General features: G+C 42.4%; 1 pseudogene; it reads right to left on the reverse strand.

Moving 5' to 3' along the window:
- Positions 1-26360: 26360 nt before the first annotated feature.
- Positions 26361-26979, reverse strand: LOC120879248 (annotated as a pseudogene).
- Between the last annotated feature and the right edge of the window lie 45110 nt (positions 26980-72089).

Below are 72089 nucleotides of genomic sequence, written 5' to 3' on the forward strand. Positions count from 1 at the left end.
GTCTCTGCTTTTGAATATGTTATCTAGGTTGGTCATAACTTTTCTTCCAAGGAGTAAGCGTCTTTTAATTTCATGGCTGCAGTCACCATCTGCAGTGATTTTGGAGCTGCCCAAAATAAAGTCTGACACTGTTTCCACTGTTTCCCCATCTATTTCCCATGAAGTGATGGGACTGGATGCCATGATCTTCGTTTTCTGAATGTTGAGCTTTAAGCCAACTTTTTCACTCTCCTCTTTCACTTTCATCAAGAGGCTTTTTAGTTCCTCTTCACTTTCTGCCATAAGGGTGGTGTCATCTGCATATCTGAGGTTATTGATATTTCTCCCCGCAATCTTGATTCCAGCTTGTGCTTCATCCAGCCCAGCATTTCTCATGATGTACTCTGCATATAAGTTAAATAAGCAGGGTGACAATATGCAGCCTTGATGTACTCCTTTTCCTATTTGTAACCAGTCTGTTGTTCCATGTCCAGTTCTAACTGTTGCTTCCTGGCCTGCATACAGATTTCTCAAGAGGCAGATTCGGTGGTCTGGTATTCCCATCTCTTTCAGAATTTTCCACAGTTTTTTGTGATCCACACAGTCAAAAGCTTTGGCATAGTCAATAAAGCAGAAATAGATGTTTTTCTGGAACTCTCTTGCTTTTTCCATGATCCAGCGGATGTTGGCAATTTGATTTCTGATTCCTCTGCCTTTTCTAAAACCAGCTTGAACATCAGGAAGTTCATGGTTCATGTATTGCTGAAGCTTAGCTTGGAGAATTTTGAGCATTACTTTACTAGTGTGTGAGATGAGTGCAATTGTGCGGTAGTTTGAGCATTCTTTGGCATTGCCTTTCTTTGTGATTAGAATGAAAACTGACCTTTTCCAGTCCTGTGGCCACTGCTGAGGTTTCCAAATTTGCTGGCATATTGAGTGCAGCACTTTCACAGCATCATCTTTCAGGATTTGAAATAGCTCTACTGAAATTCTATCACCTCCACTAGCTTTGTTTATAGTGATGCTTTCTAAGGCCCATTTGACCTCACATTCCAAGATGTCTGGTTCTAGATGAGTGATCACACCACCGTGATTATCCGTGTCGTGAAGATCCTTTTTGTACAGTTCTTCTGTGTATTCTTGCCATCTCTTCTTAATATCTTCTGCTTCTGTTAGGTCCATACCATATCTGTCCTTTATCGAACCCATCTTTGCATGAAATATTCCCTTGATATCTCTAATTTTCTTGAAGAGATCTCCAGTCTTTCCCATTCTGTTGTTTTCCTCTATTTCTTTGCATTGATTGCTGAAGAAGGCTTTCTTATCTCTTCTTGCTATTCTTTGGAACTCTGCATTCAGATGCTTATATCTTTCCTTTTCTCCTTGGCTTTTCTGGAGGGAGAATCACTGTGCACATTAACGGCCCTAAGAAATCCTGCAGTGAAAATGCTTTTCCACATTTGTATAAGCCCATGCTTGGTGGCTCTGACAGTAGAGAATCTGCCTGCAATGCAGGAGACTCAGGTTTGGCCCCTGGTTTGGAAAGATCCCCTGGAGAGGGAATGGCAACCCACTCCAGTATTCTTGCCTGGAGAATTCCATGGACAGGGCCTAATGGGCTATAGTCCATGGAGTCACAATCAGACATGACTGAGCAACAGACAGACACACACACACACACACACACAGACACACACATCTTTCTTAAACATATTTTCTAACAGGAAACTGTCCCTCTGTTTTTTCCCTTGAAAACTTATTGATCTCTTGCTGGATACCAATGTTCAGAGAAACACAGTCATGGAAAAAGGTAGTCTATGGAATGGTGCTGATTTAAGTAACTGGCTCATTTGGGGATTAAAATGATGATATCAACTTCATTAACTGAATCTAGAAACCCAAATGGATATTTATGCATTTGATTTGTTGGAAGCTTACTATTAACTCTGGTACCAATGGATGGAAAGTGAGATACAGAAATGGGGGTGGGAGTGTGTACTGTCAAGATCATGGACGAACATGGTAATGTCTAAGTAGTTTGGGGAGGAAGGCCCCATTGCTGGTTTTGCATTTCTTGATGAAAAGCCCAGTTGAAGCAAAGAACAATGGAAGAGAGGGCATGATGGCTGCCATTTACAAACTCTGTGTGTCGATTTGGTCCCCAGCATGGCTTTCTTGCTCCACACACAGCTGGCAAGACGTGAAACTTCAGGCACACTTATGATTATTGTCAGCACTAATAGTCTTCATCTGAGAAAGACACAAAAAGAAAGGGAATCGTAAGTAAAAGAAAACATAGCCATTGTTTGTTTTTTTTCCCCCCACTTGCATACTTAAAGGCTTATGATTTCTTTCTCAACTCAAGGAAAGAATGAACCATCTTAAATCTTATCATCCTGGAAAATCGATGAGTAAGTGTCTGAGGGCTAAAAGGCATGGAAATGTGATATTATTTGATAAAAATTTCCTGAAGTCTGCATTCAGGAATGTGACAGTCCCACATGGATCCCAGGCAGCTGTCATGCTGTATAACTTTATATAAAACCAAATATGAAGCTTGTCCAGCTAACTCATCAGTGATTATCATGTTGAGATAGTAATGTCTTCACCAAGGGTCCTATCTCCTTTGTCTATTGACCCAACCTCAGCCACCATTCTTGGTCCTCAATGGCAGAAGGAGACATCGAAGAGAGGCAGGTGGAGTGGAGGGGTGGGGAGTAGAAAATTGAGGTTTCAGAGAAAATGCTCTTGAAAAGGACAATCACTGAGAAGGTGACCTGTAGGCTAACTTATGGAGCATAGGTTTTACCCACCATGAAGATGTAGATAGGGCTTTCCAGGTGGGTCAGTGGTAAAGAATCTGCCCACCATGCAGGAGATGTGGGTTTGATCCCTGGGTGAGGAAGATGCCCTGGAGAAGGAAATGGCAACCCGCTCCAGGTATTCTTGCCTGGGAAATCCCATGGACAGAGGAGCCTAGCAGGGTACAGTCCATGGGGTTGCAAAGAGTCGGACACAACTTAACGACTAAACAGCAACAACAAGATGTGGATAAGTACTGAAGAATTTTATTCAGGGAGTGATGAATAGATACATGTTAAAATCACTCCAATATCCACTGAAGCACAGATTAGAGGGTGGGGGTGATGATGGGGGTTCTGGGGACAGTAGGTCTTGGTATGCTTTTCTATGTTTGAGTAAGAACATAACTTCTGGAGTGGGTCTTCCCTGGTGCCTCAGTGGTCAAAGAATCTGCCTGCAATGCATGAGCCATGGGTTCCACCCTTGCGTCGGAAAGATCCCGTGGGAGAGGGCATGACAACCCATTCCAGTATTTTTGCCTGGAGATTCGCCATGGACAGAGGAACCTGGTGGGCTACAGTCTATGGAGTTGCAAAGAATTAGACAGGACTGAAGTGACTTAGCACAGCTTCTGGAGAACGTGCAAGTCCTTGTTTAAAGTCCAGTCTGTTTTGCTCTAGTGTGGGCTTTTAGGACCTGAATGAACTCACAGGCAATTTGCTAATGAAAGAATAAAGTCAGTACTGAATCCAGTTTTCGCACCTTCCTGAATGGCTGACACCCCCGCACCCCCGCATTCCCCTCTACCCAACCAGCAAGGACTCTTGCTGGCTTGGGCTGCTACCTGGTTTCCAACTAGCTGTCTGTCTCCCCTGAATGTGAGGGGCAGGTTTGGGGGCAGCTGCCTGACCTGCCCAACAGGACCCCGCTGGTACCTGGGCTGGTGGGGAGGGGGGAGGTGTGACACACCCCAGAAAGCAGCAGAATTCATGCAGCTTGAAGTCAGCTTTACAGAAGAAGGAGACAGAGAGAAGCTGGCAGGGAAACTGCCTCCCATCCCCCACCCCACCATCTTTCCTGTGACACCATGGTTCCCGATGACCCAGAGTCAAAGTGACGCTGTGGCCGTCTTGGTAACAGCCTTCATTTGTCCCCTCCTTCCTTGATTCATTCTGCTTTTCCCTTCATTCACACAAGACTCCACAGGATAAGCTTTGCCTCAGGGCTCTGTTTTCCAGGGAAGTCAGCCAGAATAACAGCAGCAAACCGACCCGGATGTCATTTTGGTTCAGAGGTGGGTTTTCCTTCACAAGGGAAGCCAGCATAGATAAGGGAAGTGGAATTAGAGCCTCCAACAGGAGAGCATTTAGCGCAGTTGCTGCTCAAGCAGCAAGAGCCCTTTGAGTGCATTTTGAGAGAATTGAGATGAATAACCCAGTCTGGGGCTCCCTCCTTCAAGAGGTACTGACAAGCTGCCTGTGGCTCTGGGCTGGGTCAGGTTGCCACCTCCTGGGCTCAGGTGAGCCCTCCAGCTCAGCACTCCCTGCCCATCTGGATTGTATGCATCTCCAGCTCAGCTCTAATCAGCAACCTGCTAGCGTTTTCTCCATGTGGTTGTTGTTGCATCTTAAACAGGCTGAACTGCTTGGTCTGTTCCAGTTTTGTTGTTGTTTTTCAGTTGCTAAATCGTTTTCGATTCTTTGTGACCCCATGGATTGCAGCACGCCAGACTCCTCTGTCCTCCACTGTCTCCTGGCGCATTGGCTCAAATTCATGTCCATTCCGTTGGTGATGTTATCTATCTAATCATCTCATCCTCTGCTGCCCTCTTCTCCTTTTGCCCCCAATCTCATTGTTTTTTTTTTTGGTAAGGACTTAGGTTACAAAGTTGCATAGGTTTGGTGTGGTCTGCCCAACCCTATTTTTCTCATAAACTGTCAGTTTAGTGCCTGATTTTTGAGAAGGTGAGGGTGTGTTCAGGTATGCTTATGTTGCAATCCAGCAGAAATGTCCTTGTCTCTTTGCAAGTAAACAGGAAGCAAAGACTTGTTAAGTAAAATGCATTTAAAATATTTCTTGGGTTATGGAAAGTGACTTATTCAACTTTTTAAACCTTTCTGTTTATGTCAGGGAAGATTTAAAGCTCTCACCTTGTAGCTGACTAAAAAAAAAAATGGTTTGTCCACATTTGAGTTGGTTCTAATGAGGTGGATAAACCCAGAGCCTATTACACAGAGTGAAGTCAGAAAGCGAAAAAGAAATATCGTCTATTAACATGTATACATGGAATCTAGAAAGATGGTACTGATGAACCTGTTTGCAAGGTAGCAGTGGAGACGCAGACTTGAGAACAGACTTTTGGACACAGTGGGGGATGAAGGGATGATTTGAGAGTAGCAGAACCTGATACTTACCATATGTAAAGTAGATAGCCAGTGGGAATGGAGCAAACCAGTGCTCTGACTACCTAGAGGGGAGGGATCGGGTGGGTGGTAGGAGGGAGGTTCAAGAGGGAGGGGACATATGTATACTTGGGGCTGATTCATGTTGATATCAGTATGGCAGAAACCAACACAATATTGTAAAGCAATTATCCTCCAATTAAAAATACATAAAAAATTTAAAAATGCCCCCCAAAGTAGAATTTCCCCATGGCAACGGTGTATCTCTGGATAAGGAGGCTGAGTATCTTTGCCCCTCGCTGTGCCCTGGGATGCTGGACTCAGTGGGTTACATCAATTGTCACTTTCCTGCCATTTGGCTCCCTGTTGGGTCCAGCCAGTGGGACGCAAATGAAGGGAAAGGTAGGTGGGGGAAGGGTGAGGTGGGGCGCTGGCAGTTTTGTTAACGTTCTAGGTTTATGGGTGCCACCTAGTTCTTGCTGTGATCCTGACGGCTAGACAATTGTCTTTGAAGGTTTGTGTATTTGCCAACCTTCAGTAGGTGAATGAGTAAAGCAACTCATTAACTCTTTGCTATGTTCATCCTTGACTAATAAGAAATTCATAAGAAATAGGGGAGGGAGATATTTCACTATGTCTTTAAATAAGAGTGAAGAGCATCGCCTCTTTGGCAAATGAATATCTGGAAAAAAATGACACTAAAAAATACATTTGGAAAGTGTCATTTTGCCCATGATTCCATCTGTCTTTTGATGATTCAGAGGTATTTCAGTAGACAGCAGTGTCTCAAGAGCCAGAGTCACATAACAATTATAGTAGTACTAAAGATATATGGGAATTCTGGTTAATAGAAAACCAGAGAGTAGGGTCTTCTATACTTTGGGTAAAATAATCCTGTGTCTACTATAAAAATTCCCGTGAGCACTGCTAAGTTACAAATAAAATGGAGGTGCAGGAAAAGGACTCCACAATAGGTTTTCCTCTTTTTAAATAATATCAGAAATATTTGTTGATTCTCTCCCACTTTCCAGACGCCATTACGGTGTGTTTATCAAATTTCCTTTCATCTCCAGGGCGGCCCAACAAATTGGGTTCTATTATCTCTGTTTTATAGATGAGGAAACAGGCTCAGAAGAATTCAGTTACCAGTCCAAGATCACACACCTGGGAAGGGGCAAAACCTGAATTAGAAGCCAGGACTGTTTGATTCCAAAGTCCAAACTCTTGCACTAGACCAACTGTCATTTCAAGGAATGGGAATTTGAGAATTCACTTCTTGGCTTCTCTGAGCTTTCATGGAGGAGGACGTTCAACCCAGCTGGTGATGGCAGCCAGTGCCTTCCCTTCTTTGTTTTTTCCTCCTCAGCAGAATGGATTCTTATGATTCAGGCCTTGCGGTGTGTCATTACCCGCTGCAATACCATAATGCACCAACATTAGTCAGCAAGACAATCCTTCCTGGTAATAGCAGCACTCACTAGGCTGGGAGACCCTACAGTTGAACTTTTCACCCAAGGAAATGTTAGGAAGCCATTTTTTTATCAGGCAATCACTTACAATGCTGTGTATTAAATCATAGCATTTCAGAGCTGGAAGGGAATGCTTATAATGAAATCAATAATTTTTACTTACTCCTGAAAACCCATATGAAAATGTAGACTACACTTGGCAGGCAAGAAAAAAACAGCAATCTTTATTTTTCATGTCCCATAAACAAGGCAACAAACTGTGTGAGAAGGTTAAATAAAGACTTATTTTTCAATATTTCACATCCCTCAGACTTATATCTGAGTATGTGTTAGATTCTGAAGGGTGACTCAGACCTGCAAAGTTAATTTGGGCTCACTGAGTGGCCGTGGCAGGCCGTGGGGGTGAGCCTGGCAGGAGTTGTGTTGGCGGGCATCCATCCACACATCCCTTGCTTGGAGCCTGCTGTGGGTTGACCAGCCAGAGGCAGCAGAGGTTTTGCGAACAAGGGCACTGAAGAGAGACTGCCTGGGTTCCCATCCTGACTCTCTCGGTGCCTCAGTTTCTATTTTTGTCAATACAAGCACGTGCACCTGAGGGGCTGCTTTCCTCCTTGAGTCACATAGCTGAGGAACCCAGATCAGTCCTTTGCACTGGGTTAAACCATAGATGTGTTAGTGACCATGATTACAAGTCTCAGTTTTCAGAGGCTCAGAGAAGTGAATCAATTTGTCTAAGACCACACAGCTAGCAAAACTCCATGGACAGAAGAGCCTGGTGAGCTACAGTCTATGGAGGAGTTGCAAAGAACTGGACATGACTGAGCACACACATGTGCGCACACACACAGACAGACAGACAGACAGACAGACAGACAGACAGACAGACAGCTAGAAAGGGGATGAATTGGGACCAGACCCAGGTCTCCCGAAATCCAAAGCTCATCCCTCTGTCCTGGGCAGAGAAGAGTGACTGGGAAGAGCTGCTGTAAAAACTAAAGATGCTCAACTGACGTCCTTGGGCTGATGCTTTGTGTCTTAAGGAGGCGATACTCTCAAGAGGCAAACCCAGCGGCTGCCAGGACAGGTGGACGGTGTGGAGCCCCTTATCTTGGAATAGCCCAGTGCATCAGGGAATGAGTTTGTGGTGCCAAAGGCAAGAGTCAGCACTGAAATCCAGACCTATCTGAGATCTCACTCAAAAGAATTTGGCAGACACACAATTTGATGGTCAGTAGACAAACAGGTGGGTTCTGGCAATTTCCCTGGCAGAGGGCTATGAAGGATAAAAGACCTTCAGAATGTATTTGGTGTGCTATTTGCTCGGTGTTCTGTCTTCTAGTTCCTTGAACAGTGCCTGGAGCATTCTTGGTGCTCACTGAATGTTTATTAAACAAACGGATGAAGGGATGGAGGCAGGGAAGAAAGTGAAAGTGTCTGATGCTTTGTGACCCCATGGACTATAGCCCTCCAGGCTCCTCTGTCTGTGAAATTCTCCAGGCAAGAATACTGGAGTGGGAGTGGAGAGGAATACATTCTCTTCTTCAGGGGATCTTCCCGATCCAGGGGAGTTTCCTGCATTGCAGGCAGATTCTTTATCATCTGAGCCTCCAAGGAAGCCCCTGGGAAGAAAAGAGAGACAATTAGTGAATAACCATTTTGCCTGCTCAAGGAGGACAGAGCAGAGCTTTAAAGAACCTCACCTGGTATCTCCAGGCTGGGGCCAAATGTGAGTCCTGGGGCAGCTGGCGGCAAAGCTGGGTGTGTTAAAGGGCAGGCTCTCTCCATGCCTCTCACACTTCCCCTTTGCCTTCTCCCCCAGCATGGGTGGGAGTACTTAGATCCACCCACCAGGGACCGTGGGGGCTTTCAGGACACCCAAGGAGGGTGAACCCCTGTGTGTCCATTTTTCACTTCCTAGGTTCCAAAGATTCCTGGAGCCTTAATAAAAAGCACATTGTGCATCCAGCTGGCAATGGGGGTGGAGCAGCATTTGGGAGGCTGTTTCAGTAAGGCAGGTGAGAACCACCAGGGCTGGAATTCAAACACAGGTGGTGAGGATGGCCCGGAGGTTATGTGTTCTGGAAATATTTGAAGGGAGGATCGTCAGCACTTATTGGACTCATCACATCCTGCCCCGAGGCCTTAGATGTCCCCGAATAAAGTAAGTTTATAGTTTCCAGCTGAGAATGCTGGCGAGACACCAGCTATTGCTAGGAACTGGCTTTTTTAGAATGGCCACTATATTCGTTGACTTTGAATTTCTGGGTACCCATCTGTTTGGTTTTGCAGTGTGTTTCTTTCCATACTTTATAAAGACTTGTTGAAATGGCATTTAATTCAGAGCTTTTGCACCTACGAAGTCACTGTAGCTTTTTGCTACTACCCTAGAGTTGAAGCCCCTCTCCGTCTCTCTCTGTCTCTTCCCCTCCCTGTCCCTCTACCATCTTTCTGCTTTAGCCATAACTGGCTCCACATGTGAAAGGGTTAGTCACTCAGTCGTGTCTGACTCTTTGCGACCCCATGGACTGTAGCCCGCCAGGTTCCTCTGTCCCTGGAATTCTCCAGGAAAGAATATTGGAATGGGTGGCCATTCCCTTCTCCAGGGCTTCACATATTGCAAGACAGCCTGACCTGTGACTTTGATCCTAATCAAAGGGACAACTTGTGTAGCTCAGCGGTACCCTGAAAATGCTTTCATGGTTCCTTAGCCCCCATCCCTGGGGCGGCAGGAGATAGAGGCACCCGCATCTAAAGGTAAAGGGTAAAATTCATGGCTGGTGGCAGGGCCCCTGTCGTTCTAAAGGCAGGTTCTCACTCATTCCTGTGCTCCCATGAATTCTCCAGCTTTTTCCTCCACCTGGGAAGCCTCTTCAGAGTAGCGCTGCAATTGCTAACAGCTTCAGGGCCCGCCCTTACTCTGGGGAGTGACATCTGCTTGCCTGGAATTGTCTGCCCATTCCAGGACTGTCGCTCGGAACAAGGTGGAGGGCAGAACATACTCAGTCCACCTTGAGATCTGTTTTGTGTCATCTTCTACAGACCTGCCCCATTTCTCTTACCAGTTTTCTGTGGGAAAAAAAAAAAAAAAAGTGAAAATGTTAGTTGCTAAGTCGTGTCCAGCTCTTTGTGACCCCATGGACTGTAGCCTGCCAGGCTCCTCTGTCCACCAGATTTCCTGGGTAAGAATACTGGAGTGGGTAGCCATTCCCTCTCTAGGGTATCTTCCCAACCCAGGGATCGAACCTACGTCTCCTGCGTTGCAGGCTATTCTTTACCGTCTGGGCTACCAGTTTTCTGTGCTTGGTTCCAATCTTGAGGCTCTTCTGATCTGCACCTTCCTGCTCACCTGGACTCCTGGGTGCAGGCTTCCTGGACACGACTCTACCAAGTACCGACCTAGGCTCACTGCCCAGCGTGGACCTCTGTATGCCATGCCCCGACTTGGAACCTTCTCTGTGCCATCTGCTTTGATCTGGGGACCCCAGGGTTCGTCAAGCCATTGCCCTTTCCCTATTGGTCCTGTCGTGCAGTTCTTCATGTCCCCAGACAGCATGAAGCTGTTTGTCTGGCTGCCCCTACTTGAGTCAGTTTGGCTAAAAGGAGGTGTGCCCTACTTTCTGTATTGCTATATAGGACACTGCTTCTGGGCACCTTTCAGTCATTTCAGGATTTGGGCCTGAGATTTCTAAACTCTGCCTCTCCCATCACTCACCAAAACATGAAGCTCTAACTTACACAGAAAATTTCATTCAGTGAACTCAGCTTCATTGATTACACCTTAAGAGAGATTTAAGCTGTGCTCATTGGTCTGTGTATAAGGAGTGCATCCGCTTACTTGAGTACCTCCTGTTTCTCTCTTGGAGGGTGGGCATGCATGCTAAGTTGCCTCAGTCATGTCCAACTCTTTGTGACCCCCATGGACTGTAGTCCGCCAGGCTCCTCTGTCCATGGGCTTCTCCAGGCAAGAATCCTGGGGTGGGTTACCATGCCCTCCTCCAGGGGATCTTCCTGACCCAGGGATCGAACCCACGTCTCTTATGTCTCCTGCGTTGACAGGCGGGTTCTTTACCCCCAGCACCACCTGGGACAAGAGTTACTTCTCTGCTTCAATTACTTGGTAGTATCACCAAAGTCACCACTTACATTATAATGCAGCCAAGAACCAGCTTAGAGAGAATTAATGCTATTAGTGATTACTGAAAGATGAATCTTTTTGTGCAGTAGAAGTAATATTATGGAAAATATTCATGTGTTTCATCTTCTGTACTTTTGCATGTTGCTTTGTCCCTGATCACCCCAAGGATGGCACCTGTGTCATGGGCGTGCTGCTGGGGTGACTGATAGGGATTTGTTGACATTACAACAGAGATGTTAAGGGAAATTAAAAAGAATTCAAATGCATCCCGTGATTCTCTAAAGTTTTTCCTGCCAAACTGTAAGCTTGAGGATTTTGCTGCAAGAGGATTTCCAAGTTGACTTATCAGTTTCTGAAACCCAGCCCTTCTGTTTCTGAAGAAATAGACATGGAGTCTTTCCCCTATCCCCCACTTCAATGAGGAATAATTGACAATTAAAAATTACATGTATCTAAGGTAGAATTATATGTATTTAAGGTATACAATTGATGATTTGATATATGTATACATTGTGAAATGATCATCATAATCAAGGTAATTAACATATATATTACCTCATGCAATTACTTCTTTGTATGTGTGCTGAGAACATTTAAGATATACCCTTCTAAGCAAGTTTCAAGTTACAATTTTTCTATTTCTGAGCTTCCCTGGTGGCTCAGATGGTAAAGAATCTGCCTGGAATGCAGGAGACCTGGGGTTAATCCCTGGGTTGGAAAGATCCCCTGGAGAAGGGAATGACTGCCCACTCCAGTATTCTTGTCTGGAGAATTCCATGGACAGAGGAGTCCGGTGAGCTAAAGCTGAGAATATTTAAGATATACCCTCCTGGACATATGTATACCTATGGCTGACTTATATTAATGTTTGACAGAAACCTATAAATCTGTAAAGTAATTATCCTTCAACTAAAAAATAAATAAATTAAAAAAATAGTTATACCCTCCTAAGCAAGTTTAATATTGTTAACTATAGTCACCCCACTATACATTCGATCCCAGAACTTATTCATCTTGCATAATTAAAACTTCATATCCCTTGACCAGCATCTCCCTCTTTCTCCCCTCCCCCCCCAGCTCCTGTCAACTACCATTCTACTCTCCATTTTAGATTCCAAGCATAAATCCATTCATGCAGTATTTACCTTTCTGCTTCTAAACTTATTTCACTTAACATTATATTTTCCAGGTTTACTTATGGTCTCACAAATGGCAGGATTTCTCTTTCTTTCTTTTTGAAGGCTGAATAATATTCCACCATGCATACATGAGCTTCTCAGCTGGCTCAGCAGTAAAGAACCTGACTGCCACTGCAGATGTGGGTTCAATCCCTGGGTTGGGAAGATGCCTTGGAGGAGGAAAGGGCAACCTGCTCCAGTATTCTTGCCTGAAAAATCCCACAGACAGAGGAGCCTGGTGGGCTACAGTCCATGGGGTTGCAAAAGAGTCAATGACTGAGTGACTGAACACACACATAAAGCATGTTGCTTTAAAACTCATTTGTTTGTCGATGAACACTTGGGTTGTTTCTGGATTGTGTCTATATTGAACAATGCTGACAATGAATATGAGGGTGCCAATATTGCTTCAATATCTTGATTTCAATTGTTTTGAGTATGTGTCCAGAAGTGGGATTGCTGAATCGTATGATAATTCTATTTTTAATCTTTTGGGGAACCTCCGTGCTGTTTCCATAGTGGCTGCATTGATTTACATCACATTTACATTGCAGTATATTCCTACCAACATTGTGCAAGAATTCCCTTTTCTCTATATCATCTCCATCACCTCTTTCTGGGAGAGAAGCCAGAGAAAGGACGGGAGTTATATATTGACAAATTGAAGAGATGCTGAAAGTGTGGGCCTTTTACTCCAACTTTATCTTTGGAGCTGTGGGAGCAGACCGTCTTGTAGGCTGCTCCATCATGAGTGTGGGGACCTCCCCATCAAAGTAAACTAAGAAACACAGACTGGACTGGGATTTCATTAGCCTGAGTTTCTCTTGATTCTGGAGGAGCATGCATAGGGCTCAGAATTTCCTTCCGGCTCCTGCTGGTGGAAGCAGGATGGGAAACACAGAAGGGAGCTGAGTTTGGGGCCAACAGGTCAGTCCAGGTCTCCCTGTTGTAAGGGGGAAATGGTCCTTTAGCAGAGGCCGGGATGGCCCACTCAGGCTACAGACGAAAGGACGATTTGCTGACAACTCAATGCTCCACTGACTGAGGGACTGAGAGGCAGGTCAGCAAGAAGAGAACGCCTGACAGGTGTCATTAATGGTTCATTTGACCCGATGAAGGAAGCTGAGAGTATAGTACACACGATCACATCGTCCTTAATCAAGTAATCTAGAAAGTTGTGCTTCACGACTTGATGGTGGTCACATGGTTGTTAGAATTATCGTCTTGACTTTTTCTCTGCCACTTCTCTATTATTTTAAATGTATTTTGTTATGAGAAAGTTATTTTTATAAAAAGGAAAAAATAAAGCTATTTTAAAAAATAAATAACAGGGACTTCCCTGGTGGTCCCGTGGTTAAGACTTCACTTTCCAGTGCAGGGGGTATGGGTTCAGTCCCTGGGTGGGGAAGATCCCCGGGAGAAGGGCACAGCAACCCGCTCCAGTACTCTTGCCTGGAGAATCCCATGGACAGAGGAGCCTGGTGGGCTACAGTCCATGGGGTTGCAAAGAGTTGAACACGACTGAAGCAACTTAGCACACAAGCACACAGCTCTAGGGACTATTCCCACCCAGGGCTTGAAACCGTGTCTCAGGCGTGTCCTGCGTTAGCAGGTGGGTTCTTTACCACTAGTGCCGCCCAGAAGGCCTGCCATCATATACGTGCATATAAATATTTAAAGGCATACATATATAAATACATTTACAGGCATTTCATCTCTGCATTTTGTCTTTTGTACTCACTCCATCTCCTGGAAAGCCTTGTCTGTTGACTGACATAACTCCAATTCATTTTTTACGTGGCTCTATAATATTCTATGGGGTTGTCATATGATAATTTATTTATCCATCTGTGAGACTTCAGAACATTTCTTTTTGCTTGATTCTTGGACATGGTGGCTATTTGGCTACTGTCATTTGAAAGTTTATTATATGTTCTATATTTCAAGTAAGTTTATCAATTAAATTGTATTAATCTGATGATGTTAACCCACCTAGATTTTTATCCACTTACTTCTAATAACATTCAAATGTGTTACTGTTCTATTCTAGGGCTAAGAGAATGGTCCTTGATTAATGTGAGTGCTATGGAGTAAAATTATAAGACAATGAATAAATAGTTGAAAATATTATGTAAAACAAATTTCAGTTTCATTCATGGTTCCTGAAAAATTCTTTAATAAGATGTGTGTGAGGAATTTCCCTGGAGATATTAAATCTAGGCCACAATCAAGAAGGTGGGGACTTCAATTTGAATTTATCCATTTCAAAAAATGAGCTTGATCTTCAGAAGGCAATAAAGCTTTTACAGTCTAATTGGAACTTTCATTGCAGTCATTGCATATAGTATTTTGCATTCAGATGTAGGTCATATCTGATTTTTAGATATTAGTAAGGTACTTATATGCAGAGTACATCATGAGAAACGCTGGACTGGAAGAAACACAGGCTGGAATCAAGATTGCCGGGAGAAATATCAATAACCTCAGATATGCAGATGACACCACCCTTGTGGCAAAAAGTGAAGAGGAACTAAAAAGCCTCTTGATGAAAGTGAAAGAGGAGAGTGAAAAAGCTCAACATTCAGAAAACGAAGATCATGGCATCCAGTCCCATCACTTCATGGGAAATAGATGGGGAAACAGTGGAATCAGTGTCAGACTTTATTTTGGGGGGCTCCAAAATCACTGCAGATGGTGACTGCAGCCATGAAATTAAAAGACGCTTACTCCTTGGAAGAAAAGTTATGACCAACCTAGATAACATATTCAAAAGCAGAGACATTACTTTGCCGACTAAGGTCCATCTAGTCAAGGCTATGGTTTTTCCAGTAGTCATGTATGGATGTGAGAGTTGGACTGTGAAGAAGGCTGAGTGCTGAAGAATTGATGCTTTTGAACTGTGGTGTTGGAAAAGACTCTTAAGAGTCCCTTGGACTGCAAGGAAATCCAACCAGTCCATTCTGAAGGAGATCAGCCCTGGGATTTCTTTGGAAGCAATGATGCTAAAGCTGAAACTCCAGTACTTTGGCCACTTCATGCGAAGAGTTGACTCATTGGAAAAGACTCTGTTGCTGGGAGGGACTGGGGACAAGAGGAGAAGGGGACGACAGAGGATGAGATGGCTGGATAGCGTCACGGACTCGATGGACGTGAGTCTGAGTGAACTCCGGGAGTTGGTGATGGACAGGGAGGCCTGGCGTGCTGCGATTCATGGGGTCACAAAGAGTCGGACACGACTGAGCCACTGAACTGAACTGAATTGAAAGTACTATTAGCTTCTCATTGTCAAACTCTTGATGTTTCTAGCAATTAGCTTATGTTCAAAAGATTTGAGTTATATCACCAATACTCAAACAAGATAACTCTTCTCTATGTATCTAAATCCAATTTCAACTTTTGGACAGGTTCAGTTCTGTCGCTCAGTCGTGTCCGATTCTTTGCGACCCCGTGGACTGCAGCACACCAGGCTTCCCTGTCCATCACCAACTCCTGGAGTTTACACAAACTCATGTCCATCTAGTCGGTGATGCCATCCAACCATCTCATCCTCTGTTGTCCCCTCCTCCTCCTGCCTTCAGTCTTTCCCAGCATCAGGGTCTTTTCCAATGAGTCAGTTCTTTGCATCAGGTGGCCAAAGTATTGGAGATTCAACTTTAGCACCAGTCCTTCCAATGAATATTCAAGACTGATTTCCTTTAGGATTGACTGGTTTGATCTCCTTGCAGCCCAATGGACTCTCAAGAGTCTCCTCCAACACCACAGTTCAAAAGCATCAATTCTTCGGCACTCAGCAATCTCTATGGTACAACTCTCACATCCATACATGACTACTGGGAAAACCATAGCTTTGACTAAGGTTATATACATCTAAAAAATAAGACGTGAAAATGTTAGTTTGTGTCCAGCTCTTTGGGACCCAATGGGTTGTAGCCCATCAGGCTCCTCTGTCCATGGAATTCTCCAGGCAAGAATATTGGAGTGGGTTGCCATGCCCTCTTCCAGAGGAACTTTCTGACCCAGGGGTTGAAGCTGCATCTCTAAAGTCTCCTGCTTTGGCAGGCAAGCTCTTTACCACTGGCGCCACTTGGGAAGCCCACGGGAGTGGGTAGCCATTCCCTTCTCCACAGGATCTTCCCAAAGCAGAGATTGAACCTGGGTCTCCTGAACTGTAGGCAAATCTTTAAGATCTGAGGCGCCAGGGAAGCCCATATACATCTAAACTCTCTTTTATTTATTTATTTAGGCCTTTTTCGGGTTGTGAATCTCGTTGTTTGGTGGTGGATGAAGATGATCCTGTTTATTTAGTTTGATGAGAATTTTAAGTCGTGTCAACTAAACAAGATTAAAACCAATATTGCTTAGTTAACCCTCTGATGACAGTTTATGAATCATTTCTATTATTTTAGCTGCAGAAAAGTGAGGTTGTTAGCCTGTTATACTTGCTTTAAATGTGCAATTATGGCTTCTATTACAAACAGAAATTGTGAAACATACTCATCCACTGCCATAAACTTTTGAATATTAAAAACAAACACACAAGAAAACTTTTCACTCTGAAGCTTAAGTTTAAAACCAGGTGTTAGGGCAAAGAAGTTTGCTAATGCTGAACATGGGCTTTCAGTCACATGGAAAATTTGTAGTACATGACGGATAAAGTTTACTTTTAAAAAAATCAGTTTTTTTTTTTTTTTGTAGGAAATAGAACCAGAGTTATCTGAAAATCTGCCTCAGGTAACTGCAACAGTTATTTGACTAGACAGAAGCCAGAGCATCCTTAATACACAATCTAGAGACTTAAGTCAAAGGGAAATTGAAGGTTAGGTAAAGCTAATGGCCTGTAGAGAGTGGCAGGGTCCCCTTTGTAATAACAGTGCTTAATCACCACCTTTGCCTTCTGGATGTTTTTCTACCATTGTGTCTCATCTCCAAGGCAGGCCAGGGAAGGTGGGATGCAGGGGGCTGTGGTGAGAGATTTGATGTAAGAGAGCTCTCTCCACACCCACACATCCCTCCCCAGCGTGGGCTGAGTTCCGGCCAGCCAGCCTTTCCTGACCTCCAGGCTGACTCACCCAGTGCTGGTAACCTAGTCATATTCCCCGTCTCTGCATTCTGTCCCACAGGCTGGGCTGGTTCCCAGCTCACTAGCACTGGGCCAGTCACCACCATCCTCTCGGGGTCTTTAGGTGCTGCCCAGAAGTGACCTTGGTACCACGTCCTCATCTTCCTTGCTTTGCTGCTGATGGGACTGAGGTCCAAGGCAGCTGAGTATTTTGTGGTCAAATCCTAACTCAGTCCATGTCTCCCATCCTCCATAGCTGGGGGGCTCTCTCCACTACTCAGCTGCTGTTCTCCCTGCTGGAGCCCCACCTCTTTGGAATGACCGAAGTCCTCATCAAGCCAGTGACCCTCAAAAGAATTGCAATCTTGACCAAGCTGAGTGCAAAATTGTCAGACACCGGTCAGGCTTCCTGGGTGGTGCAGTGGTAAAGAATCTGCCTGCCAAGCTGGAGACAAGGGTTTGATCCCTGGGTTGGGAAGATACCCTAGAGAAGGAAATGGCGACCCACTCCAGTATCCTTGTCTGGAGAATTCCATGGACAGAGGCTACAGTCCATGAAGTCGCAAAGAGCTGGACATGACTGAATGACTAACACTTTGAACAAGGACATGAAATGATGCTTAGTAGCACTAATCATTGTGCTCAGTTGCTGTCTCGTCCGACTCTTTGTGACTCCATGGACTGTAGCCTGCCAGGCTCCTCTGTCCATGGGATTCTCCAGGCAAGAATACTGGAGTGGGGTGCCATTCCCTTCTCCAGGAGATCTTCTTGACCCAGGGATCAAACCCAGGTTTTCCACACTGCAGGAAGATTCTTTACCATCTGAGCCATCAGGGAAGTCAGTGTCCTTGTTGGCTATTTGGCTATCTTTGTATATAACTTGTTAGGCAAGATGGCTCTATGTCAGGGTACTGAGGGTGCCGGGCTGCTTTGAATGAGATGACAAGATGTCCTCTGGGGCATAAGGCGCTGATGCTCCTGAGAGGATGATGCTGAGAGCACGGGGGTGAGCCAAACCTCGTCCTTTTGCTTACATCACTGTTTCTTCTGTGGCATCCTGCCCTCTAAGTCTGTTCTAACATCACCAGCTTTCTCCACCAGCAATGCTAGTCTGTGCATCTCAAGAATATTTAGCAGGTGCTGCTGCCTCTGACTTCATTCAGCTTTGAGTTTCTTGACTGAGAGCTGTTCCATAGAGACAAAACATTATTATTGATACTTCTGGATCTTTAAGACTTCCAGCTGCATTAGCCTCTCTTTTCCTGCAATATTTTCATTACCCGAATAAAGGAAAGTGAAAGTGAACTCGCTCAGTTGTGTCCGACTCTTAGCGACCCCATGGACTGCAGCCTACCAGGCTCCTCAGTCCATGGGATTTTCCAGGCAAGAGTACTGGAGTGGGATGCCATTGCCTTCTCCAGAATAAAGGAAAACTGACTTCTAATTCTGGATAAGGACTTCCCCGGTGGCTCAGTCAGTAAAGCATCTGCCTGCCTGCGGAAGACCTGGGTTTGATCCCTGGGTTGGGAAGATCCCCTGGAGGAGGGCAAGGCAACCCATTCCAGTATTCTGGCCTGGATATTATCAAATTTTAACAACTCCAGCAGGATGTAGGTAGTTTTAAATTTCTTTATAGATAGCTTAAATTCTGATTGGATATAAATTAATTCTGAATGGTTATTCTTTAATTGAAAAAAAGAATCAGAGAGTGAGCTACATATTTACCTTCTTTTCCTGGAACTTCCCAAAGAAAATTAGAGGGGGAGCTTCCAGGTACCAGTAGTGAAGGAAATCAAAGCTCTTTTGGAAATACAGAGTTATTGTAAGAATTAATCACTATGTTTTAAATGAAAGATGTAAGCAAACCTTTGCTGGAGGCAGCATGTGAAGTCCTTTTTCATTAATGTTATTCACTGATGACTACTCATCAAAGAGAATCTTCATTCAAATTATTTTCAAAGTTTCCCTGTTGGATTCCATGAGATGCCACATTTTATTCTGTGAAAGGAAATATTAGCCATAGATTTTTTTTTTGCCCTCTAAATTGTATTTAAAAATTAGATGTGAGAAGACTGCTTAATGTGTCTGAGATTCCATCCATCACTGACAAGGAGACAACCTTTTATTGACTTACTGTCAAACTGACACGAGTGTGCTTTGAAGATCACTCGTTTGTGCTATGCATCCTGTCTCTCAATTTCAATATGTATTAGTCTTGTTATTCCATGCATTAAGGGTGCCAACCAATTTCATTACTCAAATTCACTTCCCAAGACCTACTACTGACGGAGACGTTTACACCAAAAAATGAGATATTGTGGTACTCAGACTGCTTCTCCTGTAAATGAACTGAAACTGTAAATGAACACTTTAAAGAAGACAGTATTAATCACAGTCTTTGGTTTCTATAAAAGATGCTGAAGATAAGCTACACATTTCAAAAAGCTTAATTCGTGATGACCTAAACATTACACCACATTTGATGTAATCGTATCTCCACCTTTGCTATGGTGTACCCATAATAAATAGAAATTTTCATATTACAAATGGCAATGAGAACAAAATGGGCATAGTTGCTGAGATCCTGGGATTTAGCATAACAACATGAGTTCAAATCCAGACTTCAGCTATTTACTCTTTCTTCAGGTATTATTTAATCTCACTAAACTTTTATTCTCTCATTTATAGACTGAAAAACTCAGTAGCAGATACATGAAAAAGTTGTTTTGAGGGCAACTGTAATGTGTTTCAGACAGAGTCTGGTATGTAATAATGGCCTGAGCAGGTAGGTTATTTTTATTAGTTATTCATATTGCTTCTTATATCAAGACTGGATATAGCAACATCATTTTTCCTTCTGCTACTGCTAAGTCACTTCAGTCGTGTTCAGCTCTGTGTGACCCCACAGACAGCAGCCCACCAGGCTCCCCTGTCCCTGGGATTCTCCAGGCAAGAACACTGGAGTGGGTTGCCATTTCCTTCTCCAATGCATGAAAGTTAAAAGTGAAAGTGAAGTCGCTCAGTCGAGTCTGACTCTTAGTGACCCCATGGACTGCAGCCCACCAGGCTCCTTCACCCATGGGATTTTCCAGGCAAGAGTGCTGGAGTGGGGTGCCACTGCCTTCTCCATTCTTCCTTCTAGCAGCATATTAAAAATTTTATTTTCCAATTTATTTTTTTGGTCTATTACAAAATTTACAAACCTCAGATAAATTTGGGGTCATTTTTGTAGCAACTCAAGTTAGTATTTTATCCTAACTCCTGTTAGGATTTGAGAGTGTTTCTTGGTCAAATGATTGTGGGAAGGTGTGGGTGACGTCAGCTATCATTTTTTTTATGTTAAGATTAAAAAAATTGCTAAATGCAGTAAGAAGATTGAAAGATGACTTTGCTTACTCATTATATATCATTTTTGATTTAAGGAGTCTCATAGAGTGGTACATTTAAGTTGTTGTTTCTCACATTTTACTATAGTAGTGAAGAACATGAATAATTTGTAGAAAACAAAATTAAAAAAAATCAAACAAAACTGAGAACCCTTTCTATATGGCTACAAAATAGACCCCCAGACTTGGAGATATAAAAAAGTGTGACTCATACGTGACTTGTGGGGATGTAAAATGGTTCAGCCACCATGGAAAGCAACGTGGCAGTTCCTCAAAAATTAAACATAGACTCAGCACATGACCCAGCAATTCCACTCCAAGCTCTATACGCCCCCAGACTGGAAACAGATGTTCAGACAGAAACTCGGACATGAATGTTCATGGGAGCTCTATTCACAATAGCCAAGTGGTGTGAACAACCCAAATATCCAGAAAGGGATCAGTGAATAAACGAATCGTGGTATATCCATGCAATGGAGTATTCCTTGAAAATATGATGCTATGTTGCAGAAGCCAGACACAAAACTCCACATATTATACGACTTCATTTATAGAAAGTATCCAAAATAGGTAAATCCACAGAGACAGAAAGCTGATTAGTGGTGTCTCAGGGTTGAGGGGAAACAGAAAGGCTGTGACTGCTCATGAGTGGGGTGTTTTCCTTTGAAGTGATGAAAACATTCAGGAACTTAATAGTGGTGATGATTGTACAACATTGTTACAGCCCTAAATGGCAATGAATTGTACACTTTAAAGTGGCTTAATTGATACTTTTTATGTTATGTGTTCAGTTCAGTTCAGTTCAGTGGCTCAGTCGGGTCTGATTCTTTGCGACCCCATGAACTGCAGCACGCCAGGCCTCCCTGTCCATCACCAACTCTGGGAGTTCACTCAGACTCACGTCCATTGAGTCCACGATGCCATCCAGCCATCTCATCCTCGGTCGTCCCCTTCTCCTCCTGCCCCAATCCCTCCCAGCATCAGGGTCCCTTCCAATGAGTCAACTCTTCGAATGAGGTGGCCAAAGTACTGGAGCTTCAGCTTTAGCATCATTTCTTCCAAAGAAATCCCAGGGTTGATCTCCTTCAGAATGGACTGGGTGGATCTCCTTGCAGTCCAAGGGACTCTCAAGAGTCTTCTCCAACACCACAGTTCAAAAGCATCAATTCTTCAGCGCTCAGCCTTCTTCACAGTCCAACTCTCACATCCATACATGACCACTGGAAAAACCATAGCCTTGACTAGATGGACCTTAGACGGCAAAGTAATGTCTCCGCTTTTGAATATACTATCTAGGTTGGTCATAATTTTCTTCCAAGGAGTAAGCGTCTTTTAATTTCATGGCTGCAATCACCATCTGCAGTGATTTTGGAGCCCCCAAAATAAAGTCTGACACTGTTTCCACTGTTTCCCCATCTATTTCCCATGAAGTGATGGGACCGGATGCCATGATCTTCATTTTCAGAATATTGAGCTTTAAGCCTACTTTTTCACTCTCCTCTTTCACTTTCATCAAGAGGCTTTTAAGTTCCTCTTCACTTTCTGCCATAAGGGTGGTGTCATCTGCATATCTGAGGTTATTGATATTTCTCCTGGCAATCTTGATTCCAGCTTGTGTTTCTTCCAGTCCAGCATTTCTCATGATGTACTCTGCATAGAAGTTAAATAAGCAGGGTGACAATATTCAGCCTTGACGTACTCCTTTTCCTATTTGGAACCAGTCTGTTGTTCCATGTCCAGTTCTAACTGTTGCTGCCTGACCTGCATACAGATTTCTCAAGAGGCAGGTTAGGTGGTCTGGTATTCCCATCTCTTTCAGAATTTTCCACAGTTTATTGTGATCCACACAGTATGTACTACAATTGAAAACAGAATTGCTCCATCAATTCAGTTCAGTTCAGTCGCTCAGTCGTGTCTGACTCTTTGTGACCCCATGAATCGCAGCATGCCAGGCCTCCCTGTCCATCACCAACTCCCGGAGTTCACTCAGACTCACATCCATCGAGTCCGTGATGCCATCCAGCCATCTCATCCTCGGTTGTCCCCTTCTCCTCCTGCCCCCAATCCCTCCCAGCATCAGAGTCTTTTCCAATGAGTCAACTCTTCACATGAGGTGGCCAAAGTACTGGAGTTTCAGCTTTAGCATCACTCCTTCCAAAGAAATCCCAGGGCTGATCTCCTTCAGAATGGACTGGTTGGATTTCCTTGCAGTCCAAGGGACTCTCAAGAGTCTTCTCCAACACCACAATTCAAACACATCAATTCTTCGGTGCCTCAGCCTTCTTCACAGTCCAACTCTCACATCCATACATGACTACTGGAAAAACCATAGCCTTGACTAGATGGACCTTGGTCGGCAAACTAGTGTGTCTGCTTTTGAATATGCTATCTAGGTTGGTCATAACTTTTCTTCCAGGGAGTAAGCATCTTTTAATTTCATGGCTGCAATCACCATCTGCAGTGATTTTGGAGCCCCAAAAAACAAAGTCTGACACTGATTCCACTGTTTCCCCATCTATTTCCCATGAAGTGATGGGACTGGATGCTATGATCTTCGTTTTCTGAATGTTGAGCTTTAAGCCAACTTTTTCACTTTCCTCTTTCACTTTCATCAAGAGGCTTTTTAGTTCCTCTTCACTTTTGCCATAAGGGTGGTGTCATCTGCATATCTGAGGTTATGGTGCCCCCCAAAATACCAATACATGAAGAACCTATAACTGGAGATACGCTTTGAAATAATTTGTCTGCTTGATCCTGGAGTCGTCTCACCCAAATTGCTTTTGGTCCAATGATTTCCTGCTGAACTCTGAGGAGTCCCTTTTCAGCAAATCGTGTTAGGTATTTTTGCCCCATCCTCCTGGACTAGATTTGATTGAAAAAGCATTTTGATGGAGATAAGAAATTTGTAGTTTAGCTGAGGGGTTATCAAGGAAATCCGTTTCCTAATAGTTATCTCTTATTTGTATTCTTCTTCTCAGTCCCTCTTTTACTTTTTACCATTCCTGTTTGCATCTTCCCTTTAACTGTTGCTTGTATTTCAGGCTTCCCAAGAATACAGAAGAACATTCTTTCGGTGATGCTCAGAGGTGGATGTAGGTGGTCTTGGTTTTTGTTAGATTGAGACAAGTCCTTAAAAACATTCACTAGAGATACTGGGCTCTGCCAAAGACTTTTTCACACTGGGATCATATCAGTGGGCTTCCCTGCTGGCTCAGCTGGTGAAGAATCTGCCTGCGGTGTGGGAGACCTGGGTTTGATCCCTGGGTTGGGAAGATCCCCTGGAGAAGGGAATGGCAGCCCACTCCAGCATTCTGGCCTGGAGAATTCCATGGGCTGTATAGTCCATGGGGTGGCAAAGAGCTGGACGTGACTGAGTGACTTTCACTTCACTTCATGTCAATATGTGTATTGTGAACATAACTATTCTGGAAACACAGCAGGGAATTTCTTCTATTTGTCATCTATTTTTGGTTAATTCTTTTAACATTGTGCTCAGGAGCTCAGTTGTGTCTAATTCTTTGCTACCTCGAGGACTATAGCCCGCCAGGCTCCTCTGTACTTGGGATTCTTCAGGCAAGAACACTGGAGCGGGATACTGTTTCCTCCTACAGAGGATCTTCCTGACCCAGAGATCCAACTGGCCTCTCTTACATCTCCTGAATTGGCAAGAGGATTCTTTAGCACTAGTGCACTTGGGAAGCTCATTCTTTTAACCATTTACTGTCAAAGAGCTTTAAGAGACACGATTGTCACTTTTAAAACTTTTTACTCCTAACAGTGATTTTTCTGAAAGCCAACATGATTGATATTTAATGTGAAAAAGTATGAGAACCAGGAACACTGGAGTGGAATTTAATAAATATACATTTATTTACCTGGCTTCCCAGGTGGCATTAGTGATAGAGAACCAGACTGCCAATGCAGGAGACGTGCAAGAGACTCAGGTTCGATCCCTGGGTCGGGAAGATCCCCTGGAGAAGGAAATGGCAACCCACCCCAGTAGTCTTGTGAGAATCTCATGGACAGAGGAGCCTGGCTGGCTACAGTCCATGGGGGTCGCAGAGAGTCAGACAAGCACGCACCAACAAAGTAATACTTTTTTCAATTGAACTGAAATCCTCAGACCATACATTAACCATTTTAAAGCACACAATGTAGTAGCATTCAGTACCTTCACAGTGTCATGCAATTACCACTTCTCTCGGGTTTCAAAACATTTTCATCACTCCAGAATAACAGCCTGTACATTAACTATTCACTCCCCATTCTACCCACCCAGCCAATCCCCTGGGAACCACTTATCTACTTTTATGGATTTTCCTTTTTTAGGTATTTCATATAAAAGAATCTTATAATATGTAACCTTCTGTGCATGACTTTTTTCACGGAGCATGCATCAGTGTTGTAGCAAAGGTACATTATTTTTTTTGTGAACCAGTGAAGTTGCTCAGTCGTGTCTGACTTTTTGGATCCCATGGAGTATAGCCTACTAGGCTCCCTCATCCATGGAATTTTCCAGGCAAGCGTACTGGAGTGGGTTGCCGTTTCCTTCTCCAGGGGATCTTCCTAACCCAGGGATTGAACTCAGGTCTCCTGCATTGCAGGCAGACACTTTATCATCTGAGCTACCAGGGAAGCGTGGCTCAGTAATATTTCATGATCCCCTGGAGGAGGGCATGGCAGTGCACTCCAGTATTCTTGCCTGGAGAGTCCCCATGGACAGAAGAGCCTGGTGAGTTGCAGTCTTTGAAGTTGCAAAGCGTTAGACATGACCTAGCGACTAAGCACATGTGGATGTACCACAATTTGTTTATCCATTGATCTCTTTATGGACATTTGGGTTTTTTCCTTTTTTTGACTATTGTGAATAGTGCTGCTATAAACATTGATGAACACATTTTCGTTTGAACACCTGTTTTTCAGTTCTTTTGGGTAAATACCTAGGAGAAGGATTTCTGGATCATATGGTAATTTTGTGTTTAACTTTTTGAGGCATCACCAAATTGTTTTTCACAGTGGCTGTACCCACTGCGATTTTAGATTTCCACAAAATGTATAAGTGTTCTTATTTCTCTATGTCCTTACCAACACTGATTTTGTTGTTGTTGTTGTTGTTGGTATAGTCATCATAATAGATGTCAAGAAGTAGCTCACTGTAGTTTAATTTTTATTTCCTTATTGACCAATGGGGTTTTCCAAGTGGCTCAGCAGTAAAGAATCAGCCTGCAGTGCAGGAGATGCAGGTTCAATTCCTGGGTCAGGAAGATCCCCTGGAGGAGGGCATGGCAACCCACTCCAGTATTCTTGCCTGGGAATCCCACGGACAGAGGAGGCTGGTGGGCTATGGTCCGTAGGGTCACACAAAGTCGGACAAGACTGAAGTGATTGAGCAGGCACCAAAGATGTTGAAAATCTTTTCATGTGCTTGTTGGCTATTTATATATCTTGTTTGGAGAAATGCTTATTCATACTCGTTGTCCAGGTTTTAATGGGGTTGTTTGTATTTTTGTTGTTCAGTTGTAATAGTTTTTTGTAATCTAGATGCTGTCTTTGCCAGATATACAATTTACATTTGTCTTATTTTTAGGTTGTCTTTTTTGCTCTCTTGATAACATTCTTTGATGCACAAAATATTTTAATGTTTATAAAATTCAATTTATCTAATTTTTTCTGTAGTTGCTCTTGCTTTTGGCCTCATATCTTAGGTCCTATCACCAAGGCCATAAAGATTTACTTCTGTGTTTTCTTCCAATAGCTTTTATTTTTAGACCTTATGTTTATTTAAGTCATTGATCAATTTTGAGTTAACTTTTTATTATAGAGCATTAAGGGTCTGACTTTATTCTTTTGCATGCATTTATATACTTTTCCCATAACCTTTTGTTGAGGAGACTACTCTTTCCCCATTTATATTTTACAATTTCACACTTTTATTTACTTTTCAGTAAGTTTAAATCCTCGAAGCTTACAGCATCACACTGATTCTGTGTCCAGTGGTCTTAACAGGAATGTTGCTTCAGAATTTGGCACAATCCATGCCGCTGTTGGCAGTGGCACCCCACTCCAGTACTCTTGCCTGGAGAATCCCACGGACGGAGGAGCCTGGTAGGCTGCAGTCCATGGGGTCGCTGAGAGTCGGACACGACTGAGCCGCTTCACTTTCACTTTTCACTTTCAGGCATTGGAGAAGGAAATGGCAACCCACTCCAGTGTTCTTGCCTTGAGAATCCCAGGAACGAGGGAACCTGGTGGGCTACTGTCTATGGGGTCCCACAGAGTCAGACATGACTGAAGCGACTTAGCAGCAGCAGCATGCCACTGTTGCCATGAACACGAGTTATCTTTCCTCAGATTATTCTGGTTTTGTTAAGTTTTCCACCAAGAGTTACTGTGTTGTTCTTTGCTTTGTGCACACAAGCACATCCCTTGCCTGGGTAGAATTCAGTTTCATCTTGAGCATATACACCTTTGATTTCCAGGAGAGCTATGTGCTCTCTCTAGTTCCATAGACCTCACTTATAGCCAGCAAAAATGGCCTTGGGTCACACTCTTCCAGACACATTTGTCATTTTAGAAGTCCTATTCTCAGCAGGCCTGCACAGGGTCCAAGGTGGCTAAAGAGCTCCCACTTATTGATCTTGCCACCCTTGTTGAAAGCACCTGAGTGGAGAGCTTTGGTTTCATTTCTGGGCTATCTTTCCCAGTCCATTGGTCTGTAAGTCTCTTGTTATGCTAGTACGACACTGTTTTGATGACTGCAGCTTTGAAGTCAGTTTTGAAATTGCAAAATGTGAATCTTACTATTCTTTCTTCCTTTTTTCAATATTGTTTGGGCTATTCAGAGCCACTAACAGTTCTATATAGATGTGAGAATAAAGTTTCCATTTCTTAAATAAAATGAAAATTTAATAAGCATTGTGTTTAATCAGGGCTTCCCTAATAGCTCAGTTGGTAAAGAATACACCTGCAATGCAGGAGACCCCAGTTCACTTCCTGGGTTGAGAAGATCTGCTGGAGAATGGACAGGCTACCCACTCCAGTATTCTTGGATTTCCCTGGTGGCTCAGCTGGTAAAGAACCTGCCCGCAATGTGGGAGGAGGCCTGGGTTTGATCCCTGGTTTGGGAAGATCCCTGGAGAAGGGAAAGGCTACCCACTTCTGTATTCTGGCCTGGAGAATTCAATGGACTGTAAAGTCCATGGGGTCACAAAGAGCTTAACCAGCAGAATGCTTTGGGTATACTGCCACTTTAGCAATATTAAGGCTTTCTATACATGAATGCTGAATGGCTTTTTAAAAAAATTTAGGTCTTCCTTAATTTCTTTCAATAATGTTTTATATAGTTTTCACATGTACATGTCTTTCAGCTATGTGGTTAACTTCATTGCTTGGTTTTCATTCTTCTGGATACTATTGTAAATAGAATTGTTTTCCTAATTTCCTCTTTGGATGGTTCACTGACGATGGATAGAGCCGCAGCTGATCCTGTGTGTTGGCTTTCTACCCTGAACTTTGCTGAGTTTGGTCATTAGCTCTTGCAGTTCTTTTTGTTGGATTCATTAGGATTTTCTGAATATGGAAACATGCCATCTGCAAATATAGTTTCAATTCTTACTTTCCAATTTGGATGTCTTTTGTTATTAATTTTTCCTGCCAAATTACTCCAACTAGAACTTCCAGTACAGTATTAAATGGGAAAAAGACCAAGTTGCCCATTTTCACCATTGCTATTCAACAGTCTACTGAGAGTAATGGATTTTGCAGAACATTTTTTGTTTATTCTAATTCACAAACTAAAGCCAGTGGTTTAATAAAGGCCCACTTTTTCTGAGGTTAGGTGTTTTGGCAAATTTGTTGTCTAGAACACATCTAATAAAAGAAATATTGGAAAAGTCCTCTTAGGAGGAAGAGAGGGACTATACAAAGCTATGTGTCTTACTTGACTAGATCTACTTTGTGATGAAAAACCATTGACTAAGGATCATTTCTAAAATGAGGGCTGTTGATCTAGTAAGGTTGGTGTTTTCGTTGCTACCTTGTGGTTCTTTCTAGTTTATAACACATCATTAATTAAAAGTGGTGGAGAGAGTAGGGAACTTCCAATAGCTGACGCTTGGAGAAATGACAATTGACAACAGGGAGAATGGAAGAAAAGCAGAGACAGAAAGAATTTAGTGAAAGGACAAGTTAAACTCTAACTACTTCAGCGACCATATCCCTGCACTAGGCAATCTGCAACTTATGACCTTGAGTTAACAGTGAGAGACCATATAACATACTCACTATGTTTAACAGTCTTATAAATGTGAAATTAAATTTTCTTTGGAAGGGAAAGGTTCAATTTTGTGTGATATTTCATCCCTTCTCAATATCAGGGAAATGTCATTATTAGAAATGATAAACAGTCTTACACATATTTTTAAAATGAAGTATAGTTGATTTATAGCTTCCTAGGTACATTCAGAAAACTAAGATCATGGCATCTGGTCCCATCACTTCATAGGAAATAGATGGGGAAACAGTGGAAACAGTGTCAGACTTCATTTTTTGGGGCTCCAAAATCACTGCAGATGGTGACTGCAGCCATGAAATTAAAAGACGCTTACTCCTTGGAAGGAAAGTTATGACCAACCTAGATAGCATATTCAAAAACAGAGACATTACTTTGCCAACAAAGGTCCGTCTAGTCAAGGCTATGGTTTTTCCTGTGGTCATGTATGGATGTGAGAGTTGGACTGTGAAGAAGGCTGAGCACTGAAGAATTGATGCTTTTGAAGTGTGGTGTTTTGAAGTGTGGGACTCTCAAAGTCCCTTGGACTGCAAGGAAATCCAACCAGTCCATTCTAAAGGAGATCAGTCCTGGGTGTTCATTGGAAGGACTGATGCTGAAGCTGAAACTCCAGTACTTTGGCCACCTCATGTGAAGAGTTGACTCATTGGAAAAGACCCTGATGCTGGGAGGGATTGGGGGCAGGAGGAGAAGGGGATGACAGAGGATGAGACGGCTGGATGGCATCACTGACTTGATAGACGTGAGTTTGAGTGAACTCTGGGAGTTGGTGATGGACAGGGAGGCCTGGCGTGCTGCAATTCATGGGGTTGCAAAGAGTCGGACACGACTGAGGGACTGAACTGAACTGAACTAAAGTGAGGTGATTCAGTGGTAAAGAATCTGCCTGCCAATGCAGGAGACACAGGTCTGATCCCTAGGTCAGGAAGATGCCCTGGAATAGAAAGTGGCAACCTACTCCAGGATTCTTGCCTGGGGAATTCCATGGACGGAGAAGACTGGTGGGCTCCAGTTCATGGGGTTGCAAAGTTGGACGCTGAGCATGCACACATGCATGCATAGTTGATTTAAAATGTATTAGTTGCCGGAATATAATGTAATGATTCAGTATATTTACAAATTATGCTCCTTTGAAAGTTATTTAAAAACATTTGCTGTATTCCTTGGCCAGTATAGTAATATCTTTGTAGCTTATTTATTATATATATAGTAGTATATAAAATTGGAGAAGGCAATGGCACCCCACTCCAGTATTCTTGCCTGGAGAATCCCAGAGACAGAGGAGCCTAGTGGGCTTCCGTGTATGGGGTCGCACAGAGTCGGACACGACTGAAGCGACTTAGCAGTAGCAGTAGCATTATATAAAATATACCTTTGTACCTCTTTGTACCTCTTAATCCTGTATCCCTATCTTACCCCTCTCACCTCCCCTCTCCCACTGGTAACTACTAGTTTGTTTTCAAATGTTTTATTTTTTAGATTCCACATATAAATGATATCATATAGTATTTTTTTTTCTCTGTCTGATTTATTTCACAAAGCAAGATATCCCTGAGGTCTATCCATGTTGCAAATGGAGAAATCCCATTCTTAAAGCAATCTTTTTAAACAGAGTTCTCAGACAGATTTCTGATGAAGTGGGTAGGGAAAAGCTGTGAAACATCGCAGTAACTCCTTCTTGCGAAAATAGAGTGACCATTAAGGACCTTCATGGAGGTATTTTGAGTATAGCTCCACAGTGAGTATTTAGACCAATGAACAGATGGTCCTAAGCAGCTAAATCTTTGGGGTCCACATAATTATTATTCAAACCAGGACCCTTTCGAGAAAAGGATACACTGTTAATTATACCAGGTTAAAAGGTATAAATCAGTAGTGTCTTGGGAAGGCTGAGATAGCTGGTCATTCTAATGAAAATGACTTTTTATTCTTGATGTTATTATTGATTTACTATGGGAAAAATTAGTAACGAAAAATTTTATTCTTCCAAGCTCTAAGCAGATTTTCCAAGGAGAGGAAAATGAGGTCAGAGTCTGTTGTTATGTGGTTGCCCTTTTGGCTTTCCTACATGCTTTTCTGGAGTGGTCTATCCTGGTGATGTGAACCGAGATGGAAGTCAGCCAGATCAGTTAGATACTGAGTGTGGCCAAGACGGAGCTGCCTGAGTTTGGTCCAGGCAAAGACCAGGGTGAAGGAGAGCTTGCTTCAGCCAAGATCTTTTGGGCCATTCTTATGCCCTTCTTAGACTTCATACCTAAAAAATGCAGCCTGGGACCACATTGGTCTCACCAGGGCTCATACAATGAGGAGAAGTCCTAAAATTTGGCTTAACTGCACTCGGTGATCCTGGAAAAGATTGAAGGCAGGAGGAGAAGGGGACGACAGAGGATGAAATGGTTGGATGGCATCACCGACTCAATGGACATGAGTTTGAGTAAACTCTGGAAGTTAGTGATGAACAGGGAGGCCTGGCGTGCTGCAGTCCATGGGGCCGCAAAGAGTTGGACACGATTGAGTGACTGAACTGAACTGCACTGGGTTCCAGGGATTAGCAGGAAACAAGCAAGAAAACTCCTCTCATTGGGAAAGTTTTATTCCCTGCCATTCCCTTGATAAGTAGATTTCACAGCAAAGCAATCACCATGTAATAAAAGCTATTAGATGAACATACTTAATCATGGGGATGTTATTTATGATTCCAAGGGGTAAAGGTAGAGATGGTTAAAAACCAGAAATGATTTTGTTTAGGTAAACACGGTGAAAATTACTTGCCTGACTTCAGCAAGACCTTACATTTAATTGTCACTCTCCATTATATGACTGTGAGTTTGTGTATCCCTCTGACGAAGACTCAGAGGAAAAGGCTGTTGAAACAATGACAAAAATAATGGGGACCATTCTCTGAGTATCTATTACGTACAAGGTACAAGTAGTTTGCCTAGAGAAACATGTATCGTTAGGCCTCCTCGTGGCTCTGTGGTAAAGAATCTGCCTGCCAAGCAGGAGATGTGGGTTGGATTCCTGGGTCGGGAAGATCCCCTGGAAAAGGGAATGGCTACTCACTCCAGTATTCTAACCTGGGAAATATCATGGACAGAGGATCTTGGTGGGCTACAGTCTATGGGGTCACAATGAATCAGACTTGATTTTGCGACTAAACAACAAATTTCAGGCAAACTCTTCAGAGTAGACTCTTTGAAGTGAAAGTGAAAGTCGCTCAGTCGTGTGTGACTATTTGCGACCCCATGGACTATTGGAATTCTCCAGGCCACAGTGCTGGAGTGTGTAGCCTTTCCCTTCTCCAGGGAATCTTCCCAACCCAGGGATTGAACTCAGGTCTCCTACATTGCAGGAAGATTCTTTACCAGCTGAGCCGCAAGGGAAGACCAAGAATACTGGAATAGGTAGCCTTTCCCTTCTTCAGGGGATCTTCCCAACCCAGGAATTGAACCTGACTTGCAGGCATTGCAATCTGCATTGCAGGCAGATTCTTTACCAACTGAGCTATCAGGGAAGCCCTGTAGACTCTTTATAAGCCTGCTTTGTTGATGGAGGTGGCAAAGCTTCTGCCTTTTGCACACAGTCATCCACACAAATCATGACCAGTGTGAAGAAACTGATAGTATCGTCCCTGTTCTGTTGTGACACTAATTGATTCTGAGATATCTATGTAGCTTTTCTGGGGAGGTATGTGCAAGATGGAGTGTACCTATCTTTTTTCCAATTGGAGTACCCACCCCAATGCAAATACTTTCATTACAACACTTTCACACATACATTTCAATGTAGGCCTTTTGAGAAATTATATCTTACCTTCCAGAACTGTATGTGAGATTGTAATATATTTCCAAATGTTTAGTATCAATAAGATTTTGTGAATGCTGGCATCCCAGAAACTCAAAGAACATTAATAATGACAAAGGAGGCCTCTGAAATGGCCTTTTGTAGGTTCTCTTTTCTCTTCATTTGTTCAAAACTATTAAAAGTGGGGTGCTCTGGAGTTAGTCTACTTGGATGCAAACTTGGTATTCCGTCACTTACCAGTTGTGTGACCTTGAGCAAATTAATTAGCTTCTCTATACCTCAGTTTCCTCTTGGAAAAATAAGTATAATAATAATGCCTACCTTTGTGGTGATGCATTTTTTAAATTTATTTTTTAAGATTTCTTTTTCTGATGTGGACCACTTAAAAAATCTTCTGCTGTTTATGTTCTAGCTTTTTGGCCACGAGTCATGTGGGATCCTAGCTTGACCAGGGATTGAACCCACACCCCCTGCATTAGAAGGCAAAGTCTTAACCACTGGACCACCAGGGAAGTCCCTGTAGTGATATATTTTAAACTATGCATCCATTATCTGTTTTTTAATTAGACTGAGTCTACAATTCCAACTAAAGACATGGAAATAAAAAGAAAATTTCTACTCTTTTTGGAATGGTAGGGGAAAGCCACAACTGAAGTATTCTAGGAGAAGATTGGTTATATCTCATGATGACTTTTGCATAAAAAAAAATAATGAGCCTCAAGGTCTTGAGAGGAGAGAAATGGTATCTCTATATCCTGATGTCTCTCTCCTGGGCAACTTGATGTCTCAGTTTCAGTTACAACGTTAGGATTAGACTGTAGTCAGTCTGGGGCTTTCCTCTGGCATGGTAGAAAAGAGTCTGTCTGCAATGCAGGAGATTCAGGAGACACAGGTTTGAGCCCTGGGTCGGGAAGATCCCCTAGAAGAGGGCATGGCAACCCATTCCAGTATTCCTGCCTGGAGAATCCTGTGGGCAGAGGAGCTGGGTGGGCTACAGTCGACTGAAGCTACTGAGCATGCACACGTGTAGTCAATGTGGCTAAAATACTATGACCCAGAGCTAAGAGGACAGCTAACCGACTGGAGGCATTCCTATCTGTTTGTTGATAAAGGAAACAGCTCTCATCTGATGATAAGGAAATAATTAGCAAGAATTTGTGCTATGAAGTTGATGGAATGAAAAGTGTCATTCTTGATGGAAGCTTGTTGGATTAAGACACTGAATCCTTACTTATTTTGTGTCTTCATCTACCAGTCCACAGTGGTGGCCATTTATGGTGTTTATAAGAGCCAGGCTAGTATGAAGAACCACTCCTTTTATTCAATCCTCTGGAGCAAATATTTGAGAACCCCAAGCTTCTGATATAAACCGAGATAGAAAGTGAAGTGAAGCCGCTCAGTCGTGTCCGAATCTTTGCGACCCCATGGACTGTAGCCTACCAGGCCCCTCTGTCCATGGGATTCTCCAGGCAATAGTACTGGAGTGGATTGCCATTCCCTTCTCCAGGGGATCTTCCCGACCCGGGGATCGAACCAAGGTCTCCCGCATTGTAGCCAGGCGCTTTACCGTCTGAGCCACCAGGGAAGTCCAAACCAAGATAATCTGCTAGCAAATGCCTGGCCTGGACAATTTACCTAAACTGTAATTTGTTTCCCTGGGTGATTGACATCTGCTTAAAATATTATGTGCAGCTTAGCCTCAGAATTTTTCCTTTTCTGTATTCTGTCCCCCCCCACCACCTTTTTTTTTACATTTGAATGAAAACTTGATGTTATGGCAGAAACAAACCATTATACTTATGATTACAAAGCACAAAAGCATCTAGAAAAGTACCTACTGACCATTTACCCATGAATCATGACTAATAGTTATCTAAATGGAATGAAGGGTAATGACTTCAAGAAGTTCATAGGAAAAAAGCGCTCAGTGTTTCATAACAGTAACAACTGAAGGGTTATTTCCTCTCTTTTATAGAGCCTTTAATCTCTAAATGCTTAGCAAAAGCTCTTTTATATATCCTGGAATAACTCTTAGAACAATTTTTTTTTCTTTCTTTCTTATTTAATTGAAGTATAGTTGATTTACAATGTGTTATTTTCAAGTATACAGCAGAGTGATTCAGTTATATATATACTTATATGTATGCATATATGTATATATATTTATTTTTCAGATTCTTTCCCCTTATAGATTATTGCAAGGTATTAATTGTAGTTCCCTATACCACATAATACTAATTTCCCTGGTTGCTTATCTATTTTATATTTAGTTGGAATAATTCTTTTTGACAAGTCTTAACAATACCATTCTCAAAAGTATATTATGGAGAAGTGACAAGAATAAGCTTGAAGTTGACCAAATTCCTCAAAAGAGATAATTTTTAAATTCATGACTCTAGTCTGTGGTGTAGTGATGTCATGAACTCTTCCCCACTCTGTTGCCAACAGCACCTGTATTATAGGCTTTTGTGAAAATATTTTCCAAATGTTCAACCTCAGGACATGTTTCTTATCTTTTATTTTAGTTTTTAATATAGTTAGAGAAGACAGAGATCTCTGATAGATGCTGTCCTTCCATTATACTTCGGAATTAAAAAAGATAAAAATGGTAGATATTTCTTTCATTGACTGCAGTCATCTCTTGAGCTTAATATTTGGTGTCAGGGGAAGATGAATTCCTCAATCTCATTTTGACTTGAAGGTTCAATGAAGTGAAGTACCTAAGTGTAATAAGCCGACACAGGAACCAGACTGCTTGGCTTTTCCCTCCACCCTGTGGATGGGTGAAAGGACTTCATCTCGCTGAAAATTTTACCTCCTATGCTTACAGACCTGGGGCGCATAGAGGCACAGAGCGCATTTCCTTCATTTTCTGTGGATAACTAAGCTATCAAACCAAATCAAATCCAATGTACTTTTTATCTTAGACATTATTTCTGGGTTATCATTTCATTTCTCAGTATATAGAATGGCTCAGCATGTTTGAAACTATGACATTACCTAGGTTCAAAAATAACCTTCTGAATTCATTATCCTGCTCTTATTTCACAGGCAGGATTTGAGAAAAAAATCATTTGATGTATTTTTATTCTATCTTTTAATTCTAATAAGCACCAAAAATAAATAGTAGTGAAGACAAAAAATCCTTAAGTCTATTTGACAGTACACATCAATCCTTGAATTCATAGAACACCTCCCTCCCAATTTGATGGTCTCAGGAGAATTGCATGATCTCCAGATATTCAGAGAGACAGGAGCTAAAGGATCATCTGACTTCAAATCCCAAACCTGACAGCTGCTTGCATCTGTCGTGTTAAATACAGTTCAGCATCTTCGCCTTACTCAATGCTGTCACGTCTTCACACACAGGTGTGGGTGGTGCAGAATGACAAGATCATATTATTTAATAGACTCATAAAGTCAACTAAAAATAACGAAGCTTCACTTTTGATATTATTCTTTTTTTTTTGTTTTGTTTAGGGTTCAGATGGATGTTGGTCAACATGCATATATACCACTTGGGTGGGGCTTACATTTCAGGAAAGGCGATAATTATCTGAAGTGATCTGTTACTTTGAAATATTGGTATGAGAGAGATTTGTGTAGATGTTCAACTTTTTGTAGAGACAACAAGATATCCTGTTTAATCAACTATAAATGATATACTTGAAGAGAAACATTATAGCTTTACAACACATGCATTAGACTCTACAGTTATGTAGTAGAACGCATTTGTTCAAAATTCTTGTTTCCACCGGTCCTGCCTTATTTTACTCTAGCATACATCATGAATTAAAAGATATATCAGGATCATGGAGCCAGGAATGGACGCCTTAGGATAATTTCTCAGGTGTCTTTGTTTATTGACGTTGCCACTACTGTTAGCTTTCACCTGATGTCATACAAAGCATATCTGTTATCTGCACAGAGTTGTTTAACTTTTGATCTCTCCTTAGGTAGTTGTTTCTTCCAGAAGTCAAAATTTCCCTTCTACTTAAATGCTGACTGACTTTAAGGTACACAGCCTTGAACATGAGCCCTGAATGTCTATAAAGCAAGGCTTTCTGTCCAACTCAAAGGCCAGTATTGTACCTTTGTAAAAACACGGTTGTCATTAGAGTTGTTTTTCCTGTTGTTTTGATTCTGTTGTCATTTATGATTAGAGAAATATATGACTTAAGTCATTGGATTGGTTTTAAATAATCGTTAACGATAAATGCATTTATCCTCAAAGTGCGCATTGTATTTGCTCAAATAATAGACCATTTTTGGAATTCCCTTGAGAGGGTGTACTGCCCACATGAGAGAATGAGTCATTGCTTCACTTCAAAGGTTCGGTCTCTGGTTGTCCCACCCTCTTTCCCCTGTCATTCACCTGACCTTCACCCAGCCTTATCCTGCCTTTTCAGCCACTTTAGTTGACTGTTCATGAGTCTAAGAGCAAGTGGGCTCTCTCTCTGGACCCCTTAAGCATCTACAAACAAAAACTGCCTGGAAACTAGAGCAATCTTTCCCTAAAATTCTGCTCAAATCAAATTCTTCTCCATCAATCAAATTATTTTCTGAACTCAGTTTGTCTACACATCCTTGATTTCCTAAATACCACACATTCTTTCCAGCAGCTTCATCCCCCATGGTTCACCCACCCAGAGAGGTGATACAGATTTATGTCTCTATTTACACTTCCTGTCTTCTTCAGAAAAGTGGTAAGGTTTCTCAGTCTCTATCATTACTTGATTAACACCACACTGAGTACTTACACTTTATACAGGCTTGCTCTTCTGCTGTGTCCTGAACTTTCTCATTGACATCCCTAAATATTATATAGTAGTTACCATCAATGTATAATAATGTTAATTAGCAATAATAATTGTGATTCTTGGAACCATTTTTCCCCATCCCATGTCCCTTATATACAGAATTAATGAGATGTTTTTAAAGGTAAAAGTATTTGAAGGGCTTTCATGTAGTTAAGCTTCATGGGGAACGTCTACTTGTCTTACACATTTAAAGGTTGTCCAAAGATGTTATTTCCATGAGGCTGATAGTTGTGTCTGCTTTTATACACCATTGTATTTCCCGTGCTTAGAACAGTTATAGGTACACAGTAAGTTCTCAATGACTATGCAGTCTGCTCTTTAGCTACTTTGAGAAGCTTGAAGATATTGTTGATGGTGCTGGTTTATGAATCCAAGCATGGGAGAGTAGGCATTCTGCCCCAGTAACTGAGTAAATGGGAACCTAAAATCACGTTGGCCACACCACGCCCCAAACAAGTAAGGTCAAAAGCTAATGCATTTGCACAGTGAGAGGTAAATCGGGAGGCTTTGGTTTCTAGGACATGTTAATGGGATGCAGGTTTAAAATTTGGCCCAAAACAACATTAAATGCCTTTGGATATCACATCCTGGCCAAATATTTGGGAAAATAGAAGAAAAAATTTTCTTCCTGTTTATGACCATATAACCAGTTAGGTGAAAAGAATGATGCTGTTTTTCAGCTCCATTTTAGGAATTATATTTGTTGCTGTGCACTATATATTTTCTGATAGGTGAAAGTCGAGGGAGCAGAAGTCATGAGCTTAAACAGCGCAATGGTCTGGATGAGGCTCAAGCAGAGAGGATGTAACCTCAGTTCCTGGCTGGAAATTAATGAAGAACAGCTGCTTTCCAATACGCCTGATGACTATTCCAGTATGTGTAATAAAGCATTGGCATATGCTAGCCAGGGGAGGGTACCAGGATCATAAAACCATGGTACCAAGATAGGCCTTGTGTCTTGTTTTGTATTTTTAATTACTTTAATCACTTCACCTGAAGCTGAAGCTCCACTACTTTGGCCACTTGATGTGAAGAACTGATTCATTAGAAAAGATCGTGATGATGGGAAAGATTGAAGGCAGGAGGAGAAGGAGACAACAGAGGATGAGATGGTTGGATGGCATCACTGACTCAATGGATATGAGTTTGAGCAAGCTCCGGGAACTGGTGATGGACAGGGAAGCCTGGCATGCTGTAGTCCGTGGGGTCGCAGAGTCGGACACAACTGAGTGACTGAACTGAACTGAAGATAGGCCTTGTGTCTTGTTTGTATTTTTAATCACTTTTAAAAGATTTACTAGGAGGCCGAGAGCTGAGGTGGAGACGGGAGGGCGCGCAGCTTGGTTGCTCGGCGGCTGCATGGACCCGCCTGGAGATGAGGCGTCGGTTAGCAAGGTGAAAGTAACAGAACCATGGCTCAGTTTCCCACACCTTTTGGTGGCAGCCTGGATATTTGGGCCATAACCGTAGAGGAAAGAGCAAAGCATGATCAACAGTTCCATAGTTTAAAGCCAATATCTGGATTTATTACTGGTGATCAAGCTAGAAACTTTTTTTTTCAATCTGGGTTACCTCAGCCTGGTTTAGCACAGATATGAAGGAGAACGTGTATCTGTAGTCTGAAATATGCTTCCACCAGAGAAATACTTCTGAAAATTATCTTTCTGATATGGAACTTAGAAAAAGTGGTGACATTTGCAAGATAACACTGTTGTAAATTTGACTTCCCAGTTGAGAAATCTGCATTTTGATGTTTTCTCACCAACTGTTATGGCTTCATTCACATCACCCATACTCAACTGAGTGTCCCACATTTCTTGGTTTATAATGTGATGGTATTGTATCTTTCATTGAATAAAAGGCAAAGAAAATATTTGAGGCTGAATAGGGAAATAACCAATGAAAGAGTGAAAAAAACAGTATTTATTACAATGTTGTATAAGGTGAGCACATAATAAATATTGGTGAATCCCTTGATTAACTGGCACAAATAAGTACTCAGTCTTTTGAAACCATTGGAAAGAGAATGAATGAAAAAGAGTGGCCAACATAGTTTTGGGTACTAGGTCTATGACTTTGGGAAGCTATGGTGAATTCTTTGGCCAAGAGGCCATATTTTCCTGCAATACATGTTTCTTACAGTTGATTCTTCATTTCCCTAGGTTTCTTAGTGTTTTGGAGACAGCTTGCTGTAGTGAAAAGGACACATGATATGTAGTTTGCGTCATCTGTACAACTGTCTATCTTTATGGTTTGGAGCATATATTTATTCTCTCCCTGTCAGTCTCAGTTTTCAAATCTAGAAAATGGGAAGATGCATATTTATTTATAGGAGTGTTGAGTGGTTTAGCAAAGAAACTGTATACAAAGACCTTAGTGTGGGCCCTGGCACATTACAGGTCCTCAAAACAAAACTTCAGGAAGGTGCCTGCTGTCGTCATCAGGGACTGGGTGTTCCACCTTGACTGAATTATCCAACTAATTGCTTGTCCCCTTAGTTCATTAACTTTAAAATATTTTTAATTTTATGGAAATTAATAAAGTTGACGTAGTTCCTTATTGCCTTTAAAAAAAAATAAAAGATTTACTAGCGTATCAAAGAATATTCACCCTGTGAAGGGGCTTAGTACACATCCACCGATATTCATTTTGTGAAGACATTCAGTGCTGGTAAATTCCATGAGCTGCTAGCACTGAATAGCTCATTAGAAACAGAGCCAGAGTTTAAATTCAGCAGTGTTTCCCCACTTTACTATTACCTATTCTTTCTTTAATGTCTCCTCTATGAACATCATTGATCCAGGCTCTAAGAGGAACGACTTATTTCTGCAGTGCAATCTACAGAAGCTATGTTGGAATAACCAGGGTGAGGCCAAATTCTTCCTGCTGAGGGATTTTGCCCCGGAAGCCTTGCCCTTTACAATGCCACAATGAGCCTTTGTGGCATTCCTTGGGGAAATGATCAAGATGCTCATTTCCATTTCTGGGCTATTGCGGTGCTTTGGGTGGCCCTGACAGAGTGAAGAGGAGATTTGGGTTGAAGAGTTTAATTCTTTTTTGCTCAAGCCTTGATGTGGTGTCAATGGGCCAGGAACAAACAGCACAATTTGTTGACTGTACTATGAAGATTTCTTTAGGGCTTTCAGAAAATGGATTGAAAAAAGTGGAATCAGACATAAAGCAACAAAAGGTCAGTATCAATGTGCAGAGAAATTGTATAATGTTTCTGGAGGCAATTTTTTGAGCTTTTGTATAGTCCTCTAGCCTTGAAAATTCCCAGTTCAGACTCCAGCCAAAATCAATCCCTTACATATTCCTACATCTCTATATTATTGTAGAAATAACTAACCCCCTCCACATTTCCAGTTGTTTTTATGCAATAGTAAATGCACATTTTTTGTACATTAAAAAATAAACTATTTTCTTTTTACAATTGAAGTATAGTTGATTTACAATGTTTTAGTTGTACAGTGAACTGACTTAGTTATATATATATATATTCTTCAGATTCTTTTCCATTATAGCTTATTACAAGATATTGAATACAGCTCCCTGTGCTATACAGTAGATCCTGTTTATCTGCTTTGCATATAGGAGTGTGTATCTGTTAATCCCAACTTCCTGATATATTCCTCCCTCCTCCCCAAAAATGAACTTTTAAATAGTGTTACAAAAATAGAAAAAGATACATATTAATTGTATCTTATATCTACAATTGTATTAATTGCAATTCATAAGGTGAACAGAAATTACAAATGCCATCTAGGCCAAGATAGAGAACATTACTGGCAACCCAGAAGCCCTCCTCAAGACACTTCCCCCCCAAAAGTGTCCTTTTGAAGTAAGTATCCTTACTTCAATCACTGGTTGCTAGTTTTGTAAATTTTTGAACTTTCTGTAAATGAACTTGTATGGTAGGTATGATGTACCTCTAGTGTCTGGTATCTTTGATCCAACATTTTTCTGTCCTATGGGAGTCATTTTTTGTTACCTATAGCCAGGTTGTTCACTCTCATTGCCAAGAGCACGCCATTATTTGAAAACACCACCGTTGGTTTACTGTTGGTGGACTTTGGAGTTGTTTCCAGCTTCCATTAACTAAGCAGAGTGCTTCTATGAGCGTGCGACCGTCTTATGATACATGTGCTCAGTTTCTTCTGGGGATACACTTAGGAGTGGAATATCTCATCATATGAACCTGTGTTCAGCTTCAGGGATATGGCTAAACTGTTTTCAATTGATTGTACTAATTTCCATGATCACAGCAGTCTATGGTGAATCCATTTGCTTAATATCCTCGCCTGAAGGAGACATGGGTTCAGTCCCCAATCTGGGAACATCCTACACGCCACGGAGCAACTAAGTCCATGCCCCACAGCTAATGAAGTCTGTGCACCCGAGAGCCTGTGTCTGCAACAAGAGAAACACTGCAGTGAGAAGCCTGCACACCATAAGGAAGGGTAGACCCTGCTTGCCGCAACTAGGGAAAAGCCTGTGCAGCAGCAAAGAGCCAGCACAGCCAAAAATAAACACTAGTCACTCAGTCATGTCCAGCTCTCTGGGACCCCATGGACTGTAGCCCGCCAGGCTCTTCTGTCCATGGGATTTCCCAGACAAGAGTACTGGAGTGGGGTGCCATTTCCTTCTCCAGGGGATCTTCCCCACCCAGGGAGTGAACTCAGCTCTCCTGCATTGTAGGCAGACTCTTTACCACCAGGGAAGGCCCCAAAGGCAGGATTTTTTTTTATCATCTAAGCCACCAGGGAAGCTCAAAAATAAACAAATAAATAAAACTGTTTTTAAAAAAATAAAGTGACATATTGCACTGGTAAATATGTGGGTTATTTTCAAATATCTTTTGACACTGATTTCTAACATAATTCCATAGTGTTAAGAGAACAGACTCTGTATGATTTCAATACCTTTAGACCATGAAATTTTTGCACTTTGTTTTATGTCCCTGGATATGTTCCAGTGGCTCCTAGTTTATAGTCTATGGGAACTGGAATAGAATTTGTATGCTATTGTGCAAATTGTATAAATCTTAATTATGTTGAATTGGCTCACAGTGCTTTTCAGGTCTACTATATCCTACTTCTCTGTACATTCATTCTATTAATATTTGAGAGTTTAACATTGAAACTCTGACTAAAAATCTTAATTTATCTACTTAAAAAAATTATAATATCTAGTGGAACTATATGTAACCTTGCCCTGCATTTTCCAATTCTCCTGTAAATGTGTCATCATACTTTCATAATTAAAAAAATAAAAAATCTGAAAAAAAAAGTCAAGTGACAGTATTTTCACTCTCTATTCTGTGACATAGGTCTGTTGACTTATCTCTGAATCTTTTTCTAGATTGTTCCTGGATCTTTCATTTCCACATAAATTTTAAGTCAGATTGTGATTTTCATAAAAATTCTTGCTGTAATATAGATTCATTTGGGAATCACTGGCGTCTTTATAAGGCTGAGTTGAGTTTTTCAATTCATGGGCATGGCATGGTTGTCTTCTAAATCAGATTTTAGTAAATTTCTCTCAATATTTGTAATTTTCAGTGTAGAAGTCTTATAAATCTTTTTCAGATTTATTTCTTGTTTTTTTCTTTATTATACTAGCTGAAACCTCCAATTGTTTGAATTGAAGTGATCATAGTGGCATAGTTATCTTATTATCTATCTCAGAGGAAGATTTTTTTCATATTTAACCATTAAATATATCATTTATTGTAAAGCTTATTGGGTACTCTATATCAGGATAAAGAAATTCTTTTCTATGTTTCCTAAAAGATTTCATTTTTGTTAATGTAAGTGTTGAATTCTACCAAATGCATTTGTGCATTTATTGATGTGATCATATGATATTTCTGTTTCCCTATTATGGGGTGAATTAAATTAATTGATTTTTTAAAATGTTAAGCTAATACTGAAGTCCATTCCTGGAATCAAGCCAATTGGTTGTGTTCATTGTTATTTTCAATATAGTGTTGGATTTGATATGTGAATGTTTGATGAGTACTTTCCATAGTCAACATCTTCCAGCCAAAGACCACCAGGAACACACTTAAAGCTGAATGATATAGATTTAGGGATCGTTGGAATGAGGGAAACTGAATACAATGGAAATCATTTTATCTCAATAAGAGGGAGTTTATTGATGCTGAAGTTAAGAATGATGCTGAAGCTGAAACTCCAGTACTTTGGCCACCTCATGTGTAGAGTTGACTCATTGGAAAAGACTCTGATGCTGGGAGGGATTGGGGGCAGGAGGAGAAGGGGATGACAGAGGATAAGATGGCTGGATGGCATCATGGACTCGATCGACATGAGTCTGAGTGAGCTCCGGGAGTTGGTGATGGACAGGGAGGCCTGGCGTGCTGCGATTCATGGGGTTGCAGAGAGTCGGATACGACTGAGCGACTGAACTGAACTGAACTGAAGAATTTATTATTAGATTCAATGTTTTCAGGGAGGGTTTAAGGAAGTAGAACTTTGCTTTAATCATACTGTCAAGAAGCAAGAGGCAGGGATCTCCTGGTGGCTCAGTGGTAAAGAATCTACTTGCCACTGCGGACCCAGGTTTGATTCCTGGTCTGGGAAGATCCCACAAGCCGAGGAGCAACTAAGCCCATGCACCACAACTATTGAGCCTGTGCTCTAGAACCTGCACGCTGCAACTTGAGAGCACGGGCTGCAACCCTGAGGCTCGCGCATCTGAGAGCCTGTGCTCAGCAGCAAGAGAAGCCAGCACAATGAGAAACCCATGTGCCGCAACTCCAGAGAATTGCCTGGTCACTGCAACTAGAGAAAAGCCCATGCAGAAACAAGCACCCAGCACAGCCAAAACTAAATGAGTAAATAAAATTATGTTAAAAAAAAGAAGCAGTGGGGCAATTCTATAATTGGGGGTCTTAATAAATCTTATCTATAGTGCAGGAGGAATGCCAGGAGGCTGTTAAGACAGTGAGTGAGTTAGTGTTAGTCGCTCAGTCATGCCCGACTCTGAGGTGGGTTCATATTTAGTTGTTTTTATGGTTTGAACAATGGATTTGGTTCAGTCTGTGTTCAGACAAGATCATCTCAGTCTGTCTTGATCCACTTGTAGTTACCGAGCAAGTTTACCTGACCTTGGTGTTCGTGGAATGGTTTCTGTTCAACAGGATAAAACCAAGGCCTGGCTGGTAGGAGCAGCCAGCTCCCAGGTAGTGTAAGAGCCTGCTTTTCTCTTTCTCACATCTGTGCTTGTAAGAGAAACTGGTGTGCAGTAATGTTCTTCTTTTTCCTTTTTTTTTTTTTGGAAGTTCTTCTCAGATTTTGGGCTTCCCTGGGGGCTCAGATAGTAAAGACTCGACCTGCCATTGCAGGTTCAATCTCTGGGTCGGGAAGATCCCCTGGGGAAGGAAATGGCAACCCACTCCAGTATTCTTGCCTGGAGAATCCCATGGACAGAGAAGCCTGATGGGCTACAGTCCATGGGGTTGCAAAGAGCTGGACACTGCTGAGCGTTTAACACTTTCAGATTTTGTCATGTTCTTTTTGGATTTTGGTATCAGGTGTATCCTAATGTGAATCAGGAGGTGTGGTTTCTTTTTCTATTCTGTAGAAAAGTCTGTTCATTATTGGCATTAATTATACTCTGAATATCTGGAGAACACCCAATGGCGAAGTTGTCTGAGCCTTGACAAACACTCTCCCCTTGACCGAAGTTTAGTCAGGCTCTTCTGAGCCCTTTCTCACCCAGACCTTTACCTTGGGGGCCAGCTTGGCTTGGCCTGCATAGCCCAGTTATACCACAAATCTGGCTATGTTATGTTAGAAAGACTCCCCTATCCTTAATATCTACTCATTCTTACATGATGTCAGCAAGAATCCTGTTAAGTTGGTTTGGCAGGTATCTCCCTCTCCCCACCCCGAACTTTCCACCTACTGAAAGGTCCACTTTCCATCCACTCATTCTGCTTGTTGGCTAAAACCCCCAGCTATCTTTTCTGTATGAAGAACTGAGCCCAATTCTAAACTGAGCTGCCTTTTCCCTGATTGCAATCATTTTTGAATAAAATCTGTTTTTACTGCTTTTACTACTGTGTGACTCTAATTTTCTCTCACAGCCTGGAGATATCTTCATGGAGTTACTATTATGATTAAACTTTCAATTTCTTTTTTTTTCAGGCAAGTCTTTATTGGGCTCCTGCACCGGCTGTAGGAGGGAGTGAAAACAAGTAATAGATCCTTTTGCTCACTCAGAGTGGGGGCAAGCTGGTTCCTTAAAAAGGGTGAGGTAGGGTGTGTCCAGGGATCAAGTTGGAGGAGCAGTTTAGGTGGTTTGCCCACTCCTTTGTACACTTTAATTTCTTTATTAGATATATCATTATTCAGATTTTCTATTTATTTTAGTGTCACATTCAGGGTTTTTTAAAAAAGAATCTGTCCTTTCATCTGTATTTTTAAAGTATAGTTTTGGAATAAATTTTGTAAGATCACTTTAAGATCTTTACATACCTATAAAATTGGAAATCATATCCCTTTTCCGGTTTTATCTTTATATTTTGTAGCATTTCTTTTTCTTTTAATCAGTCTTGTTAGACATTTGATTTTGCTGATAGTATCATGTTTAAATCTCCATAAGACATTACTAAAAGATGGCTTAACACTCAACATTCAGAGAGCAAAAATCATGGCATCCGGTCCCATAACTTCATGGCAAATAGACGGAGAAACAGTGGAAACAGTGACAGACTTTATTTGCTTGGGCTCCAAAATCACTGCAGATGGTGTCTGCAGCCATGAAATTAAAAGACATTTGCTCCTTGGAAGAAAAGCTGTGACCAACCTAGACAGCATATTGAAAAGCAGAGACATTACTTGGCCAACAAAGATCTGTATAGTCAAAGCTATGGTTTTTCCAGTAGTCAAGTATGGATGTGAGAGATGGACCATTAAGAAAGCTGAACACCGAAGAATTGATGCTTTTGAATTGTGGTGTTGGAGAAGACTCTTGAGAGCCCCTTGGACTGCAAGGAGCTCAAACCAGTCAATCCTGAAGGAAATAAGTCCTGAATATTCATTGGAAGGACTGATGCTGAAGCTGAAGTTCCAATACTTTGGCCCCATGATGCGAAGAGCTGACTCATTTGAAAAGACCCTGATGCTGGGAAAGATTGAAGGTGAGAGGAAAAGGGGATGACAGAGGATGAGGTGTTTGGATGGCATCACCAACTGGATGGACTTGAGTTTGAGAAAGCTCCAGGAGTTGGTGATGGACAGGGAAGTCTGGCATGGTGCAGTCCATGGGGCCGCAGAGTGTTGGACACAACTGAGTAACTGAACTGAATTGAATTGAATATACATTTCTTATTATCCCTACATATTCCAAGTGGCACCAGTGGCAAAGAACCCACCTGCCAATGCAGGAGACATAAAAGATGCTGCTTTGATCCCTGGGTCAGAATGATTCCCTGGAGGAGGACATGGCAACCCACTCCAGTATTCTTGCCTGGAGAGTCCCATGGACGGAGAAGCCTGGTGGGCTACTGTTGCAAAGAGTCAGGCACTACCGAAACAACTTAGCACGCATGCATTGTTGTGTCCTGGTCTTCTGCTTGATATACTAGGGATATGCTGCTTGATATACGGGGGAAAACCATTGCTGAATGTTGGATTCATTCCTTTCTTTTTGCTATTTTGGGTTCTCAAGGCCTCTTGTGTAGCCTCAGAGTCCATTCACTCTTCCTGGCTCTGAACAATTGCTTAAAGCTCTGTTGCCTTCTCTACCCCAGCCTGCTATGGATGCCAGAAATCCCTTCAATAAAGAACAGATTCTGTAGGTAGAGGAAGTTTAAACTTTTCAAAACTCTGAGAACGCAGGGGAACATGCTGACCCTGGTGAGTGACAGATAGCAGATTCTCCCTTATGAGCAGAGTTAGGTGTGGGAGAGATAGGCTATGACAGAGAGAAAGAGGCCAATCATGCGTCTGACAGAGGGCACTGGCAAGGGATCCTTCTACTGCTACAATAACCAGAGGGACCAGGAGCCTTGATTGTCTTTTTTTCTCTTTTCCCATTGGAGTATAATTGCTTCACAATGTTGTGTTAGTTTCTGCTGTACAACAACGTGAACCAGCCATATGTAGTATACATACATCCCCTCCATCAATCTTCGTTCCCAACTTCCTTCCCCATCCCTCCCCTCTAGGTCGCCACCCAGCACTGATCTGAGCTCCCTGTGCTATACAGCAGCTTTCCACTGGCTTTCTACTTTACTCTGTTTTACTATGGCAGTGTATATATGTCAGTTCCAATCTCCGAGTTCGTCCCGCCCTCCCCTCCCCCGCCCACCGTGTCTACAGGTCCATTCTCCATGTCCGTGTCTCTAGTCTTGCCTTGCAAATATTACTCAGCCATAAAAAGGAACGAAATTGGATCATTTGAAGTGATGTGGATGAATCTAGAGTCTGTCATTCAGAGTGAAGTAAGTCAGAAAGAAAAAAACAAATATCATATCAGTTCAGTTCAGTTGCTCAGTCGTGTCCGCCTCTTTGCGACCCCATGGACTGCAGCACGCCAGACCTCCCTGTCCATCACCAACTCCCGGAGTTTACTCAAACCCATGTCCATTGAGTCAGTGATACCATCCAACCATCTCATCCTCTGTCATCCCCTTCTCCTCCTGCCTTCAATCTTTCCCAGCATCAGGGTCTTTTCAAATGAGTCAGCTCTTCACATGAGGTGGCCAAAGTATTGGAGTTACAGCTTCAACATCAGTCCTTCCAATGAACACTCAGGACTGATCTCCTTATATTAATGTGTATATGTGGAACCTAGAAAAATGGTGCAGATGAACCAATTTGCAGGCTTGAGTGTCTTAATCGCCTACTCAGACCCCTAGTCCTCTGGGAGATGGGTAACTGAGAGGGTGTGACCAATTCACTTTCCAATCATCTTACCCCTGTGCCACCATCTCCCTGGTTATGGTTGTGGCCCAGGGGAAGTCATGTGGCAGGAAAAACAACCCCATTTCATGCTCTGTCTCTGGGATTTTATTTTACTAATAGTCTGTAGGGGGCGCAGGCCTTCTGAGAATTTGATTACTGCGGAGGCATGGTGTGCTTCTCATGTATAAATATTCTTTCCTCATCTGTTGTCTGCGTATGGGGTTCTATAAATACATTAATTGGTGCCACTTTTAACTGTCACCGCTGTCCCTTTTTTTGACAAGCGTATATTAAACTCTCTTATGATGGAGCAAAATAAAACCACCCAGCCATAGGGGTCTATTTTGGCAGAAGAGGAATGTAACAGAAAGAAAATTTGTAGTCTTCTGTGGTAGAGAAAGGACTGTTAAACTCATCGGTGATAACTTGCATGAAAAATTTAGAATACAATTCTTAGATGTGGATTAAAGATAGGAAAAGAAAAAAAAAAAAAAGAAAGAAAACAACCCTGCAGGATATGACTGAAATAAAGCAGGTAAAGTGAAATGATCAGAACAGCTGCCACTTAGGAAATGGGCTGAAACCAATTTCAACTTCATCTGAGCATTCATCAAGTCATACTTATTCTAGATGGCTTCGGTTTTGGTAGTGTTTCAGAAACCATATTCCATATGTGTTCCTTTCTGATTTGAAAGGCTGTAACCATTTAACGATGGAAAGCCAGCTAACACAAACCTCAATTTCTCTTTGTGTGCATGTGTTTTTTATTTTATTATTATTATTGGGCCAAGCTGTGTGGCATGTGAAATCTTAGTTCCCCGACCAGGGATCGAACCCATGCTCCCTGCCATGGAAGCGCAGAGTTCTAACTGCTGGACCACCAGGGAACTCCACAAGCATCAATTTCAAGCATCTTTTCAGCTTGATAGAAGTTGGGATTGTATAAAATAGAGTATATTCTTAATAACTCCCATCTACATGACATTTAAGGACTTAGTAGAAAATCATTTTAGAGGTCTGCTCCTCTGTGCTCTGATGGTTACAAAACCAATGTCTTGGGATTTGTCAACTGACTAAAAGTTAGGGCGTAGTGGGGCCCTTTATGTCCTGATGAACTCAGATCAATGCCATCCCAGAGCAACTGACTGCTGTATCAGTCAGGATTCAGCAGACAAACAGAACCAGTGACTGCGATCTGGCACTTCTGATGTCACTAGGGCAGGCATTAAGAAGAACTGTCTGGAATCTCCCAGGCAGGAACTAATGTTTCAATCTACAGATGAAATTTCTTCTTCCACCAAGAAACCTCAGTTTTGCATGTAAAGCCTTCAGTGATTGTGCTCAGTCATTCACTTGTGTCCAACTCTTTGCAACCCCGCGGACTGTAGTCCACCAGGCTCCTCTGTCCATGGAATTCTCCAGGCAAGAATACTGGAGTGGGTTGCCATTTCCTCCTGCAGGGAATCTTCCCAACCCAAGAACTGAACCTGTGTCTTCTGCGCTCCTGCATTGGCAGGTGGATTCTTTATCATCAAGCCACCAATCACATTATCAAGGGTAACCACCTTTCTTCAAAGTGAATTGACTACAGATGTTAATCACATCTACAAAATACTTTCACTGATTAGTGTTTGAGTAACGGTATTGTAGCCTTGCCATATTGACACTTGAGGCTAATCATCACAACTGGTCATGAAAAACTCTTTGTTTAGAAAGGAAATTTCTGGAAGTGCCATGCAGTGTGGTCATTAGAAGCAGCATCAGGCATGAGAGGCTTGGACTGTGCAGTCTGCTTCCCAGCTCCTAAATGGAGTCCTTCCTGTGGTGTGAGAGAGAGCCCGGATCATGCTGTTCTATTCTCAGGGTTCCTAATACTTGGACGTGGGACATGTGCTCAGGACATGAGACTTGAAGGCAAAGCTTTCTTGTTGTTGTTGTTCGTAGCTAAGTCATGTCCGACTCTTTGTGCCCCCATGGACTGAAGCACACCAGGCTTCCCCGTCCTTCACTATATCCCTGAGTTTGCTCAAACTGGTGTCCATTGAGTCAGTGATGCCATCCAACCATCTCATCCTCTGTCACCTCCTTCTCCTTGTGCCTTCAATCTTTCCCAGCATCAGTCTTTTCCAATGAGTCTGCTTTTCACATCAGGTTGTCAAAGTATTGGAGTTTCAGCTTCATCATCAGTCCTTTCAGTGAATATTCAGGGGTGATTTCCTTTAGGACTGACTGGCTTGATCAGCTGTCCAAGGGACTCTCAAGAGTCTTCTCCAACACCACAATTTGAAAGTTTTCTTGTTCTACATGAAAGAGGCACAGAATGAATATCTACCCTTGGTCAGCATCTCTTTGCCTCTTCTTCTAGAGAATGGAGGCAAGGCCATTGAGAATTTGTAATCAGTATTTAGTTCTGAAAGATGTTCATTTGAAAGATCCTCAAATGAACACCGTTTTTGTGGCCATGGATTCTGTACACAGGCAATGTTTCCTTTTAGGACAAAACGTGCGCTTGGTCAATCAGTGCTCATTTGTAGTAGCTTTCATTGTGGCTTCATATTTTTAGTAGCTGGAGTAATGTTCATTATAGCTCATGTAGCTTCTTTAGCTTGTTCAATACTTTTACAGTTTTCACCATGTTTTATGCTAGATCATACAAGATGAATGCTTTAAGAATAAATGTAACAGGTATCCAATAAGAAAGAAAATTACTTTGAACTTAGGTTTAGATTCTATTCCTTGGTCACTAAATATTGACCCAGCAAAGTGAAACATGAAGAGGAATAATTACTCAATTTATTGTTAAGTATAACTTGTCATGGGATTATAGAAATTCTTCTTCCACCAAAAGCTCTTTCAATCCTCTTTTTTCTTGGATAGCCTGAATTTCATCAAATGTAACTTTAAAATTCAAGTTCTGTTTATATGAACATGTTCAATCATACTAATATACTTTGATGTTTCCTGAGCATGACAGATATTCCTTGTAAAACCTTGGCTTTTTATTTTTTTTTTTTTAATACCTCTATACATGAAGAGGAAAAGGGAAGTTTAAATATTTTGATTTTCACAATGATCTCTAAGAGAATTCTAAGGAGGGAAAAAACCCAAGCTACAGTGCAATATTGCTTTTTGGCTGGATAAAAAGCAACATTGTCCTCATTTTGTGCAAATAGGAGGTGACTCCAGGTGTCCCAGTGCACAGCCAGGAAGCTGAGAAGAGCAGGACCCACAGGGAAGCCATCTGGGGGCAGTGAGGGCAGTCAAGCTGGTGGCCCAGGGCATCCTTTCAATTTGTGGTGGTAAAACCTAGGGGCTGGAACCTGCTGCATGAAAGGAAAATTTTTATTCCACCCTTTTTCATCTAGATTGAGGTAAAACCTAAATGGGAGTACTTGTGTTACAGCCTCTTGAAACAGATTTCTTGGAAAGTATTTTTTCTCAAGTGTTTTCTTAAAACTTTGAAATTGAAAATGTAGACTATAGGCCTCATTGGTGTGTCCATGGGTGGTCTTCAAAGGCTGGACCGAGACTGTGTTGGGTGTGTGCCCACGTGGGGTGAGTGAGGTGTGGGTAGGCCTGGCCTCCTGATTTCCGAGACCTCTAGAAAAGAAGTCACATGCTTTTTCTTCCTTCATGTTCCTGCAGCCCCATAACACTGGCCCCATGGTATCCCAGAGAGGTCTTGTTTCAGAGATTTCCAGAGCTGGGAGGCGAGGAGGGGCTTACCCTCCCTCTGCACACTGCTCAATAAAACATTTTGCTGAAGTGCTAAGCCCATGAGAGCAGTCCTTTATGTACAGGTGATAACCTGGCAATCACAGGGTTTAGGTAGAGAAGTCTCATTTCTATTATAATAATGCATAGACTTTGATTATGAGAGATACACTTTACATTGTGACATAGAGCACAACTGGGTTTGTGTACGTGCATACATACCTACACACAAAATTTAAACAGAAGTTTCACAGACCAGCTCCCAACCTTGTTACCTGAGATTGGTTCTGACATTTTCTGTCCCATCCCATCCTATCCCATCCCATCCATCCCATCCCATTCATCCCATCTGTCCCATCCCATCCCATCCATCCCATCCCATGTCATCCTGTTCATCCCATCCCATTCCATCCTATCCTATCCTATTTTATCCTGTCCTGTCCTATCCTATCCTATCCTATCTTATCCATGTCCAATATGTTAGTCATGACTCATTAAATTGGTCTCTTGACACTTTAACGTCAGGGGAAAACACTGGGCCTACTCCAAAAAATAAAATCAACGGTGGTATAGCTTCGTGAACAATGGCAATGAAAGCAGCTCTTCTGGACTGAACAATCTGGGGCCTTCCTGCTCAGCTCTCCTCCTCCCCAAGGTGAAAAGGATAAAGAGAAAAGATAAAAAAGAAAAAGGTAAAAGGATAAAGGTATGCTCTTTCAGTCCAATACAGATACACACAGGGATGTGTGTACTCTTTACTCTTTACTATTCATAAAGGGGACTCTTTGTGACCCCATGGACTATGCAGTCCATGGAATTCTCCAGGCCAGAATACTGGATTGTGTTGCCTTTCCCTTCTTCAGGGAGTCTTCCCAACCTAGGGATCAAACCCAGGTCTCCTGCATTATAGGCAGATTCTTTACCAGCTGAGCCACAAGGGAAGCCCAAGAATACTGGTGTGGTTAGCCTATCCCTTCTCCAGTGGATCATCCTGACCCAAGAATCAAACTTGGGTCTCCTGCATTGCAGGGGAATTCTTTACACTGAGCTATCGGGAAAGCCCTCCGATTCATAGTCCCCAGACTTGACTTTCCTTTCCCTGAACTGGGATGTGAAAGAAGAAAACCAGTGTCAGCTAAACTGGACTGGGCATTGATGCTGGGAATGCCCGGCATCATTTTTTTCCAACTCTTACACCTCATCCATATAGAAGTTCCCATCAGACAGGACTTTGAGTAGACTAATTGGCGATCGGGATTAAAGTTGTGATGTGGCTTTAGTTTGCTCTTTATGGTCAATTCAGGCAGACATTCTAAAAGCCCCTGAAAGGGAAATTAGTTGCCTACTTTTCCTATGATGTTAATGGTGCTCCCTTGGGCTTTCAAAAGCAACTTTCAAAGGAGAATGCGATTTGGTCCATACTTGTGTTTATTTTTTGGTTTTCCAGTGTCTGGACTTCTTTATTAAAGGCTGTCACCTTGGGGTTTTAACCACAAAGATTTAGTACCATGTTTTTAAGAAAAAAGAAAGTCAAGGGGGTTAATGAAAGGTAAAAATCTTTGGATCTCCTGGTAGGTCTCCTGTACCGACACTTGTTTTGCCGCTGTCTCTTGTCTGGGTACACTGGGTACACTAGGTCTTTGCAGACCATCTGGACCAGAGGAAAAACAAAGTCAACATTACCAACAGCGGCCGTCAGCCTCCTTTTTTTTTTTTTTTTTTCATACTGGACAAGCGTCTTTTTTTTCATCCCCCTTAAAATTTTGTCTGTATTTGACATTTTGAATCACTTCAGAAGATGGAATATGGGTTTTGTTGAAGCCACTGGATGACCATCTCCTACCTACTTTGTCTGGAAAAAGCCCCAGACATCCCTTTTTATTTGCCTCTGACTTTAGGAAAATACTGCTATCCCCAGTCTCACTGGGGTCATGACTCTGAGACTGTGGTCCCTGCAGCTTCAAGCATGGAGGAGATCCAGTGTGGAGATGAATACTGGAGCCAGGGTTTTTCAGATACCCTGATACCGGAGCTTAGGTATCCCTAAGCACCATGGAGTCGAGCTTCCATGTTACAAATGGCCCTGAGACCTGGTCTAGGATGATCTTGCAGTGGGTTTGCCTGGACTTCAAAGCTCAGATGCAGTGAAATGCTCCCACCCCTCACCATGTCAGTCACACACTGAGTGAAAACACTGAGATTCTTGGAGCAGGCAGTGATTGAAGCGTTAGAAGCAGGCTTGTCATAACAAAAATCTCTTGTTGTCATGGCTTTGCCTAATGGACAGGTGGGTCCCAATGCTGAAGCATAATTCTTAGTCTGAGTCTCTGTCAAGATAGTCACCATCTCTTTTCTCATTCCCCCAAGTCAGCTCCTATTCTTACTTTTATTTCCCTGCTTATCCAATCTCTTGAAATGCTAGTTCTTTTACTCATAGCATGCAAGCCTGTTAAAATCTCTTCCACTTTGGAAACCAAAGTCTGCCCTTGACTGTCCTCCCTCCCTTCCACCAGTGGTCTTTTTCTCCCCAGGTATAAACTTCTCTAGGCCTGTGTGTCTCGAATGTTGATCTGCACTGGGATCGTCTAGAGAGCTTATTAAGGCATCAGTGACTGGGCTTCTTTCCCAGAGTCTCTGATGCAGTAGGTTTGGGATAGGGTCCAAAATATGCAATTCTAACAAGTTCCCAGGTAATGCTGACAGTTGGGGACCCAGTGTGAGACCCACTGCTCCAAAGAACACTCTGCATTGGCTCGCTGCATAACATCTCTTTTCATTTGCTACCCCATCTGCAACAACCTGACCTCAGCTCCACCACCACTGACATCCACATGTTGAATTCATTGGACGCTCTGTGTCTTCCTGAGACCCCTGTGACATCGCTCACCCAACCGCGTCTCTTTTCCTCATTTGGCTTCCACGACATCACTCTCTCCCTATCATCTCCCATCACCTCCTTCCTTTCCGCTTGCTCTTTCTGAGATGCTCTTACTGAGATACTTTTCGGGGAGCTCTTCCACTCACAGCAGGTTTCACTCTTTCTCAGAGCACTGTCCTTGTTTGCTGCTCTTCTCAATTTATATTCTTCCTGAGATGCCTCTTCCATGCCTGGAGCTTCTATTGGCATGCCAATAATCCCGATGACGCCTCTGCCACACACCTCTCTTCTAGCACCACATCTGTTTATCCAGACTCTTGAGGTTAAACGTGTTCCCAGACAGGCTTTTGATATTTACCCCAAGTCTCCTCCACTTGTTTTTCTTCTCTCCTCACCTGATGCCCATTTTTCCTGAGCCAGAAATCTGTGCCCCATTCTTATTTTTGCTTCCTCATCTTTCATCCTGAAGTCCAATTCACCATCAGGATGGCTCTTCTATCCGCCCTTCTTTCATCTCTCATTGCTAATGCTTTCATTTGCTGCTGTTTGCTGAGATCACTGAAATGGCCTGTTAACTGTTGACTCTGTTTCCAGGCTGGGAGGACCACAGGGATAGCTCACGGGATCAGAGGAGCAAAGAAAAGGACTTTAGCTTTCTGGTGTTTCTGGGAGCTTTTTAAATACTGGGAATATATGGGTCACTCAAATCATGTGATATTTTGCTATACCTTGAATTCTGGTCTTGTCACTTGATGCCCCACTGTTTTTTATGAGAATCACACATCTGGAGCAAATATAGCATTGCCGGTCATTTGAGATTTTCCTCTAGTACAATGTATGCCATCTTCTTCTTCTCTTTTTTAAAAATTGTATTTAGTTATTTTAAATGTGTATTTATTTAATTTTTGGCTGCGTCACACAGCATGTGGGATCTTAGTTCCCCAACGAGGGATCAAACCTGAACCCCCTATACTGGAAGAGTACAGTCTTACCCATTGGACCACTGGGGACCTGTCATCTTGACTTGGCTGTTGCTTTTTTTTTTCATGAAACATCGCTGCTGAGATGGAAGACACCTACCTCAATTTGTATTTTCTGTTCTGGGTATTCTGTAATCTGCATGCCTGCTAAGTCGCCTCAGTCATGTCCAACTCTTTGCACCCTATGGACTTCAGCCCCAGGCTCATTTGTCTGTGGAATTTTCCAGGCAAGAATGCTGGAATAGGTGGCCATTTCCTACTCCAGGGGATCTTCCCTTCCAGGGATCGAAGCTACATCACCTGCATTGCCAGCAGATTCTTTACTGCTGAGCCACTGGGGAAGCCCACTTGGAACAAAGCAGTGCCATAATTCTAGTTTGCCTGTCCACTTCTTCTTGAGTCTGTAAATACCTTTCTGAGACATGGTCTTATTGGATCAATGGCAGCATAAGGGAGTGCTGAAAGATGAGGACCCTGGAATCCTGAGTTTAAATCCAGACTTCTGTGAATTAGTTCTGTGATCTCAGGTAAGTTACTTTACCTCTTTGTTATGAGACTTGTCACATGTGAAAATTTGTCAAATGTGAAATAGGGATTATTGTGAAGACTGGCCAAGATAACCTAAATTGTACCATATAGTGTCTGGAACAAAACAAGCTCTCAAAGTTGTTAGTTATTCTGATTGCTTTTTTCTGTAATTTACTGAACCACCCTTCTTATTACTGAATGCTTGAATTGCTTCCATTTTTCTCTTTTTGTTATTGTAGCTAACATTGGTAGAAAATGTAAATAAATAATAAGCAATGACTAGAACTGGGATTATTTCTATGTCTTTATATCTGAAGTCAACAAATTGATGTAATTTTTCATTTATGTTTGAAATAGTTGCTAAAAAATCTTTCATATTATTTGTGATCTTTCCATACCACACAGCTCATTGGGCCTTCCAAAATTAAGTATTTCTCTTCTGCAAAGACATTGGAAGAGAAAAGTGTAAAGGAAACATACAACAGATGAGTTTGTGCTCCAGTGATGGGTAGAGAGAAAGCATTGTAACTTTGTTTCTCTGTTTGGATTGTTCCACTCTTAGATGGGAGAACTTGAGGTTTGGAAAAACACCTGACCTTATTTCTGTTGTACCTTTGTCTCTATCCCAAATAACCCAGTTAGTAAACAGAGATTGAGAGGCACAGCTTCTTCTAAGAAAGGGGCTAAGGGAAAGTCCATTTGAAGGGTTGGGACTGTACATATTGACATGACTTTGGCTTCAGCCTATATCTCAGTCCATTTACGTTGTTCCAACAGAATACCATCAGTTCAGTTCAGTTCAGTTGCTCAGTCATGTCTGACTCTTTGCAACCCCATGGACTGCAGCATGGTAGGATTCCCTGTCCATCATCAAGTCCTGGAGCTGGCTCAAACTCATGTCCATCAAGTCGGTGGTGCCATCCAACCATCTCATCCTGTCAGCCCCTTCTCTTCCTGCCTTCAATCTTTCCCAGCATATCATAAACTGGGTGGCTTTAACAACATGTATTTCTCGCTGTTCTGGAAGCTGAGATGTTCAAAATCAAGGTAGCAGGCCAGTTTTTTCCTGACGAGAGCTCTCATTCTGTTTTATAGATGGCTGCCTTCTGGCTGTGTTCTCAGGTGGTAGAGAGAGAGGGAGAGAGCATTTCTCTCACGTCTCCTCTTACAAGGGCACTAACCCCATTCATGAAGGCCTCACCCTCATGACCTAACCGCCTTCCAAAGGCCTCACCTCCAAATATCTTTGTTTTGGTGATTAGGTTTCACATATGAATCTTGAAGGGTCACAAATCTTCAGTCCAAAGTGATCTCCTTCAGGAGGTGAAGGATAGGGAGTCTTCTGAGAGGAGGTCTTTAAAAGTGGAGATGTGGCCTCCAGAGACAATTACATTTTGGGCATGATGCCATCAGCCCATGTTACAAAAGCAGGATGTATTTACAACTGGAGTTTCAAAGGACCTACCAAAAGAGGTATGATATTCATCTCTGTCCTGATGGAACTAAGTAGCAGAGCTGAGATTTTTATCATTGTTTCTTGTTTTTATTAGTAAATAGTCCACCAGTAAATAAGATTTTTATGCTTAACCAAAATCTATCCTATTATAATTTATTGACTTTGCTTTAGTCCACATTATTGTCATCCATGGGATGAGGATAAAGATGAGTGATCTTCAGCTTTGGTAGTTCCCTTAATATATATATATATATATTTTATAGTAAAAATTGTACTGTTAGTGTTTTTGTTTTCTCCAAGGTTCAGTTCAGTTCAGTCGCTCCGTCGTGTCTGACTCTTTGCGACCTCATGGACTGCAGCACACCAGGCCTCCTTGTCCATCACTAACTCCCCGAGCTTACCCAAACTCATGTCCATTGAGTCGGTGATGCTCCAAGGTAACTAGCCTCAAACTCATTTCATCCATCTACAAACTTTCAGTTTTAGCACCATGTAATGATCTGCAACTCTCCTATGTAGTCTGCTGTTGGTCACAGGCAGTATTTTGGATCTCTTCTTTTCCAGGTTTGCAAATCAGCATTGTAGCCTCAAAATCAGCATAAACAGTCACTTTCCAACTATATGCACCATCCTGGGTGGGTTATCTTTGTTTGTCCATGAGTTTTGCTGGATAAAGTTCTATTAGTTTCCTCAGAGCAAAGATCCTGAGATGAGAACATTCATCTGGGGTTCAGAGAACAGGGAGCAGGGAGGTAATGTGCCTAGGGACAGGCGTGGACCACCTTGATAAAAGCGGTCAAGGTGGTTAGTGTCAAAGTTTCGGTCACCAGACTCCAAAATGCGGAGTATATTTAATATCATTTACATGTGGTGTATGTTTTTACTCTTTATTCATTCTTAATTACAGGTTAGCTCATCTATGGAAAATCTTTATTCACTTTTGTTTTTGGCAATGGTTAACATAGCCTGTAGTCTCCCCTTGACTGTGGTCTTCATTATATAATATTTATTCAGTTCAGTCGCTCAGTCGTGTCCAACTCTTTGCGACCCCATGAATTGCAGCATGCCAGGCCTCCCTGTCCTTACCAAAGTTCACTCAAACTCACGTCCATCGAGTCGGTGATGCCATCCAGCCATCTCATCCTCTGTTGTCCCCTTTTCCTTCTGCCTCCAATCCCTCCCAGCATCAGAGTCTTTTCCAATGAGTCAACCTTTTGCATGAGGTGGCCAGCGTACTGGAGTTTCAGCTTCAACATCAGTCCTTCCAATGAATACCCGGGACTGATCTCCTTTAGAACGGACTGGTTGGATCTCCTTGCAATCCAAGGGACTCTCAAGAGTCTTCTCCAACACCACAGTACAAAAGCATCAATTCTTTGGCGCTCAGCCTTCTTCACAGTCCAACTCTCACATCCATACATGACCACTGGAAAAACCATAGCCTTGACTAGACGGACCTTAGTCGGCAAAGTAATGACTCTGCTTTTGAATATGCTATCTAGTTTGGCCATAACTTTCCTTCCAAGGAGTAAGCGTCTTTTAATTTCATGGCTGCAATCACCATCTGCTGTGATTTTGGAGCCCCCCAAAATAAAGTCTGACACCGTTTCCACTGTTTCTCCATCTATCTGCCATGAAGTGATGGGACCAGATGCCATGATCTTAGTTTTCACTACTTCACTTAAAAAGAAACTTGGGAATAAATTGTACTACTATATACAAAACAGATAACTAATAGGGACCTCCTGTATAGCACAAGTGGGTTTTCCAGGTGGCACTAGTGGTCAAGAACCTGCTTGCCCATGCAGGAGTTGTAAGAGATGCGGATTCAATCCCTGAGTCGGGAAGATCCCCTGGCGGAGGGCATGGTGACCCGCTCCAGTACTCTTGCCTGGAGAATCCATGGACAGAGGAGCCTGGCGGGCCACAGTCCATGGGGTACAATGAGTCAGGCACAACTGAAGTGACTTAGTGTGCATGTATAGCATAGGAAACCCTACTCAATACTCTGTGATGGCCTATATGGAAAAAGAAATCTGGAAAAGGGGATATACGAATATGTATTTAACTGATTCACTTTGTTTTACATCTGAAACTAATACAACATGTAAGTCAACTATACCCTAATAAAATTTTTAAAATCAAAAGACATATTTCTTTCCTTTTAAATTATTATTCAGTATTATTTGATTTTTTTTATCTGCTCTGTTTATTTTTTATCTGCTCTGTTCAGTGTCCTGATAGTTCTGGCATTCTGCCATATTATGTTAATTTTTGTTAAGGTGAAGTTGAAGTTCAAGGTACCATTTTCTAGCTTTGACTCATAAGAAATAAGAAAATAAATTAAAATCACATGAAAGAAACAACAAACATGGGATGAATTCATGTTTAGATTATATACTGATGCTTTCCAGAATTTCACACCTTGTTATGAGGAGAAATGGATAAAAATCCTTTGATTTAAACAACATGACTGAAGTGCTTATTTGTTTCTGTAAAGCCTCTCAACACTTCAAGAAGATTTTATAGTTCTATGAAAGAGTGAGTTTCCTTGCTAAGTGATTATGGCCAAAGCATATTTCCCAGATTCCTTTGCAGTTAAATATGGTCATGTGATGGAGTTCTAGTCAATAGAATGTGAATGGTGGTGAAGGGTGCCATTTCCAAGGCTGAGCCATAAACTCTCCAGCTCTTTTCCCTTTCAGAGTCAACCTTGGAGGGAAAATGTGGAAGACAGTGAAACCACAAGAGAGGTGGAGCATGCTGCTGCTAAGTCACTTTAGTCATGTCCGACTCTGTGTGACGCCATAGATGGCAGCCCACCAGGCTCCCCTGTCCCTGGGATTCTAGATCAGAGTAACTGCTTCAAGGATAATCTTCATCCGAGACATCAATTTCAGAATTTTCATGAGCAAAAATAAAGCTCAGTTGCATTAATCTGCATTTTATTTTTAGAAGTTTTAAATTTTACACCATTTTTAAAGGTAACTTTGCACGTACAGTTATCATAAAGTATTGGCTATATTCTCCATGTTGTATGATACAGTCTTGAGTCTATCTCACACCCAACAGTTTGTATCTCTACTCCCACACCACTGTGTTCCCCCCTCCCCACTGGTAACCGCTGGTTTGTTCTCTATATCTGTAAGTCTGCTTCTTTTACATTATATTCACTAGTTTGTTGAATTTTTTAGATTCTACATATAAGCGATATCATGTAGTATTTGTGTATCTCTGACTGATTTATTTCACTTAACATAATGTCCTCCAGGTCCATCCATGTCGCTGCAAATAGCAAACGTGTACTCTTTTTATGGCTGAGTAGTAGTCCACACGGCAGCTTCTTTATCTGCTCCTCTGTTAGTGGACACTTGGGTAGTTTCCGTGTCTTGGCTACTGTGAGTAATGCTGCTATGAGCACTGGGGTATGTGTGTCTTTTTGAATTAGTGTTAGTCTTTTTTTCTCAGATAGATGCCCAGGAATAGTTTATCTGTTTATCTGCTGGTAATTCCTTAACCTATATGCTAAGCCTGGGTTTTTGCCTCAGATTTTGCCACTGCCTTAACAGTGGTTAGACCATGAGCTTTGGAATCATGTAGACCTAGGATGGAATCTCCTCACTAGCTCTGCAGATAGTTTAACTTTTCAGAACTTCAGTTTCCTCATCTGTAAAATGGAGACATAATATCTGCTGTTTGTGAAGGTTAAAGAGAAAGTATTTTCACAGTGCCAAACATATCATAAATATTTTCTATTTTTATTTTTTTTCATCTTTTTTACTTTAATGGAAACTGGTTCTAATCTAGAGAATTTTAACTATTACCTCTGTGATCTCTATGTTATTTATGATCAGATAACATGCTATGCAGTTCCATCAATATGGTTATTTTCTTTGTCTTCTCTCTGTATAAACATTCCTTTCTTTATCTGGGAGAAAAAAAAACCTCATTCTTAGGTCTAGCTTAAAAATTACGTCTTGTGGTATATTTTATTTTGCAAAAATGGCCACAGCAATATTTCTGATCTTATAAGCTCTTCTGGAACTTCACTATTTCCTCATGAGGCAGTGGACAGGATTTTGTGACCATGTCTATAAATAGAACATAGCAAAGTTGATGTTGTATGACTTCTGAAACTAGGTCATAAGTCATATGGTTCCCACTGACACTCCTTTTCAGGAAATTCACCCTTAAAGCTCAGACGCCATGTAGTAAGGGAGCCTAGGTAATGTGGAGTTGTTACAAACAGGTGGTCTAGCTAACAGGCAAGGTAAGATCCCTGGTAGGAATCAGCATCAATCTTCAGAAATGTGAATGAATGAGCTTTCAAATAGCCTCAGCTGACACAGAGTAGAGCAGAGGTGGGCTGTTCCCACTGAGTCCTGACCAAATTGCAGAATCAGGAGCAAAATAAATGTCGTCATTGTTTTAAGCTTCTAAATCTTGCAGGTAGTTCATTAAACAGCTATGACTAGCAGAAACACCTCCTCTGTAAAACCACCCTGACAGCCTCTCGGTTTTCTCTCTTGCCCAGAACTAATTGCTTTTTCTTTGCATTCCCTCAGCATTTTATTTATTTCACGAACATTTAACACTTTGTTGAAGTTTATGAAAATTTTGAGGACAAGGATCAGAGCTTATTCTTTTTTGATTTCCTTGTAGCATCTAACACATAGAACATAGTCTCCAGCAGGTACTGAGCAAGGGTTATTACATGATAATTACATTAATGTTGCCGTTCTCTTTCAGAGCTATTATGCCCCATGTAGGAATTTCCACACTATATTAGCTTCTGGGGACACATACATCAAACAAGCTGCATAAAGTTCAGGGGCGACGATGACCATCTGGGAATCTGTAATGACAGTAGAAGGGAAAAACCACCAGAAAAGCATGAGAGGATGTCCAGCAGTTATTAAGCAATGCTTGCTGTCTTTTCTGGTACTCTATACAACAATTTTAACACGTGCTATCAGGGGGTTTCAACGTCATGGAACCCTTGATTACACTGACCAGAGTATCTTTTGCAGAAGGAAGTATTACAAATGTCATGAGCTCACTGTGACTTTCAATGCTACTCTTTTCAACTAGATCACAATATGTTCTGATGTACTTAGGAAGCACAGTTCTCATTTTCCATAGCTATTTTCCACGTCCTATCATTACCAGCTTTGGTACAAGGAGATATTTCAAGAGCTTCAGGATCACTTTTTTTTTTTTTTGTCATAAATGGGATGAACATTCCACTGAATGTCCAGGGACCTAATTTTTCATCCTTTCTCTGCCATTGGCTGGGTGTGTGATGCTCAAAAAAATTTCCTTTTCTTTTCTTCAGGTTTCCATTTCCTCACTTATGAGATGAGATAAAGATTAATGGTCTCTGATGCCATGTCCAAGTCTAGCTGTAACCATTCTATAGCCCAAAAGATATGTAATATATATATATATTTTTTTTTTTACAGAGATTCAGATGGAAACACAATATGCTTAGAACTTCCTGACCCATAAACAAAATTGAGGGGGTAGGGAGCATTAGGGGGCTTCCCTGATGGCTCAGGGGCTTCTCAATTGGTGCTAGTGTAAAGAACCCACCTGCCAATGCAGGAGACATAAGAGAAGTGGGTCAGTCCCTGGGTCAGGAAGATCCCCTGGAGGAGGGCACAGCAACCCACTCCAGTATTCTTGCCTAGAGAATTCCATGGACAGAGGGGCTTGGCGAGCTGCAGTCCATAGGGTTGCAAAGAGTTGAATATGACTGAAGCGACTTAGCACATACTGGTGGCTCAGATGGTAATGCAGGAGAACCAGGTTGAATTTGATCCCTGGGTCAGAAAGATCCCCTGGAGAGGGGAATGGCAACCCACTCCAGTGTTCTTGCCTGGAGAATTCCATGGACAGAGGAGCCTGGTGGGCTACAAGTGCATGGGGTTGCAAAGAGTCGGATACGGCCAAGCCGCTAATATACTTAGAGAGCATTAGGATTCTGAAATTATGGCCACCTTCTCAGTGACTGCACAAAACTAGCCTGTTCATCAGCTTTTTTTTTTTTTTTTAATGGGTTGAAACAACAAGATATTTTAACTGCTCAAAAATGATTACAGAGAGGCACCATACTGAAGAAGAAATCCCAACAGGGCTACTGGGGGTAAGTTTTTGATCTGTCATATCAGATTCCTCTATCTGTGTACATTCACTGTGCTGTAAGATTAAAGACATTTCTATGACCCCTTTAAAGCTCAATCCATTTGAGGTTTGTCTTAAAGAGACATGGAGCAAAGGTTAAAAAATCACCCTAGGATTGCAGTTTTAAACAAACAACAAGAATATCCAGCAAGATGGTATAGGTACCGAGAAGCAAGCCAGGATTACATTATTTTTTTCCCTAGCGTGTTCTTTGAAGGTATTCTCTAATAAAAAAGCACAGAATTTGTCTTCCTATGACATTTTCCCAATTTTTCTGGGTGGTCAATGAAGGAGAACATCGCCACCACTGTTCTTTCTCACCTCATCTAGGAGATTTTTCTTTTTGTTATTTTTAATGCTTTACTCTAAATTAGAAAAGTGTTTCTAGCTCTTGGATTTTGCAGTTACTAATAACAAGAAATGAAACGACATTTTGTTTACAAGTCTTATAATAACAGGAAACTAAATGAGGGACTAGATGGCAGGTACGCAGCATCGATTTTGTGGCTCGAGACCGTTTCAGGTTTCACTGTACACCTTTAAAACCAGGTCATCTTTGCCCCATGTCTATTCCTCATTGCTCCACATTCATATATGTTTAGGGAACATTTATGTGTTTTTTAGCAGTTGATGGTGATTAAAATAGTTTAGGTTCCAAGAGTGAAATTGAAGTGATATTTTCCAGGGCTCAGAACATCCTCCTAGCAGCACGAGCACAGTGGACTCTTTTGTGCCTGGAATTGGGGCCGGGCTTATTCTGCTACTTCTCCCCATTTTATGATCTTGTTAAGGTTGACTTCCACCTATCTTCTGGTATTTTTCCCACAAAAATAAAATTCTTAATTGGGCTCATTTTCACGAGTGACTGTAAAATTTTTACATTCAACCCCACTTGTTAACAGAAGGAAGCAGCCCTTCCTTCCCCTCTATTCTTGGAACAAACAGAATAAAAACAACAAACAGAATAGCTACTAGAAATATTGGACTAACTAAAAAAAGATAATGAGTTCAGTAGTAAATGATGTAAGAGTCTTAAATAGTCCTCAAATATAGTCTTTTATTTAATTTAAAAGTGCTGTGTTATTCTCAAACACATCTCTCTCTTTCCCTCCCCTCTCTCACTGCTCTGGACATTCTTTTACAGTGGAGAGCTTTCCATGATAGAATTGTCATCATCTTCATTTTAGGTATGGGTTATTTCTGGGAGAATGAAAGATTAATTGACCAGAGGCTGGGACAATGTTTATTATTTATTATTTCAGGTCTTACATACGTGCATGCTAAGTCACTTCAGTTGTATATGAGTCTGTGTGACCCAATGGACTGTAGCCCGCCAGGCTCCTTTGTCCATGGGATTCTCCAGGCAAGAATACTTGAGTGGGTTGCCGTGCCCTCCTCCAGGGGATCTTCTCGACCCAGGGATCAAACCCACATCTCTTACATCTCCTGCATTGACAGGTGGGTTTTTTACCGCTAGCGCCACCTGGGAAACAATCCTTAAAAACATAGTAAATCATTTTCTCGATTAAACCTGCTTGTTAAACACAGTAGCTTTGATAAACATTGCACAAGCATATAGTCGGGCTTTCCTGGTGGTTCAGATGGTAAAGAATCCACTTGCAATTCAGAAGACTTGGGTTTGATCCCTGGGTCGGAAGATCCCCTGGAGTAGGAAATGGCAACCCACTCCAGTATCTTGCCTGGAAAATCCCACGGACAGAGGAGCCTGGTGGGCTGCAGTCCATGAGGTTGCAGAGTCAGACATGGCTGAGCTACTAACACACACACAAGGATACGACAGTGCAGCTTTTCTTATCGTACTATAATTTATATTTGAGGTGGTTTTTAAATCAATGGAAATCTAGTTGGTCCTCAGAGATGCACAGGCAATTCCGTGTGTGTGTGTGTGTGTGCATGTGTGTGTGCGTGTGCGTGTGTGTGTGTGTGCATGTGTGTGTGCGTGTGCGTGTGTGTGTGTGTGAAGGGTGGTGGTGGGGAAATTGAGGAGAGAGGCAGTTTAGGCCCCTGGATCCAGCTGCATCTAAAGCCATATATACGTCCAATATTTTCAATTTCAGGAGCCTATACACTCCTTTTCTTACCTGAACTAGTGTGAATTGGGTTTCTGTTATTCCTGTGAAAAAAAAGAGAATATAAACTTAAAAAATTATATTTAGAGGGCTGAAGAAAAGCTAAAGAGTAGGTAATAGGAGCCTCTAGAGACCAATCCAAGAAGCCGGGAGACTGGGTAACATGTCATGTCATCACATGTCGGGGGCAGGGGCCCTGTCCAGAAGCTTGACTTGGGAGCCAGGACAAACTCCCAGGGAACACTCTTAGCAGCAGCAGGCGGAGAGGAAGGTGTGCTGCCAGGAGCTGGGGAAAGAGTGGGCGGTTTCCTTTTTCCATAAAAGGAGCTCCTAGTCACTTTGGTTTGAAACCTTGGCATCAGCGCTTCCACGCCTCGCCCCCACCAATCCCGCCACAGCCCACACATCCAGTCATCTTGTGCTGTAAACTCTCCTTCCACAATTCCTCCTGGACTCACACCTTCCTCTGCCTTCCCACTGCCAGCAACTTGGTCCAGGTGCCTACCAGTCTTTTCCTGGCACCTGTAAGGGCCTCCGTGCAGCTCCCGTGCCCGCAGTCTTGGCTTTTGTCATCTGTTTTTCATTCTGTTTCCAGATTAGCCCCAAGGCTCGGTTCTGATTATAAAACAGCCACACGTGGTCAGAGGGCCTCAGTTCATGGACCCAGGGCAGCTCTTACTTGCTTGGGATCTTAAGAAAGATGGGGAAACTCGCTAGGTTTGGGGCTGTAACCTTTTTTTTTTTTTTCAAGATTTTAAAATTTATTTTCGTTTTGGCTGTGCTGGGTCTTCGTTGCTGGGTGTGGACTTTCTTTTTGTAGCTAGCAGGGCTGCTGTCTGGTCACGGCGCACAGGCTTCTCACTGCTGTGGTTTCTGTTGTTGCAGAGCACAGCCTCTAGGCACTTGGCTTCGGTAGTTTTGGCACACAGGCTTTGTTGGTCCACAGCATGTGGAATCTTCCCCGACTGGGGATCGAACTCGTGTCCCCTGCGTTGGCAGGCAGATTCTTAACCACTGGACCACCGGAGAAGCCAGGCTTCAATCTTTGAAGTGAGAGGTGCAAAGATGCCCTGACACTCATGGCCTCTACATCATCTATAAAAAATCCCAGCCCTAATCTAACTCTTTCAGCTGTGACTGCTGTAGCATACGTATACCTTAGCCACCATGAAATACTTTTTGTCTCTGACTGCCTCCATCCCCTACCTTGGACATTGCTACCCCTGTTCATTCCTACCTCTGTTCATTTCACCCTCAGACTTTTGTCCACATGGACATCCTATGCAGCCTCCCAGTCCGAGTGCTGTCCATGAAACTTTCTTGAACTCCCAGCTAAGAGCCAACTCAGCCCATCCTCTCTGTCAGGATGCTTTGCTATGTCCTATTGTGTGTATATGCTAAGGCGCTTCAGTGGTGGTACATTCTCTGTGACCCAATGGACTGTAGCCTGCCAGGCTCCTCTCTCCTTGGGATTCTCCAGGCAAGAATACTGGAGGGGGTTGCCATTCCCTCCTCCAGGGGATCTTCCCAATCCAGTGGTTGAACCCACGTCTCCTGTGACTCCCGCTTTGCAGGCAGATTGTTTACTGCTGAGCCACCAGGGTAGCCCTGAGCATACATCATGCTTTCTGCCAAATTATAGCTCAAGGATCGAACCTTGGCGGTATTCATCATTGTAGCCCTTAAGACATCCGATGCAGCAGTTAGTTCTCAGTAAATGGTTGAGGGAATGAAAACACATCCTTTATTCCTGTGTGGCCAACTCATCTTGCAAAGCCCCTGGGAGCAGCCTGATGTTGTAGGTCTGTTGAATCAAATTATAGAATAATAATAATCATAAAGGGCCTTTAAAATTCCTGCTGAGAATCACTGGGGAAGCTTGACTTCATTCCAGCCTGGGTCAACCAATTGTCAGCCATGCTGAGTGTTAGTGAGAGTCTCATTCAGAAACCTTCTATAGCTCCACATTGAGACCAGTCTAGCCAACCTTTTCCTTACTCTCTGCAAGACAAGAATAAGCTTGTTCCGGGCAGAAAAGGGTGGTCTCCTTCTGGTCCAGATCTTGACATTGGAGACAAGGATGGAAAGGCTACTCCAGAAGAATAAAGAAATAAAAGGAAGGAAGAAAAGTAGGGGAAAATGGTAGCTCAGACAGTAAAGAATCTGCCCACAATGCGGGAGACCTGGGTTCGATCCCTGGATCGGGATCCCCTGAAGAAGAAAATGGCAACTCACTCCAGTATTCTTGCCTAGAGAATCCCATGGACAGAGGAGCCTGGCGGTCTACAGTCCATGGGGTCACAAAGAGTCGGACACCACTGAGCGACTAACACACAAGACAAAGAGTATATGGAATATGGAGATGACAAGGGTCCATAATCCTTTTCATAGCAAGATGACCGACTATAGATCTGTTGACATGCTGTGGTGAGACTGGGGACTGGCCCCACCAGATCCTGGAGCCAGGGGCTAGAATTATGTGGCTCTCTCCCACCTTACACAGTGAACCTTGAGACCTTCCTCCGGAATGCTGGCTTTTCTGCAGGGCTGAGGGGAAAAGGGAAGCTGTACTTGGGTGAACCTTCACTTCCTCCCCATTGGCTTCCCCTCTCCACCCACAGCAGCTTAAATCATTAAAGTCCCGTGTAATTAAAATTTCATCCAAGTTCCACCAGTTGTGTTTGCTGGCCACAGTGAAGTGTATAAATATCTTAGAAAGACATAAAGACAGAGGCTGCTTCCTGTCCGCGGTTTGCCCCGCACACAGGATGCTGTCTGTCTGCTACTGTCTGCAATCAACAGCCCAGGGAAGCCTGAACTCTCTGCTCCCACCAGCCCTGCTCTCACCGGAACTTTGTCCTGTAGCTTCATTTCTACACAGCTCAGGTCTGAGGGTCTTTGTTGTCAGTGGAGTTGGCTGGCTTTGCTCTGCTCATTACTGGACCTGAACTCCTGTTTTCTCTGTTTCTCTCTCTCCATCTCTCTCTCTCTCCTCTCTTCTCTTTCTCTCTCTCCATTTAGGTTTTGATCTCTTACTTTTGCACACATTTATATTAAAATATCTAAATAAATGTTCTTGATGCAAAGAGCCAACTCATTGGAAAAGACCCTGATGCTGGGAAAGATTGAGGGCAGGAGGAGAAGTGGGTGACAGAGGAGGAGATGGTTGGATGGCATCACTGACTCAATGAACATGAGGTTGAGCAAGCTCTGGGAGACTGGGAAGCCTGGCGTGTTGCAGTCCATGGGGTCGCAAACAGTCGGATACGACTTAGAACAACAACAAATAAATTTTCATTCTCTTATTTAACTAGAAAACTGAAGTTTCTCTCTCTTTCCTCCATCCTCTATGACAACATCAGATTAATTTCTCCGAAACAGATTGGTATCGCTATTTCATTGCTCCAAAAGGTTCTCATTGCACAGTGGTTTTGAGTTACTTACAAGATGATGGTGAGGGTCTGCTGTGTGTCCATTCACTGGATGACTAGTGATGAGCACACATCTCTTGTCAGGCACTGTCAGGGGCTCTCCTGGCATAGATTCTCCAGGGAAGTTGCTGTGCCTGCATATGGTCCCTAGCGTGCGGTTCTGCAGAACTGATGTCATGGGTAGTGTGTGTCTCTAAGTCAGACCATACCTTGCATGGTGTGGGGTATCTTTGAACTGGTGACGATTTTGCCGTGGCATCACCTTATCTGAGATGTTTGTGTCAGGTTTGGGGTCAGCCTGTGTCTTAGGTTGGGTTCCCATGTTGCCGATCATGAGACAGGGATGAGAATGCAAGTATTAATAATTTATCTGGGAGATGGTCCCAGATAAGAAGAGGATGAAGCCACTAAAGAAGGCACAATGAGATCAGCGACCTGTTGGTAATAGGTCTGGAAGCTGTGCAGGGCAGGCCTCGGACTTACCCCAGCTGAGGCTCCGGGCAGCCGGGCATGGTCTGACCTGTGTCCCCAGATGTCATTGCTGAGACCCTGGCACCACTGATATCCCCAGACATGAGTGGTGGCAGGGTCCTGAACGATCATGCGTCTTGCTCACCTGTACATCCTGTGGTCAGTGACACGGGCCTGGGGTTGCCAGCTCTGCTCCAGACAGGGTGAGGGCTGAGGGGGTGCAACAGTGGATGGAGGGATTTGAGGCAGCAGGGAGACCCCCTGTTTCTGGCTTGTGGAGCCCCTTGTACAGTTGATTTTCATTATTTGCAGGAATGTTTGCTAGGAAACAAACATCCTGTGGACACCAAAGGATGACGCACTGAACTATTGCTTCAGAAGGAAACATACCTTTGGGTAGTGAGTCAACAGACTAATGCCCGGCCTTGTTTGATGTGCTTCTGTTTAAAGACACCGTCTATAATATGCACTGTTCATTAACCTTGGACTCAAGGGCAACTGCACTTTAATTCACACCTGATGAAGCTTGTCAACACGCTTTCTCCGATAAGGCCCATCCCAGCCTTTTTGCTCTGTGACACTAGGTAGCACTATGTTTTGGGGCCGTTTTAAACAACAAAATCACCAAAATTAAGCACAGAAAATGTGAAAAGTGTGGTACCAAGTAGACCACAAAAAGGCCACCTGTTTGCATTGTGAGAACTGAAATAAGAAGGCAGTGTGTTGCCTTGTTAGACCCCTGCTGGGAACGCATGCATGGGGCAACTTGACCTTTTGCTGTGCTGGGTCCTAAAATAATTGTGAAAGTGCCTTGAGTTTCATTGATTTTGGGGTTACAGAAAAATTTTATTGAGTAATTTGTGTGGTTAGTAGCTAAGTTGTGTCTGACTCTTTGTGACCCTGTGGACTGTAGCCCGCCAGGCTCCTCTGTCCATGGAATTCTCCAAGGAAGAATACTGGAGTGGGTAGCCATTCTCTTCTCTAGAGGATCTTCCCGACCCAGGGACTGAATCCATGTCGCCTGCATTGCAGGCAGATTCTTTACCTCTGAGCCACCAGGGAAGCCCTTTACCGAGTAGGTGAATTTAAGTTATAGAATCTGTGAATAAAGAGGATTGAATGCCTTTGCCTTAGGATAAATATGGTAAAACCTACCATAAGGCTTAGTGGGGTATGTCCAATTCCACCACACAAACTATGGCCTGGTGTTATTGTGGGGATAAAGAAGTGACTAGACTGAAGCGACTTAGCAGCAGCAACGGTGGCAGGGCAGGCCTGTGCCACCAGTAGAAGTCTGTTTAATAGTTGCTGCTGCTGCTAAGTTGCTTCAGTCCTGTCCGACTCTGTGCGACCCCATAGACGGCAGACACCAGGCTCACCTGTCTCTGGGATTCTCCAGGCAAGAACATTGGAGTGGGTTGCCATTTCCTTCTCCAATGCATGAAAGTGAAAAGGGAAAGTGAAGTCGCTCAGTCGTGTCCGACTCTTCGAGACCCCATGGACTGCAGCCTACCAGGCTCCTCCGTCCATGGGGTTTTCCAGGCAAGAGTACTGGAGTGGGTTGCCATTGCCTTCTCTGGTTCAATAGTTACCCTCCTTAAACAGTTGTTTAAAAACACCAGGGGGTAATGCTCCTTAACAGAGAAATCTCTTTGAATCAGAACAATGTCTCTCAAATTTGGATTTTCTCGGTGATACCAGTGTCTGCAGTGATGCAGAGAGGTCAGTACCTGAATTAGATGGATATCCATATAATTAATGCATGAGTACATTTCAGGTCACTTTTTAAATGTATTGAACATGAAGGAAGAGGCTTAGAAATATGAACTGGCTTGGGAATAAGAAAGACAAGCAAGAGATAGTAATTTGTGCAAGTAAGAGAGGAAATAAGATAGAATTTGCAAGTGTGTACCTATCTTATATATAAAAATAAAAAAATTAATATATATATGTTTATATATATATATATATATTAGATGTAAGCTAAACCAACTAGGGCTGATGTTATACTTGCTGAAAACAATGGAAAGTGCTAGGACAAAGGAACTAGATTTTGTGGCTGATATAGCCATTTCTAAATGGCATAGAGTTGGGTAAAAT

The sequence above is a fragment of the Oryx dammah genome, unplaced genomic scaffold, assembly GCF_014754425.2.
Source record: "Oryx dammah isolate SB20612 unplaced genomic scaffold, SCBI_Odam_1.1 HiC_scaffold_20, whole genome shotgun sequence".
Classification (NCBI taxonomy): Eukaryota; Metazoa; Chordata; class Mammalia; order Artiodactyla; family Bovidae; genus Oryx; species Oryx dammah.